Source organism: Lemur catta, chromosome 8 (assembly GCF_020740605.2).
Source record: "Lemur catta isolate mLemCat1 chromosome 8, mLemCat1.pri, whole genome shotgun sequence".
NCBI classification, from domain to species: domain Eukaryota; kingdom Metazoa; phylum Chordata; class Mammalia; order Primates; family Lemuridae; genus Lemur; species Lemur catta.
Window position 1 is genome coordinate 15,730,334 of NC_059135.1, and position 72,089 is coordinate 15,802,422.

The window sequence follows — 72,089 nt, forward strand, 5'->3', positions numbered from 1 at the left end:
ACCTGGGGTAGTGATAGCAAAGAAGAGAAGGGGATATGGGGACCTCCCTTTTTCTCGTCTCTCACCGCCAACCTGCTCTGCCATCCCAGACACTTCCTTAGGTCTTGGTGGACCAGCAGGGGAAGAAGTGAGGAATGGAGGACAAGAGTAGACTTGTAGGAAGCTCTCCAGGTGCAACACTAGAGATTAAAAAAAGAACAGCCTAAGCAGTAGCAATAGAGAAGAAAGGGGATTTGTGCAACTATGTAATTAAGGAGGCTTTCTGCGGGGGCTAGTCCAACTCCAGGAATGCAGAAGGCACCTGTGTAGAAAGTCACATCAGACAGGGTTGGAGCAAGAAAGTTGGGAGGGTTGTCTCCTCCTTCCTTGAGGTTCAGAGTATCCTTATACATATAAAGTATGATGCCTTTGAAATCTTTAACTTCTTCCCTGACTCTATCCCATTGTGCTTGAAAAAAAGTATTACTGCCTTCCACAAACACAGTTGCTCAGCTAAACAAAGTCTTTCACTCCTGATCAGACTGAAATCTGTGGAAAATTCTTGCCAAGAGAAGCAGTGTCCAAACAGCCTTTGTCTACCAAGCAAAATGTGTTCGTTTTAGAAAAAACCTCAAGCTGAAGCCCCCAGTTACAAAGCACAGTCCCGACAGAACTCTAGAATTCACACCCCCAACCCGCGATCAACACTTCTGTTTCATTTCCTATGGACTCTCTCCCCACTAACTTTAATTAAGGGAAAACAATTTTTCAACTTTTATTAAAAGATGTAGACATTTTATCCAAGAAACTTGATGTGTTTCCCAGAGCTGTGGTTGTGTCAATTAAATTCTCATTTATCGCAGGCTAGTTATTTGTGTGGCCAATGAATCACACAGTCTGAGTATCCTTTTCTCTGCCAACCTGTTTCCAACACGGCACACACAGATATGTAACACAGGCACATATTTTGAAGACCCAGGGATCTTCGGGCTTCATGCAGGGGGCACTTTGGACTCAATGGCCCTGCCCCTCCCCACACACATGTGCCACACACACACCTTATAAATTGGTAGGTTGGCTTGTTTTCCCTGGCTGTTTCTCTCTGAACATAATCAAGCATGATCTATATATCCTCAGACCACACCAGTCTGTATAAAAGCCAAGTTACTATTTATCTATCTCTGCCTTGACCTATTAACACAGGCCCTCCTACCCCTTCAAACCTCTAAACTTTCATATTAGATGTGATCCAAACACAGCCCATTCTACCAGAATCTGTAATCTACCTTATATCCCCCTCCACCAGTTCCATCTTCCTGCACTGATGTCCACCAACAAAGTATCCCTGTTCCTATAGTACAATGAAGGTGCCCTTCTCTTCCAGGAGCCTTGAGAAGGACCATAGTGCCAAAGCCATGGCTTAGTATCATGTTGCTTGACACCGTTGTACAACAACATTGAACTTAGCCTGTAGGCCAGCAATGTTCCTGAGAGGGTGCCTTGTTGTTGACTTCACTTCTTGCATCAGCACTGTGGTCCTGAGTCCCTCTGGCGCCGAAGTCACCAGTACCATAGTACTCAAGAGTCTGAAAGTGCCCTCTGCCCTCTTTCCCTCCTTGGTGTCTCCCATGGTTGAACCAGGAAGCTCTAAGCAGCACTGTCCTGGATCCCAGATCTCAAATCCCTTCTGCTTTTCCCATACCTTTCTCTTTGCAGAGCTCATGCACAGATAAACTCTTGACAAGGAGCAACCTGAAAACAATTTGAACGAGAGACATGATGCTTTAGTCATCCATTTATTCACTTGACATTTATTAAGTGCCTACTATTTTTCTGATTCAGTCCCAGGGGCTGGATTTAGAGTGGCGAAAAGTAAAAACAATCCCCTGCCTCCAGATCTGGTAATCTAGTAGGAACTCAAGTAAACAACAAATGCAGCATGAAGAGTGTTAGGATCAGAGAGGAACAGAGAGGTGTTGGAACCCAGCACACTGGTTAAGAGAATGGCTCTGGGGTCAAACTCCCTGAGACTGACTTCTAGCCCCATCACTCACTAGCTGTATGGCCTAGTGAACCTTACTGTGCCTCATTGTCCTCATCTGAAAAATTATCTTGACAGCTGGGTTGTTGGAAGTACTGGATAGAGTAAATATGCACAAGAATTAATATTGTCTTACTTAACTTTGTTAAGTGATTTCAGCTAACCCATGTTACTTAGAAATGTGTACAGTTTTAGTAGCTATTATAAACATATTAAAAAGTAATTATCATTAGTATGTAATTTGCAAAATTTGTGTGATTATCTTTGGTCTCTGGAAATCATGAAAAGCAAAGTATTACAAAATGAGCATAAAAGCCCATGACCCCATTTAAGAGGTAATTAGAAATTCAGGAAAGTGATTATCTTAAAAACAAAAAACAAACAATAAAAAGATACATTTCTTCTAGAGAACCTCAATGCCAAGAGAACTCAACCTCAGCCCTCTACTGTTTCTATATGGCAACGAGGGACCTGATAGATTTGGGATGGTTGGTGGGGAATGATCCAATATGATTTTTTGTTTTGTGTATACCAACACAACTGTTCGATTGCTTTTTGGCTATCCAGTCAGCTATGGTGCTGTTGCGTAGACCTAAAAGGTCCATGATGACAAAGTAATTTCAACTCCTATGCCTATAGCAATACATGTCTTATAGCAACTCATTTACTCCACACCAATGATTTATTGCATTTGTATGTGTGCACATATAAGTCTGCCGTGACAAGATGATGCATGGTAATTAATTTGTCAACATAGTTTTATGTAATGTAATCCAGCCCTACTAAATGCACCACATTTAATAAAAGAAAGTGCTTAAACAGAACCTTGCTCTGAAAAGTCATTTGGTGTGATGGTGAAACATCAGGAAACCAAAGCAGAAATGTAAGGCAGGAAGCCGAAATCTAAAACAGTGCTACAAATCCCAGAGAGGCAGCCTGTTGGAGCTGTGAAGGCTTCCCACCCCAAACTGTGCTGTTGTCCTTGCATTACATAAAACTGAATGTTCTTCTGGGAACCCGAAGAGAAAGAAATGAACTCAATTTCTTATTCTTTCAGATGGCCTGAAAATTCTTACATGAAATATTAGAGGAGATCGCTTGGGCTGGAGACACTTGAAGTTCTGGGAGTGCTTCTGTTCTGAGCCTTGGTTCTCAGCAGTGACATCATTGCTGGTATAGCTTACCTTTCCACAGAGAGCTGGCAGTTAGCATCTCATCTCATGAGTGAAATTGTTTTTGTTTAGTTTGTTTGGAAAGAAAAATTGATTTGCTTTTTTGTCTTTCAATATAATATTAGTGATATGCTTACTTGAGTGGAACATCTTAGAACAGACTATTTTTCTCCCTTCAATTAATTGCTGCTGAATTTCTTATTATCTAGACAAGCTCTTTTTATTGTTTTATTTCAGAATATTATGGGGGTACAAACATTTTGGTTACATATAATGCCTTTGCCTCACCCAAGCCAGGGCTACAAGCATGCCCTCCTCCCATACAGTGCACTCTGCATCCATTTTTTGTGAGTTTGCCCACCCCAACCATCCCCCTCCCACTTGACTGGCACACAATGAATATTACTACCATGTGAGCACCTTAGTGTTGATCAGTTAGTACCAATTTGATGGCGAGTACGTGTGGTGCTTTTTTTTCCATTCTTATGATACCTCACTTCGAAGGATGGGCTCAATCTCTGTCCAGGATAATATAAGAGGTGCCAGTGCACCATTGTTTTTAGTAGTTGAGTAGTATACCATAGTATACATATATCACATTTTCTTAATCCACTCGTGTATTGATGGGCACTTGGGTTGTTTCCACATCTTTGCAATTGTGAATTGGGCTGCCTTAAACATTTGAGTGAAGATGTCTTTATTATAGAATGTCTTTTTTCCTCTGGGTAGATGCCTACTAGTAGGATTGCCTGGCCAGCCAGCGCAGTGTGATCTGACCCATAGGAGGATGCCTGGCTCCTACACTGACCTTCACACCCACTCAGATAGGGATGTACCTGAAGTCAGTGCAGTGTCTTTTTATTTTTTTAAAGACGTTTGAGATTGAAAATAATCAAAGCAAGTTATAAAAAGTTGTATAATCTAAAAAAGTTCTGCCTGAATATTCTGTTGTGCTTAAAGGACCTCGAAGTAGAAATAGACAAACTCCCACATCCTTCTCACACCGCCCTGCTTACACACCATGATCCTTACACAGCTCATCTTACCTCCTGCACAAATGACCTCTTTCTACAAGAAATAGCAGTTGATGTGGAAGATGACCTCCCATCTCTTCCACTATTTGGCTCCTGTTTCATGAGGGCTGTACACAGGATAATAACCTATGCAAATTAGTCAAGGAAAAGACCAAGACCTCCACCTCCCTATTAATGTCACTGCATATTTCCCAGAGAAGTTTTTCATGATTTATGTCTCCCCTTCTGCCCTTATTGACTTCGTTTATACTTTGTTGATTTGCATTCCTTCATATGTGTATCCAAAAATATTTATTTTCTGTATTCGTAATCTCTAGATCACTCTGCATACACTTCCAAGGCCACATGGCCAATATTTCGTCTGTAATGCTAACCAAGAGACATCTGTCCTTCATTTTGTCATGCCCCTGTCACAGGACTTTAAACCCTGAAAGGGTACATAGACTAATACACTGAATTTCTTGCAAAAAGTGCTTTTGTAATCAGAAAATAACAAATGATAGGCAGATATGTTTACTTCAGGAAATTTGAGACTTAACAGTATTAAGGGAGCATAACTGCTAAGACACTGGTGTATGTCATTTTTTTTCTACAAGAGATGGATAAATGTCAAGTTTCTACAGCAATCAAAAATATCCCCATGCAATCAATAGGAATTGTAGCCAATCCACAATTACATTTAAATAAAAGTTTTATACTTAAATAATCAATCTTTCCCCCTAGAAATATGTCTTCATTTTTAATTAAATCCCTCAGTGTTCTATAGTTTTGTTAATAAAATTTACAAGTAATTATACTCTCTTTTTAAAATAATTTTTAAGCATTTTTTATGTTTTTTGCTCTTGTGAATGGCATCAGAATTTTTCATGAGTATGGCCAGTGTATTGGAAAGCCATTACATTTTATATGTTAATTTCTTACTGAACTCTAGTTAATCCTAATAGCTCTTCATTAAAACTCACATTTTGGCAAAATAAGAAAAAGTATCTCTTACGGAGACCAAACCAAACCAAACAATAAAAACAGAAGACAAGAGGATCAATGATAAAGTAACGTCAAAGATGGTTGGAGAGCTTCCTTAGCTTCACGTGTGTTTGTGTACATGGAAAAAAGGAGAAGTTGTGTGATATTTTTGATGATTTGTTTTTACATGTGTTTGGATGACTTTATATATGAGTGTATGTCATATAAGAAGTTCTCAAATAATGTTTGTTAAAGAAATAAATATAAATTACAAAGCAGAATTTGAAGAAATGAGTAATAATATCCATAATTGTATGAATGAAAACACTAATTTTATATTTATTCAAGAGTGATGAGGGGAATGCACCCCACAAAAGGCAAAGAAATGCTCAAATGGTCAAACTGGGTGCATTAATCCATGAATTCTGTCTGGTACAGTTGACAGAATTGGGATTTTAGATGGTGGTATACGTCAGTTCAGGACTCAAAGGCAAAAGAAATGTACATTTTAAATCAATAATGAACTCAAACAAATCTGCCAAAAATTTGTATTCTGGGACTGGAGGTTACCAGGAAATAGGGCAAAGAACTTGGACAAGGCCATAGCAGCAGCAGGGCTGGTGACGAGGGATATTTAGACCAGAGCCCACCATTCCTCACTTATGTGTAAAGTTCATCATACTGGCCTTTCTAAAACTGACGATTCATTAATACAAAATCCTATTCCTCTACGTGAGGGTTACTACTTAAATGCTGATAGGATTATTTTCAGGTGTTTTGATATAACAAATAAAGGTAGGATGACAAACATAGTTGTTATAATTAATCAAGAACTAATTAAGCCACTCAGGTCTGCTCTTTCTACTGAAGTTTGTAACCCAAAGTAGTAAAGAGAGCTCCTAATAAACTCTAAGGCTGTTAACCTTCCAAATGCCAGGGATACTAAAGGACCATGTGAAAGTGAAAGCCTCTCAAAATTCAATCTCAGCATTTTGTTTCCTTGGAAAAAATTTTTAATTCCTAGGTTCAGTAAGATTGTTCAACTGTGGGTAGTGTGGGTAGTGTGTGTGTGTGTGTGTGTGTGTGTGTGTGTGTTTACAAGCTCAAGGAAAAGTCCCTATCAACCTGGTTTCAAATTTTGTGTATTAATCTGTGTAGGAAACTTTCTTTATTTGATAAAAGAAAGGGAAAAAAGAGACATCACATTGACTTAAAAGTTTTTACTGATTTCTAACTATGCCTGAGGAGTTTCCACTGTATCTTCCAATCAGCAAAGGATTTGGGACTCTTTTTGGTGTGCCTGAGATTACACAGACAAATTACTTAAGAGCCCAAGGAGATTATCTCTAATTGGCATAAAAAGGATATGGCATTAAAAACAAAACTCTCTGAAACTCTGACAGTGTTTGGTGCCCAAAGGGTAAGGCAGTTCCCTATGCGGAGACGCTGTAGAAATAAACACATCAGCCTGTGATAGAAGGTTGCCTATTGAGGTCTTATTTAGACTGGGAAGCTTTAGCATTATGGTTCACAAAGCTGTGTTGTTCTTGCTAATGAGGCCAAATGACAGACTCATCTTGGAGCCCCGTCTTCTTGCCTTTGTTATAGCCAATGAATTCTCATTGTTTATAAAATACAAATACTAGTGCTCACGAAAAGTCAACATGCGATCCTTGCAGTCTGGATTATGCAGAACCAGAAGTTGAGGACACTTTGGGGAGCAGTGGAAGGGGCAGGGAGATGGGGTTCATACTAGCAGACAGATAAGCATAGGTGGCAGGGAGTTTTGCTAGGTATTTGGTCAATGATTACAATTGCAAATCACTGACAGGTCATGGATGGTATTAAAGTTTTGGCTCTCGATGGTTTTAAAATCCCATGAGAAAAATAAGATAGATTTATCCTAAAATTGAATAATAATAACAACATGCAAAAGGCAATTAAAAAAAACCCTAGGGCAAAGATCAACAAAGTTGGGAAAGCCATTAGAGATCTTCAGTCAAACAACAGCCCATCATTTTGTAGTTGAGGGAAATGAGGTCAACAGAGATTAAGTGGTTTGCCTATGGCCACATGGATGGCCAGTTTGTGTGACTCAGACTCAGATCTTATGTCCCTACCACCAAGGAGAGAGAGAAATGACCGTGTAACCCAGTAGGCTCTAAACGTTTTACTGAATGTGTAAGTTAAAATAAAAAGAACAGAAAGAAAAGAAACAAGCAAACAACAACAGAAACCAGAACGTAAGGGAGGGTGCTATGGTCTAAATGTTTGTGTCCCCTCCCAAAATTCATATGCTGAAAACTTAATCACCAATGTGATGGAATTAGGTGGGGCCTTTGGAAGGTGACTAGATCACCCTCATGGGATTAGTGCCCTTATAAAAAGGCCCCAGAAAGCTGCCTTGTCCCTTCTACAACACATGAGGTTATAGGAGAAACCAGCCCCTCACTAGACACTAAGTCTGCCAGTGCTTTGATTTTGGACTTCCCAGTCTCCGGATTGTGAGCAACACATTTCCACCGGTTATAAGCTACCCAGTTCATGGCATTTTGAGGAGTGCAAATGGACTAAGACAGAGGGACGAAATTGCAAAGAGCAGACAGGAAGGGAGTGGGCCGAGGGAAGAACACTGGGCACAGGCACGGACAGGGAGGCAGGACCAGGCCTGGGAGGCAGTAGAGACTGGAGGCCCTGAGCTGAAGAGACCTCATCCAAGGGCGTTGGGAGTAGAAGGATGAAGCAAACATTTTCCCTCTGGCACCCTCCAGAACAAACTTTGGTTTTGAGATTCTCTTCTAGGGTTAAAGCCAACATTGTCCAATCAGACCATTCCCCTCATTATCCTCTAAACACCCATATTCCTTCAAAACCCTAGTCTTTGCTCAAGCTGATCTCTGACTTTCAAGGTCAGATGGAAAAGCTGCTACCTTTAGAATGTCCCTGATTCTCGGGCCCACCTAAAGCTCTGTTTCCTGAACTACGTTGTGGGCCAGCGGCAACACTCATGCAAACAGGTAGGTTTTAAGCTTTGGACAGACAGGCGTTATGCCTTACACTTATTGTGTGTCACACTGCATGCTCACAGCAATATGCAGCATGTCATGGGCTCTTAATAATCGCTTATTAGCCAAATAATGAAGGAAGCCTTTCTTCCAAAGGACTGTGCATCTGTCATTGATTCTTATCACCCATCCACAGGTTTTGACCTGAGCTACAAAATGATGATGATGATGATGATGATGATGATGAAGACAATGATGACATTAATAACAATAACAGTCACATTTCTGTTTGCTATTCCAGAAACTCTACAAACAAATATGTATTATTCCACTTAATCCTTGGTATAAACTTAGAAGATACAAATTGTTATAATCACCACTTTTAGTAGAAGAAAATTAGACACCAAATGCTGATCACAAGAAGCCAAAAAAATTGCTATGCAGAAAGTTTCTAACATTCGAGGCCCAGGACAGATTAGGGCCCTGCGACACTGGTCTTTTCATTCCGTAGCATTCATCTATCTTCTCAACTCTCTGCCTTCATCCCCACTGTAAGTATCCTGAAAAGGCTGTTCCACACTTTCCTTGTTCTTTAAAGCCCGGATCCCATGCCACCTCTTCCAGGAAGCCTTCCAGGGATATGCCAGCCAGAAGACTCTCTTTCTTCACCTCATTTCATAGGCCTGTCTGTGCCATTCACCTGTCCCTTATGCATTTGTGCTGTGAACAACCTTCTAGCATACAGACTGGTTTATATTTTAAATATTTTTAGATTTTCATGAGATAATTAGGGGTAAATATTCCCTTACCCATTGGTATACTTATTCCATACTTACCTTTTTCTTTCCATGTAAAAGCCGGCAAGATACTTAAGATTTTAACAACCTATAAGGCAGGGATTTCAGCCTTTAACTATAAATACTTGACTATCAATTCTACGTGGAGGGAGATTGTATGAGATTATCACTCTGCCTCTTCCCTTACCCACCCACACCTGCCACCAGGTAAGAAGAGTGAGGTATCTGATTGGAAGGTTTAGGAGAAGGATGTGAACAGATGTAGCTTGGTCCTTTCCTTTTCTTTTTCATAACCTGGTGTCTGCAAGCTGTGTACATTTTGCTCAGTTCCTTCAGGACCTATATTTAATAAAGTAAATCCTGCTGATTGGCTAGAGAAGAGCCTGCTTGAGACTGGGCAGACAAATATGTCAAACCCTAAAGTTCAGTATTAAGGGGCACACTGTTGCCACATACCTGCACCAAGATTTCAATAGTTCTACCGGAAATAAAACTGATATTTTGATTGCCATATGCCTGACTCTTTGTCTAGTTCTCAATGGTTCTGAGATTGGTCATGGGAGAGTGATACTATTTATCAAGCTCTCTAAAAACTGCACCATGGACCAAAAGTTGTGGGCTTTTTTTTTAACATAAGAAAGAAATTTGCAATAAGAATGCTTAAGTACAAAGCTTGCATTAAGTACTAAACATGTAATTTTGCTAACCAATATTTTATTTAATCTTTGCATCTCAGGAATAAAACTATCATTGAACCTGATGCTTTTATAAAAATTATATAGTTGGGAAAAGAGTTTGGACTCTTTAGTAATGCCTTCCATGCTGGTTTGCCAGTCCTTTCTGTTCCAGTATGATGCATATGCTATACTGTTAACTAGCTTACTATACATAGCAAACACTTCGTAACAACATGAAATGACAATAACTAGCACCAGAGAGAGAGAGAGAGAGAGAGAGACTACAAGTCCCCTAATAAGGAAGTAATGTCATTCTTAAATGTTTCCATATTAAGAAGTCACACAAGAATCTATTACAGTATTATATATTATAATATGCTATGTCGACCATACCTAAATCTCCAAATTTTAGGGGGAAACATTGTTTTAGGGTTTTTTTCTTATGAAAAGGATAATCCCTATTTCTTTCATTTAAGAGAGACATTAGCAAAATATAACGATGTTGTGTTTGGGATTCTTTTAACATTTTTAAGCCCCAGACTGGCAAGAACAAAGAATCACTTTGCTAACTAATGTATTAAATATGTTGTCTATTTATATAGTAATTGTTTGATGGAAAATTCTCTTCTTTTGTTCCTTCTTATCTTTTCTTCCTTCTTGTCCATGCAGTGTATTTATGAATTATGCATGTGAACATAATTAAAAGTAACAATTGGTGAATTGTACTCCATGGACATTGTTCCATGTTTCAAGTCTTATTTAGACTAAACCAAATTTATGCAAAGAGAAGAGCTTATAATTAAATTCATCACCATCCTTCCTGGGAAGATTTCCTTTATGTAAAACCCATTGCTTGCTAGAGGCTGTTTTTCTCACCAAAAGCTTTGCTTAGTATCATTTTGAAAAATCACTAGACAATTTAGCAGCAATCCCCACTCCTTCCTACAAATGAAGGTTTCCTATAACTGGTTATCCATCTTCCTTTATCCTCTACAGCATGGTTAGTCTGCGTGCCATGTAGAACTGTTAAGAACCAGCTTCTACCATGGTTCTGCTATTTGCAAACTAGGAACAGATACAATACACATTCCACAATGTGGAATGAGATCAATTGCTGAAATTCTCTCCTTTGATTACCCTCAGGAGCTTCCATAGTAATTTTTCATCTTTTGTTTGCTTGTTTATTTTTATGTTTTAAGTACAAGAATCCTGGAAAAGGAAAAAGACAGCTGAGATGCTCAGAAAGATATTGCTCTATCCACAGGAATACTTACTCCGTTGACAGAGAAAAAAAGATTCCTGTAAATACTAGCCCAGCTCCAAGCTTCTTTCTTCCCAATGCACATTTTTCAAAGTATTCTTTCTTTAAGAAAATACATTTTACTAAATGGTTCTATTTTTTTTTCCAAACTGTGATCCAAACCCTCTGCTTAGTGTCATGTGCACATTTACTGAAAATCATCTGCACTTTATCATATATGAAAGCCTGGAATATTCTGCTCAGAACTCATCTCCATATCTTACTAGCACATACCTGGACAGTCTTTCTCTTTCTTGACCTAGGTCATCCTTAGCAATTTCTATCTCTGTGCTTATTATTTCCCTGAAACAAAAAGCCCTTCTGTGAAGATACCATGTGATGAATTTGTAGCAAGAAATTGACTATTTCCTTTCCTGTCAACAAACTATCATTTTTGATTGTAAGACTATTTCTCTGCAATGTGACAATATCATGAGGATGGATAGACCTGAAGAAACTTCGGAGTTGCTCTTGGACTCGGGAAAGAACGTGATGTGCGATCACTGTACCCTGGCCTGCTTTTGTAAAATGCAGTTTGATATTCTCTCCTCTTCCTCCCTCTTCTCTCCCTTCACCCAACATTTGAAAAATGTCATGTTTAAAAGCTTTGGCTGGCCCATGGTGTCATCCACTTGATCCATCATCATCTTCTCAGCTCATCTTTCTCTCTATTAAAAATAAGATATTTATATTTCTAGGTGAAATAGGAGAAACCTAGGCCTGATAAATGACTTCCTGTTGTCATTATTGCTGGGTAGTATATTATTGGAGGGAGTTCAGTGATGATCTAGTGTTATTGCCTTCTGTTCTGCTGACTGGAAACGATCACTCACATCCACATACTGTAAAGTTTATTTTTAAGAATCAAACTGTTAATTAAAGAGAAGAATAATGAAGAGAGGCAGCACGTATAGAAAGGTGGCGACAGATGTCACAGGCTGCAAGTGTTAAAGCCTGTTGAGGAGATACATGGATTCTCTTAAATTATCCCCTAGCTCTGAAGAGTTGAGTGAAGTCAATTATTATAGATCTCAAGGGAAAGAAACAGTTCTTTGAAATAAGCACTTGGCCCTGTTTACTGCAGAAACTCCTTATCAACGGGGAAGGCAGCCTCTTCACAAACAGGCTAAAGACCTTCCCACCAGGACCTGGAGTGTAACCACATTGTGGCCCTTTGAAATGCCCCAAGAAGTTTAGGAGATGCCTTTAGGAGGTACCCAGACATAGCATTCAGTGCCCTCAATCACACGGCGAAGAAAGCACTATTTGTATTGCTAGCCCTCCATTCTATACCTAGTCAGTCTCAGGTGGTTCTGAGTATTTCTTTAACATCATCCATCATGGGTCAAATCTTCTGACTTAACAAAGAGATAGAAGACTCTAAACCTCCTGACAGTCTCTGGGTAGAATTTAGAACTATAAGTCTATATTTTATTTTCCTTTCCTATTATCTTCTGTTTAGTATAAGCAAAGAAAAAAAAAAACTAGTATTCTATTTATGGTAATCATATGAAGTTTCTTTTTAAAACAAACTAGCTTAAGTTAAAGAAAAAGCCAGTCAATTTAAATAAAATATTATGTGGGCAGTAGTAGACAGGATACTCAGATATAACAAAATAATTGAAGGAGGAAAGCTGTAGTATGAGTGTGTGGAAAAAAATTGTTAAGGTTTCGTGCAAATGACCAAAGTTTGGGAAATGCTGGTTAAGAATAAAATCTCAATACTGGTGAGGACTGTGTCAAAAACCACACAGAGGACTGAGGTAAGCCCCTAGTATGGGGATAAAGATATCAGAAGAAAGTAGAGATACTGAAATAAAATCACTATTAAGCCCACAAGAACAATAGCCTGATGTTTTAAAAGCTATGTTTAGGGTATCTCTGAACACTTGTTATTAATTAAAATATATCGGTTTCCTTTTATCCTAAAAAAAAGGTATTCAGTAAAATCAAGTGAAAAAAGGGGTTAACAGTATTTGATTCCTTGCCTTTCCTGCATTCCATTCAAAGTGGCCCAGACTGAAACATAGAAAAATAAGTGTATTTTGACTGAAAATGGAAAGTTAAAGGTCAGAGATTTATTTTAAACTCACTGGATACTTGGTGGAGTGATGTATAAGACTGTCTGATAGGGAAGACTGTAGCCTGATAGATTCCCCTTCTTTTGCTTTGAAAGCACTGATTTTGATAGTAGGATTTCCTCTTTGCTTATGAAGATATCTCCTTTGCTAGGTTACAGTAAGACCTCAGAGGTCACGTTCACTGCTTTCTCTCCAGGGACAAATCTACAGTCTTGTCCACAGCCAGCACTCATTAAGTATTGAATGAGTAATAAATGAATAAATGAGCAAATGAATTTAAGATCTTCATACAAGACCCAATTCCAAGAGACATAGTAAAAGCAAAGAAAAAAGTACCTATTCTCCCTAAAAATATAACCAAACCACTGAAGTCAACAGATTTTTTTCCCCCACTGTTAACCTTAAAAGTGAAGGTCATAATCAAAGTGATTCAGTCATCCTCTTTATATGCAGTGCATGAGTTTTGTTCATCTCTCTGTGAAGCTGAAAAGATTATAATGAAAATGCCTAAAGAAAGAAGGGAGGGACAATTGTAAATAGTTTTCTCTGACAACTGGTATCAGCATTTTCTCATAGCCTTGCATTTATTCAGACTAAAATGACAAATGTATTACAATGAATAGATGAGATCTTTCTGTCTAGATATGGCATAAAAATAAAACAATACTGTACTGATTTTTCTCTCTGAGTATTGTCCTCCTCATACAATTGCTGAACATTGGCAGAGCTGTTAACACCATTGATAGGCAACAAAGTAAAACTTGGGACAGATCCTACAGCCCCCGGGTTTCTGAATGTCTGGAATTTACAGCGCAGCTTGATGCCACTGTCAGACTCCTCTGGCTTCAATATCCTGCCAGCTACCATAGGGGCTTTTTTTCTCTTCATGAAAGTGCACCTTTTCCTCAAGGTCACACATTTACAGTTTCTTAAAGAGATTCCTACTGGTCATGGGACTCCTTTCCATTTGAGGAGCCTCCTGGGTGCTTTGAAGCCCAATTTCTTGAAAGCTGCCCTGCAGTCCTCCTGAAATGGAGCTAGTGTATACAGAGAAGAATTGAAAGGACCCCAGCATTCCACCATGGCCTCTCTGCTACCTTCCTCACAGAGCCCAACAGTCAGCCCACTTCACATCTGCACTGAAAAGTTTTTACCAGCTTTTGGGGAAAGCATCAACCCTAGTGAAAGTTTTATGCATGCTTAAATACTTCTTAAGCAGGCATAAGAGCAATTAAATCAAGTCTGTATCATTGAACACTCTGGATAAATAGCAAGCTCAAAATATCCTCTGGCCCTTGCCCTCCATTTGAGTTTTTAATATAAGCACAGTAACTTCTTCAATTCTGGAAATGATCGGCAAGGTTCCAAGTAGTCATCTCCCGACTGCTCCACAAACCACTGGCAGGAGGGAGCTTCATTTCCTGATGAATCATCCAAACCGACCCCGAAGGGCCTTCCCGGCCAAATGAGCCAAGGCCAAGTTCTCTCAACACTCTGAGGCTGTAATCAGTTGCACCATGTGAGAGGAAGAGTTGCTCTGGAGATGATTTAAAGACATGTTTCAGTTACCCTTTCCATATTTTTTTCTAGTCTCTTGTCTTATCTCCTTTGACCTGTAATGCAAAGAGACTATAACCTTCAGGATCCATGATGCCTTTTCAAAGAAGCCGAATAGGAGGACTTTGACAGGCATGGCTTGAAGGTGAGCTTATTTAAATACTCATGGAAGACAACCCATAATAAAGCAAGTATTCCAATTAAAGAGGCAGCCTGGTGTCATGAGACAAACATAGACATTGGCATCTAATAGACTTGAATTTTATTCCAAGCTTTTCCATCAAAGCTTAAACAACATAATTTGACTGAATCTCTGATTTCTCATTTGCAAGTGAGAGGAAAGGACAACATTTCAGGAAAAAGAGAGATGATGGACATAAAGTGTCTTGTACATAAAATGCCAACTATGTTCAAGGTGCTTTGTCGGTTTTTTATTTAATACCTGTGAGAAAGGGTATTTTCTTGAAGCGGTAAAGTTTGTCCTACTTGGTGTTGTCTTGTTTGTTTTCAAAATTTACTCTGCTCAATTATTCCTTTAGCATATTTAATTTAATTAATCCCACTAGAATTAAATTTTGTGAAAATAGTATCCTTATTTTCCCAACTGCTGTGTTACAGGCTACGAGAACATTACCTACCACAAACACTATTCTTTCTTCTAGGAGCAGCTCTCCAACTCTGCTTTCCCAGAATGCCTCTGGCTCCCGCTTGAGACCACTTATCTGTTTAAGGCTGTGTCCAGTCTCCCCAAGCAGCAAGGATGCCTCCCCGTGTTTCCTTAGATGTCTCCTAGCTCAGCACACAAAACATAGCAAGTCCATGTTAATATTGACCGTGGTGAATATTCCTTGTGAAAAACTGCCGTGGTTTTGGCAGAAACCTCTTCCAAGTCTTATTTCTGCCTAGGCACATGATTTTTCTCACCTGCCATTAATCACGATCTATATATTTTCATTTTAACCTCTCTGCTTATTTAATGTCATAATTTACGAAATTGCCAATTCAGTCAATAAACACTTCCCCAGAAAACTAAAAGCGACTTTTTAATTTGAATTCTTTTGAAAAAGCAAATAATATGCTACTTTTTATCATCTATTTAGTCTGCTAGAATAACTAGCAGAATTTTCATTTTTCGCAAGTTGTATCAATCACCTATAACACTCCTGAAGAAACAATGGTGCTTCTGAAAACTCAACTGCAATTCTTCTGACTTCATCAGGAGGCCTCTTACTAATCAGAATGGCTGTTTAAAGTTCACATTCTCTCATAATTTATCTTTCTCCTAATGTTGCAGAGTAAATCTGTGATGATCAATCACTTAGAGATGAATCCACATTTTCCCTACTTGACTGAAGATGAGGAAATAGCAATGAGCATGCATCAAATATTGACTATAGAGATAAGAACTGTGTTCTGTGGAAAAAAAAAATACTTTTTCAATGTTATGCTCATGGCATATTTAGGACATCTATTTTATCATCATTTGGCTGCACAAATCCCTTTCTAAAACATGCTCAGAATATCAAGGAGTCATTTTATGTATCTATCACATAAGTATATCTGGATAATCTATTCATGCTCATTTTCTCATGGCTTTTGAGACAGCTTCTCATGTGTAGTAGCCAGCATTTCTTATACCTCTCTTCTCATAGAGATGAATATAAATCCAGAAGAATCTTGTCAGAATCCCTCCCTCTTTTCCTTCCTGTTCTCACCCCTCTCAACTCTAATTCAAGGATAAATACTGACATTCTCAAGGACATGTGGAGAACACACAGTGAGGACATTGCCTTGAATAGAAAACTTTTGGATAGAGCAAAGGGGTAATTGTTCATATCTTACTTAAGAAGGGTTCTCTTTGTTCTCCCACGGCTGCAATAGAGAAAATTTCAGCTGAATTTCATTTCAATATAGGACATGTTCAACTTACAAGAGCCAAATGGGACTAGGACAAGGCAACAAGCAAGAAGGACTCACTAATTTAAGTCTTTGACGTCAGCAGCAGGCAACTGACAAATACTCTCTTGAGTTAAAATATCAAGGTTTATAATGATTATATTCACATAAAAGGCTGTAGAGAACTCCTGCTTCTGGACAAAATGAAATAACAGAGACCAAATTAGCATTCCAGTTTGAAGCAGCCAATATAAAATATATGAAACAATGGGTTTTAAGACATTGAGTATTAGGCAACAAAGGAAGGATAGTGATCCCTAGAAACAGGGAACAAATAAGATGAACTCTCTGATTTCCCCAGCTCACTGCCTTGAGAGAGCTTCCAGGTTGAGCTACAGAGAAGGAGAATGCAGGTGAAGTCCACAGACTCTCTGAGTTGCAGAAACAGAGCTGAGAGTTTTAGGAGACCAAGGTGACCAGAGATCACATGCAGACACTAGGGAGACACTAGAGTGACAGAAGATTCTTCTCCAGTATCCAGAATAGTGCTGATCTGTGCATGCATGTGAGAAAAACACCCAAGGCTGGGAAAAGAACCTCTTGAAAAGATTAAAGGCTACAGTGTCCAGTGCTCACAAAGGGATAGGAACAGAGTCTGATCTAAACAGCCAGACTGGAAATCTCATCATTCACAGAGCATTAAGTAGAGTACCCAGAAATGTCTTACCTTTGTAAATTAAATGTATTACAACAAAAGCATAAAGACCAAGAAGAGAAAAATGAAAGTATACTATTCCAAGATTCTTATACTAAATGTTAAATGGTATAATATCACTCGAAGGTAAACTATGATATGATATATGCTACAAACCCTGAAGAAACAACTAAAATAACAAAACAAGAATAATAATCAATAAACTAATAAGTGAGCAAAGAAGATACACAGAATCATAAAAGTCTCAATAATGCAAAAGAAGGCAGTGAAGGAGGAAAAGGGAACAAAGATGATACAAATGGAAAATGAAAACAAAGACGATAGACTTAACTCTTACTATATTAATAATCACATCAGGAAGACATAACAATTCCAAAAATTTATGCAGCTAATAATGAAGCTTCAAAATGCATGACACAAAAACTGAGAGATCTTAGATGAGAAAGAGACAAATCTACTGGTAGAATGCAATACCATTCTTTCAATAGCAAATACACAGAAATCAGTAAAGACAAGAAGAACTGGACAACACTCTCAGCCAATTTGACCTAACTGACATCTAGAGAACACTCCACCCAACAGCGGCAGACAGATTCTTTCCAAGAGCACGTGGAACCAAGATATGCCATATTCTGGGCCATAAAGCAAGGCTCAATAATGTAAAAGGATTCAAGTCATAAAAAGTATAATCTCTGAACTATGATGAAATTAAACTAGAAATCAATAATGTAAAGATCTCTGGAAAATCCCCAAATATTTAGAAACAAAATAACACACTTCTAATAACCTACAGGTCAAAGAAGAAATCAAAATGGAAGTTAGAAAGTATGTGAAATAAAATGGAATGAAAGCACAATATATCAAAGTTGGTAGGATTACACTAAAGCAATATTGGGGGAAGTAGGAATTCAAAGCACCAAACACCTGTATTAGGAAAAAAAAGGAAAGGTCTCAAATCAATTAAAACTTCAGCTTCCACCATTATACACTAGAAATAAAAAGAGCAAATTAAAACCAAAGCAAGAAGAAGAGTAAATGATAAACATCCAAAAAATAATCAATAAAATAGAAAATGGAAAAACAGTAAAGAAAACCAATGAAACCTAAAGCTGGTGCTTTGAGAAGATAAACAAAATTAGTAAACATCAAGCCAAAATAGTCACATAAATAAATAAATAAATAAATGCCAAGAATAAGACAGGTGACCATCATTAAAGATTCTATAGATATTAAGAGAATATTATAGACAAGGGAATATTATAGACAAATCTATGACAATACATTTGCCACAAAAAAATGGACTAATTTTTTGAAAGACACAAATTACCAAGGCTCACATAAGAAACAGAAAAAATTAGTAGCCCTCTATTTTTAAGATGACCATATAATTAAAAACCTTTCCATGTAGAAAATCTCAGGCCCAGAAGACTTTACTGGTGAATTCTATTAAACCCTTAATGAAGAAATAATACCAATTCTACATAAACTCTTCCTCTCATACAATTATAGAGAAAGCAATGCTTTTCTAACTCATTCTATGAGCAACATTATCCTGATACCAAAACTAGAAAAGATATTTAAAAAGAAAGAAAACTATAGACTTACACCTTTAATGATTATAGATACAAAAATTCTAAGCAAAATTAGGGCAAATTTATACCAATAACATAGTTAAGGATTATAAATGATGGCCAAATGAAATTTATCCCAAGAATGAAAGACTGGTTTAATAGTTTAAAATAAGTCAATGTAATTCACCATATTAACAGACTCTAAACAAAGAATTTTATCATCTCTATAAATGCAGAAAAGATTTTAAAATACAATATTTAGTCCTGATAAAAACTCTCCAAAATTTATAACTAAATTTTTCAATTTGATAAAGCCCATTCCACAAAAAACCTGCAGCTAACATTTGACTTAATGATGAATATTTTCTACCTAAGATTAGGAAATAGAAAAGTTGTCTGCTCTTATCTTTCTATTCAGTATTGTATTGGAGGCTCTAACCAAGACAATCAGTCAAGAAAAAGAGAGTCCTAGCAACTTGGGGGTGGAATTGGTTTACTGTAGTGTGAAAAAAAAATCAGGTACGAAGACCTTTAAAAGTGCTTTAAGATCAAGAGAATAAGAAGAGAAGCTGGAATAAAATATTTGCAAAAGATGTATCTGATAAAGAACTGTCATCCAAAATACACAAAGAACTCTCAAAACTCAACAATAAGAAAACAAACAACCTTATTTTTAAAATGAGCAAAAAAATTAACAGATTCACATGAAAGAAGAATACATCTGGCAAGTAAGCATATGAAAAGATGCTTTATATCATATGTGGTCAGGGAAATACAAATTAAAATGAGATACCATTGCATACCTATTATTAATAGAGTGGCTAAAATCCAAAGCACTGAAAACATCAAATGCTGGCTGACCAGGATGTAGAGCAACAGAAACTGTCATTCATTGCTGGTGGGAATGCAAAACGATACACCCACTTTGGAAGACAGTTTGTCAGTGTTTTAAAACTAAACATTCTTACCATAGATCCACCAATCATGCTCTGTGGTGATTACTCAAAGGAGTTGAAAACGTGTCCACACAAAAACCTGCATATGGATGTTCATAACAGCTTAATTCATAATAGCCAAAACTTGGAAGCAATCAAGATGTCCCTTAGCAGATGAATGGATAAATATACTGTGGTATAGCCAGACAGTGGAATATTATTCAATGCTAAAAATAAATGGTCTATCAAGCTATGAAAGAACATGCAGGAACCTTTAATGCATCTTATTAAGTAAAAGAAGCCAATCTGAAAAGGCTACATACTGTATGATTCCAACTACATGACATTCTTAAAAAGACAAAACAATGGAAACAATAAAAAATTCAGTGATTGCTAGGGTTCAGGGAAGAGGGAAAAAGAAATAGATATTTCCACATCTTTGCAGTTGTAAATTGTGCTGCTATAAACATTCGAGTGCTGATGTCTTTTTTATAGAATGTCTTTTGTTCTTTTGGGTGTAATGGGATTGCTGGATCAAATGGTAGTTCTACTTGTATCTCTTTGAGGTATCTCCATATTGCTTTCCGCAGAGGCTGTACTAGTTTGCAGTCCCACCAGCAGTGTATGAGTGTTCCTATCTCTCTGCATCCATGCCAACATTTATTGTTTGGGGACTTTTTGATAAAGGCCATTCTCACTGGGGATAAGTGGTATCTCATTGTGGTTTTGATTTGCATTTCACTGATGATTAGAGATGTTGAGCATTTTTTCATGTTTGTTGGCCATTATTCTGTCTTCTTTTGAAAAGTTTCTGTTCATGTCCTTTGCCCACTATTTGATAGGGTTGATTGATTTTTTCTTGCTGATTTTCCTGAGTTCTAAATAGATTCTAGGAAACACCCAAGTGCCCATCAATACATGAGTGGATTAATAAAATGTGGTATATGTATACCATGGAGTACTATTCAGCTACAAGTAACAATGGTGATATAGCACCTCTTGTATTATCCTGGATAGGGCTGGAACCCATTCTACTAAGTGAAGTATTCCAAGAATGGAAAAATAAGCACCACATATACTCACCATCAAATTGGTTTTAACTGATCAACACTTAAGTGCACATATAGCAATAACATTCATCGGGTGTCTGTCCCATTCATCACGAGCAGGGAGGAGGGGATGAGTATGCACATACATAATGAGTGCGATGTGCACCTTCTGGGGGATGGACACACTTGAAGCTCTGACTCAGTGGGGGGGCAAGGACAATGTATGCAACCTAAACATTTGTACCCCAATAATATGCTGAAATTAAAAAAAAGAAGAAGAAGGAAAAAAAAAGAAATAGATGGAGCATAGAGGATTTTTAGAACAATAAGACAATTCCATATGAAACTGTAATGGTAGGTAAATATCATTATATATTTGTCAAAACCCATGGAATGTACAACAGTAAGCGAACCCTAATGTAAACTATGGACGTTGGGTGACAATGTAGGTTCATCAGTTGTGACAAAAGTACCATCGTGGTGTGAGATTTTGATAGGGAGGGAGTCTGCATGGTGGGGCAGGGAGTACTTGGGAATTCTCTGTAACTTTTGCTCAATTTTTCTGTGAATCTAAAACTGCTCTAAAAATAAAATATATACATGTATTTTTAAAGTGCTTTGAAAGGAAATTATATTTTCATTGAGAGAATGGGAGATGGCAGGCAGCCAGAATGGGGAATCCTGTCCTCTACTAATCTCTCTCTCCTATGTGAAGGCCCTTAGAGATTTATTTGCTAGAAGACAAGATCAGGGAAATGTACACTCTACGATTATGGGGTTTTATTTGAGCTCTGAACTCAGTGATGAGAACCCGAGCTAGAAAATTCTTTTGCCCACGCTAGAAGCAGGCCCAGGACCAAAGAATAAACTGAGAGGCTTTTTCACTAATATCACCCTGAAACAACTCAGATAATTTCTCATTTCATTAAACCCACCCCACAGCAGCCCTCCTCACTTTGAATGTGCCCTGTTCTTATGTTTATAGACATACAGCAATCGTCAGCTCTAATGCTCTGATAATGATCAGTGTAAACTTATTGATATCACTGGATTTACCAGAAGGTCAAAATAAAACAAGTACATTACAAATACATAATTATACATTCTAGGAGTTATAAATGCAAATTTGAACAGAAGTATGTGCAGGAGAGAGCCCACTAAGTTTTATTTGGAACCTCACCCTTCTCCCTGCCTAGTTCCTGCTATTAACTAATGGTTTTTTTTTTTTCCCCCAAAGGTTTCCCAGCTCTCCCTCCCTCATTTTCTTGTCTTCAAAGTCCTAGATCTGCAGGATTAACAGAAGATGCACCAAGACTCCGTTGTGACCCGTGATTGTCTTGGCTTTGTCTGAACATTACTCACTCCATATTCTACACTGCAGAAACCACACAAAAAGCTATCCATGAGTTTAAAGACATTAAGTAAAGGCAATTATGGGGAGAAATGTAATGTAAGGAAATTTCTTGAACAATTACAACCACAGTGGTTTTATCTACTCCTTGTTACAAATTATTTCTTAACCACATCTCTGATTCTCAGACCAAATGGATTATGGCCAACCCAAGATTCTTAATGTGCAATCCTGGGCCTAAATCACCTGTCTCCCCATGCCTGGACTTGCTTTTGTCATGCTTATTAGCTAGTTCTGGTTAATTTTCCTTCCCTGGTCAGGTATTCAATGCTAACACTAAGGTCCAGACGTCTGGGTGCCCATCAAGCCAGATAATGGCCTCCCTCATGTGCAGCTTCATTCTCTACTTACCAATAGGAGACTAGTTACTCCTACTACTCCTACTAGTGACTAGCCTCTCTCCTGTTCTTAGCTTGGCAGAGCCAACTGCCTTTCTAAAACTTCTAATTCCTTTACTACTCAGCATGATTTTCTCACTTCTGTTGTCTGGTACCTATAACTGGCTTAATATGTACAAATAATGCTGGTTCACACCCAGCAGCTCACCAACCAAGAGATGTTCTGATGTGCCCAGGGACTTTCTGTGCCTTCTTTCAGGTGTTAAAGTGCAATAACCACTTTGGAAAACTATTTTGTTGTGTTGACAAAAGCTAAATATATGCACTTGGGAGGATCTAGCTTCTCAATTCTTAAGTATATACCCATCAAAAATGCTCACAGATGTCCAGCAAAGAAATAAGAGACAATGTTCATATAACACTTTCAACAGTATCCAAAAAAAAAACCTGAGAACAAACCAACTAATTAAATGGTTCTCTACAATGGAATTATTGGATAGGATTATTATATAGTAAAGAGAATGAACAAACTACAATTACACACAATGTGGATGAATCTCATGAACAATATTGAGTGAAAGAAGCCTCCTACAAAAAAGTCTATGTGGTTTCCTTTCATTTATATTAGAGGTAAAAACAGGTGGTCACAAGCTATGATGTTACAAGGTAAGATATTGATAACTCTTCATGAGGAGAATTGGTTAGTGATTGGAAAGGGCCTGGGAGAACTTCCAAAATTCTGGTAAGTTCCATTTCTTGATCTGGATGCTGATTACATGGATGTGTTTATTTTGGGAACATTAATTGAACTGTGTTCCTGTTATTTGTGCCTTTTTCACTATCACTAGTGTCTCATATTTCAACAGATTATTTGAATGAATTTAGTAAAAAACTAAAATAATGAAATGTACTTATAAATTTTTTATTTATGGTTCTATACCAGATATCAAAACACATATAATTCTTATCAAGGAAAGAGGGTTGAGGGTCCCAGGGCAAGGGACATCCTTTGCAAAAATCACTTGTTAATTTGGATTTACAGATGGGGGAACCCTAACATCAAGATCTTAGGGAAAATAAGTAAAAGCTTTTTTACGGTTAAAAATCTATTCAGTGGTAGTTGGATTAGAAACCAGACACCATGACTCAGCCTGGCATTCTTTGACCACACAAGATTCCTCTGGATAAGAAAACAGAGGCTTTTTAATTCAATATAGTATTCTTCCACCAGATACATAGAAATTCAAAATTTTTGCATAATACAAAAGCTCCAGACAGTGAGTGTTCCAGTGCCCCAGGCATCCAGGCGAGTGGTCAATATTGGCTGAAAAGCTCAAGCTTTCTATCCATACACTGCTCCTTGCACATAGAGTGTCTTTCTCGTTCCACATTTACGATACTCAGTACCTATATCCATCACCTGAACATATCCACACATTCAATATGGTCACTCAATACAATTAACATCTGTATACTAGATACCAAGTAACGTTTCCATTGTTTTATTCTAGAAATAGTATTGGATTTGCCCCAAACCATCCAGACTCTCTTATTAAGCTTCCTAATAACCACAAGGTTAATAATTTGCAAGACAGCTACTAGAATCACTGAAAGGATTGGCTTTGCTTTGTATCCCCAGAGTTCATCTATTCAGCGGGTAATTGTCAATCCATACACAGGCTCAGAACGAGACACATTCAAGTTGATGTGGAGCAGATAAAGATGAGAAATCCTCAAATCTGACATCAACACTTAATATACCGTGATGGCCCAACTGACCTCTCTCTAAAGCCCTATTTTCTATTTTTTAGCCATAAGATCTTGAACAAGTTGCTTACTTTCTCTAAGCCTTGATTTTTTCACCTGTAAAATAAGGATAATAACATCTACCCACCTTGTATTTTCGAAAGAATTAAATGAAAAACTGTACATAAGATAATTAACATCATGCCTAGACTATAGTAAGAATTCAGGTTAGTTATTATCACCATGATCATTATTATCCTTCCTCTTATAACCCCAGTGCCTTGGCTAGTGGTTCACTGACAGTCTTAGGGAAGTTCTCCCAGAATCAGACTCTGAGCTAAGGGTTCAAATTCAAGTGACTTAAAGGACTGCTTCTAGGAGAAACCAGCACAGGAGTTGGGAAGCAGGATAAGACAGGGAAAGAAATCAAGAAATAGTGTGACTTCAGGTGAAGTCCAGCCTTAGCCTGATCTCAGAGGGAATTTTGAATTGTAAGGTGTGTCTCAAAGTTTGTACTATCTCAAGGCAAAGAAGCAGGACCTTTTGTCCTCCTGCTCCTGGCTGCCCCTGGTCTGTCATTGGTGGGAGGGGGTGTGCAACTGCCCCTAGAAAGTGGAACTTCTGAGAAACGTTAGGCCCTCCATTGGGGTGAGGCAACTCCAGGAGCCTAAAGGCAATCCTCTGAAGGTTTGAGCAGAAAAGCATGGGCCAAGAAACCAGTAAAGAAGATCTGAGTGGACCTGAGCAGGCTGCCAACAGTGCCTGCTACAACTTCCTGTGACTGAATTCACGAAACCCGTTGCCAAATCTCCATGCTCAGTATCTGCCTATTTGAACCTCTCTACCTATTCCTAGCCCTGCTTGGATTGCTATCCAGATGTACGTTGTAGACCCAGACCTCTCATGCCAGTCCCCGTGAGCATGGCTCCCAGGTTCCCTTCCCAGCTGAACTCCTGGGTCCACCTGAACTTGAAGATCTGCATGACTTTCCCAGCCAAGTTTTATTCCTGCTTCTATCCTGACTGCCAGCAGGAAAACTGGCATCACATTTCTCTTAATTTTGAAGGACAGAACTCTAGAACCCCTTAATTTATTTAATTTTATTGAGTATATATCTTATTTATATGTAATATATACATATATTTTATTTATTAACTATATATATGACTTAGTTTGAGAACATGAGCAATCACAGGAATAAAGGAATTGATAACTAAATATCAGTATTTGTAGATCCAGGGAAATAATTTGTAAACTAAGTAATTACACTAGGATAAAATGTACAATATCAAACTTGGCACATACAAACAATGAAAAACAAATCAAACCTATGTAAAAAAAAAATCAATTCTCCTCCCCATAATTTATGTCAGTATTTTACATATAATAAAATCCTCCCTAAGCAAATAACTGATAAAGCAATAAAGCTGTCAGATTCAATAAACGGACTGTTCGCCTGGACTGTCTGGAAACACTCCCATTCAGAGGCAGATACCCTGTTATATTAAGCTCCATGAAGAAAACATTTATCTATTGCGTGCTAAACCTGACAAGTGCCTAAATCAGCTGCCTAAGAAGACTCTCTGGAAATGCACCTCTACAAAGGCTGATATTTAATTATATCACCCTAAGTGTGAGATATAATTGCACCTATTATGTGATAGGAGTGGAAAAGGGGAGTTGAAATTAACTTCCATTGAACAACAAAGTAATTATCCATTACTGAAGATAAGGTAGGACAGCCCTATTGTATTTTAAGACTGGGTTCATTCATTAAAGTTTCTGCTGCTCTCTCTACATCTGTATGACCTAAAAAGAAGGTCAACCCAGCAGTTAGAATGTTATCCACAAGTGAAACTTCCTGATATCAGAAATATTCACTAGCAAGAGTTTCAAAGATCTCAAACTCAAGATGTTTTCTTTCTTCTTATACCAGCGGTTCCTCCTCCCTCCACCACCCTCCAACCCCATGGTTGCCCAAGCTAGAGTATTTGGAATTAATCTTGGCTACCCTCTCATCCGTTACATCTATTTGCACATCAATTCTTACCAAGTCTATGCTCTAAACTCAGTGAGGAGCTCTCCTCCCCATTCTCTGTTTCCACTGTCTTATATCAGGTTTGGCCATTTCTTGCCAGGCCTGTCGCAATTGCCTCTTGCCCAGTCTGGCCACTGGAGCCTTTGCGTCCCCCAGGCTACTAGCAGAACACTGACCTCAAGATAAATTCCGAAAACATCTGTGTGGTCATGTCACTCTCTTGCTTTAAAGTAAATGGCCTAAGTCCAACAACATAGAGTTCAGAAAAAGAATCCAGTCAAGAAAGAGCATCTAAAGGATTCCACCTACAGAAAGTTGTAAAATAGGTAGTATTTTGGATGCACACTTGGGTATATTACCATCCTGTTGCTGCTGTAACAAATTACCATAAACTTAGTGACTTAAAACAACAGAAATTTATTATCTTACAGTTCTGGGGGTCAGAAGTCTGACATGGAGCTTATGGGGCTAAAATTAGGGGCCAAGAAAACTGTGTTTCTTCCGGAAGTTCTAGGGGAGAACTCTTCCTTGGCCTTTTCCAACTTCTTGAGGCTGCTTGTGTTCCTTCACTGGGGCCCCTTCCAGCAATCATATCACTCCAGCCTCGATTCTGTCTTCCTTCCTGCCTCTCTTTCATTTTTTTTGTTCTTATCTTTTTAATTTTTAAATTTTTTTATTAATACATAATAGATGTACATATTTTCAGGGTATATGTAATATTTTGATACATTTATATAATGTGTAAAGGTCAAACCAGGGTAATTGGGATATCCATCACCTTAAATATCTGTCTTTTCTTTATATTAGAAACACCTGAATTTTTCTCTTCTAGCTATTTTGAAATGTACGATAGATTATTGTTAACTATAGTTATCCTACTGATCTATCAAATAGTAGATCTTATTTCTTTTATCTAGCTGTATATTTGTGCCCATTAATCGGCCTCCCTTTATCTGTCTCTCTCTCTCTCTCTCTCCTCTACCCTTCCTGGCCTCTGGTAACCACCAATCTACTCTTTATCTTCATGAGATCCATTCCTTTAGCTTTCACATATGAGTGAGGATGTACAATATTTGTCTTTCTGTGCTTGGCTTGTTTTACTTAACATAATGGCCTCCAGTTCCATCCATGTTGCTGCAAATGACAGAATTTTATTTTTTTTATGTGGCTGAATAATATTCCATTTTGTATATATACCACATTTTCTTTATCCGTTCATCCATGGATGGGCAGACACTTAGGTTGATTCCACAGTTTGGCTACTGTGAATAGAGCTGCAATAAACATGGGAGTGCAGATACCCCTTCTACATACTGATCTCCTTTATTCTGTTTGTATACCCAGTGGTGGGGTTGCTGGATCATAGGGTAGTTCTATTTTCAGGTTTTCAAGGAACCTCCATACTGTCCTCCATAGTGGCTGTGCTAACTGACATTCCCACCAACATTGTACAAGAGTTACCCTTACTTCACATTCTTGCCAGCATTAATTATTCTCTGTCTTTTTGATAAAATCCATTTTAATTGTGGTGAGATGATATTTCATTGTAGTTTTAATTTGCATTCCCCTGATGATTAGTGATGCTAAGCATTTTTTTATATACCTGTTGTCCATTTGTGTGTCTTCTTTTGAGAAATGTCTATTCAGATCTTTTGCCTATTTTTTAACTGTTTTTTGTTTTTGCTTTGTTTTGTTTTTTTTTGCTATTGAGTTGTTTGAGCTCCTTGTGTATTTGGAATACATACTGAATGTGGAAAAATTAAAAACCTTTCCTACACAATCTGGAACAAAACAAAGATGCCCACTTTCACCACTTTTTATTCAACATAATACTAGAAGTCCTTGCCAGAGCACTTAGGCAAGAGAAAGAAATAAATGGCATCCAAATTGAAAAGGAAGAAGTCGAATTAGCCTTGTTCACAGGCAACATGCCCTCTTTCACTTTTAAGTACCCTTGTGATTACACTGGGCCCGCCTGGATAATCCAGAGTACTCTATCCACTTCAAGATCATTTCCTTAATCATATCTGCAAACTCTCTTATACCAGTGGTCCCGACCTATGGTGAGTTGTATAATTATTTCATTATGTATTACAATGTAATAATAATTGAAATAAAGTGCAAAATGAATGTAATGTGCTTGAATCATCCTGAAACCATCCCCCTGCTCCCCAGTCTGGAAAAATCGTCTTCCTGGTGCCAAAACAGTTGGAGACCACTGTCTTATACCATATAAGGTTCACAGGTTCTGGGAACCAGGACATGAACATTCAGATTTGGGGGGACAACAGGTGGTAAGACCATAAAGAAAAGCAAGACAGTGATGACCATGAAAGTCATTAAAGCCGGGCACGGTGGCTCACACCTGTAGTCCCAGTCACCCAGGAGGCTGAGGTGGAAGGACTGCTTGAGCCTGGGAGCTCGAGGCTGCAGTAATTTATGATTGCACCACTGCATTCCAGCTTGGGCAACAGAGCAAGACCCTGTGTCTAAAAATTTTTTTATTAAAAAAGTCTTTACAGAGTTTACCTTTATTGAGAAGGAAGGAAGTTAGGATTAGAAGGAAGCATGCAGAAGTAAGCTTTTGGGGGCTGGCTAGAAATTTTCTATAACTAGGTAGTAGTTATGTCAATATTCACTCTCAAAGAATGTTTAAACCATACATTTGCATTTTATGCATTTTAATATAGGTATTTATTTCACATTTTAAAAAAAGATTCTTAAAACTTGCCTAAAAGCCTCTATTATATTATTCTGGAAACCTGGTCCTCAGCTTCTCCTGCCAGCCTCATCTCTAAGCACTCCCTGCTGCTCTACCTGGTCCTCCTCCCCTTCCCCTGCCTCCCTCTCTGCCTTCCTTCCAGCCATACTGACCACAGGACGTTCTTTTACCCCTTTCTGTCTTTGCACATGAAATTCTCCCATTCTCCCCGCTTGGTCTGTTTTTACCTTCTTTGCTTGGTGAACATTATTACATCCATTAAAGCCCAGGCAAAATGCCACATTCCATGCCAAGCCCTCTCTGACTCCTGTGTCCCCTTCTCACCCAAAGACATTCAGCTGTCTCATCGTCTGTGTCACCACTGTGTTTTGTCCACAATCTATCACAGCACTGGCCATGTTCAATTGTGAATTGGTATTATGTCTCTATCCTCTCAGCAAATCTCCAAGCAGCTTTAGGGCACCTATTTCTTAGCAAAGTGCATGGCATGCATTCCATACTTAATAAACAAGCTTTTTTTATTTCATTAAAGTATGATTCATTCTACTATGTGAAAGAAAGGGCAGAGGATGGGTTTGGGGCAGATGGAGATTGAGAACGTGGAGAGAAATCGCACTCATACAATTATATTCTAGGTCCACTAAATTGCAATTTTGAAATAGGCTCAAATCCAAAGTGCACAGACACTTCATATACTGTTGATTCTCAGTATTCACAGTAGTTACTTTCTATAAAGTTGTTGCTAATACTGGACTATTATAGCTCCTAGGGGAAATATAGGGTTAAGTACCTTCAAGCCTCTGGTGACAACTTTTTCATCAATACATAATGTTGTTTTCGGTGTGTTTCTGTTTAGCAATACCTTATTTAATATATTGTTGATTCATTAACCTTGAACCCATAGCCAACAGCAGTAGACTTCATGCCTGAACGAAGCTTAGCTAACACACATATTTTCTTCATAAGGTACATCACAGTCTTCTTGTGCTTAGTAACACTTAGCAGCACTTCAGAACTATGCTTGGGGGCTATTTCAAATAGCAAAATCACCAACACAAAGCACAAAAATGAGAAAAACATGGCACTAAATATACCCCAGAAAGGGCACATGTTTACAGTATGAGATCTAAGAAAAGAAGGCAGAGCATGTGCATGTTGTCGTCACCTTTTTCTATCTCAGTAGGGAATATGGCATCTCAAGACTGAAGCCTTTTGCAACTCTGTGTATGCACATGTCCACAAATGACTACTAGAGCACTGCTGAGTACCACTTTGGGGGTTAGACAAAAATTTTAGCAAGTATGTACATTTGCAAATATGGAAATCTACGAATAATGAGGATCAGCTGTACATTATTCTAATTTCACTCACATCCCCACTTTTCCAAGAGTGGAAACAAGGCAAAGAAGATTATGACTTGCCTAAGGTCACACAGCTAATACTTGTGAGACACAGAATTTAAACCTCTGAAGCTCTGCCTGGAGCTAAAGCTTTTGTTCTGCTTCCTATAGGCTAGCCATAGACACATAGCAAAGTGGCTATTGGAGAGTGAGTTTTTAGGGCCTGAGTATAGGTTTGGGAACTGTGTTTTTTATGGTTTCATTTATTCAAGTTGTTCTCTGGCCTCAGAGCACACTGAGCTTTTATTGTCTCTTAAAAGAATTAGACAAGAACATCATACTTACTGTTACCTTTCTTCGCAGATTTTTAGTTTGCTTTCATGTCACTAACAGATTATTTAAAGGAATTACTCTTTCTTTCTCATGGTAAAATGTTCCCAAAAAGGTAAATGTAATTTAAAAATATTCATAAATCTGACACCTGAGAGTTTTTTAATCATTCTTGATTATTAACTAATAGAAATTCAGTAAAAATTTACCGTCTTCTTTCAGTGTAGTCTACTGACTTGACTGGCCTTGGATCTTTAAAAACTACAGCATATATGCTTTCTTTGAGTTCAACTTACACTTCTGGGATATAGAAACCTCTGGAAAGAGAGAAAGCTTATGCTCAGAAACTGTTCTGTGTGCACTGACAACCCATGGAACATACGAGGTTTCAGGTTCTTCTACATGTACATCTCCAGCTCTGCTCCTCTTTCCATTTAACCAAAGATCAATAAGAATTAGGCTATTTCATTATTGATTTATGATGGAAAAGATGTTTTTCATAACATATACTCCATTATAAATTTTCTTCATAAGCAAAATGTTCTTAGATACTTATTTTAGGAAATGTAACAGTCTTAAGCCAAGATGAGCATAGATCACAACTTCGGTCTAAGTAATTATTTGACCAGAGATGCCTGATTTGGATTCAATTTCTAATAAATATTGTGCTGTCAATCTCTCTTTACTAATGTTCTCTTTAATGTTATTATAATTATGATATTCATACAATCAAGTTCTAGAATTACACTAATGGCAACCAAAGAATTATGTAATGACTAATAGGAACAAGGTTGTTTCAAGATGCTGAAATAAAATTGAATGTTGGTCATCAATCCATCCTCAGATCCCTCTCATCTTAAATCTTAGTTCCTTCTTTCACTTCTTAAGGAATGGAAATGAAAAGGGAAGTAAATATTTAACAGCTAGTTAGAGAAGTGTTGTGCTTAAATCCTTCACATTTTTAAACCACATTTTTCCTCCTATTACTCTTAAATCATATCGATCATGAGCCAGTCTTCACCTTAGGTATCTCTCAAAAGTCACCCAACAAGACGACAGGTCAACATTTTATTTCATTCTTGTCAGAATGAAAACCAAATGTCTTCATTTTCTGTGTTTGACACTTACCAGGTGACATTCTCCCTGTCCTCTCTGATTAATTCAAGAATTCCAGTCTTAAATTGTCCTGGAAAGTCAGTACCTGGGTTTTTACAATTGGAGTTTTCTTATCCTAAAAATGATAAACATCCTTTTACTCTAGATGTGGATGCTATTGCAAGTTAAGAAAATATTTATGTAATCAACAATGAGCACAGAGAGTACGAGAAGTCATTAATGACAAGCTATTTTATGTGAGGGATTGCAGGAGGGTCAGAATCAGAGCTTAAGCAAAAGTATTTTCCTGTAACTTTTCCCTAAATGAGCACATTAAAGTCAGAGAAAGAACAATGCTTTCATCATAATTCATGGTTTTCTGAAAGCTAAACGACCTTTAAAAAAAAATTTGGCCTCAAGATGTGATAAAAATGGAAGGGATATGAATACCTACAATGCAGTAATGAATTGTAAATGGCTTCGTAACCCACCTCCAGTGCTCACAGATCCTGTCCAGAAGATCATCTTTTCAAACATCAGAACCATTCAACAATAACTCCTTCTACTGGTATCTGAATTCCATATCAAACTGAAAAATTATTCTGTTTATTTTTTTAAAAAAGCCTTTTCTAGAGTGATCTGAGTACATTTCTTTGTTATTTGCTGCAGCTAATTTCAAATGCATTCTAACATATCAAAAAGTATGTTATAGATCAAAACAAATACATTATATTGGTCAGGCTGCTCCATTAACTTTACATTTTAAGAAAAATTATTGAACGCTGCAGCCTCTTCCCTCTCTCCCAGCGGGAGTGTATGATGGGCCTCAGGCTGTGCTCTGAATGGGGAATCCAGACCCTTCCAGCTCGCAAGGCATGCTGTCTGTCACTCACACTTCTGAGCCCCATTCCAAAGCAGACACATCTGGATGCTCAGACCCATACTGGAGCTAGCAGCATTCTAGTGCTTGAACTTCAAGTCTCACTGCAAAAAAAGGGAGTGAGGGGTGGGAGAGCATAGGGCCTGTAGACAAGGGACTTGGGTGTTCATTCTGGGGCTTTTAAGGCTGTCGGTTCTTCATCCTTTCTCCTCTCCAGTAACTGTGATGATTAAATGAAATTACCTTGAGATGTTTTCCAGTGTAGCCCAATTAGATCCAGATCTCCAGGGGCAGGGCCCGGGTAACAGCATTATATAAAGGTTGCGAGGTAATCTAGGGTTGAGAACAAGTGAGTTAAAGTACCTCTCTGGAGGTTGTTCTCTCATGTAGAATTTTAATCTACAAATACAGAGCCACAGCACAGCATGTGGTTAGGCTGGAAGCTTTTCCTGACACAGTCACTCAGACAGAGTGAACACACTTCAGGAACAATGGCTAAGCCTTTGACAAGAAACCTGTGGAATTCGTGTAGAAGTGAGTAACACTGAGAGTGGGTTTAGGTGCCCTGTAAATATCCCCTTAGCCCAGACAAGGTTCAGGCCCAGTAGGGACAGCCTTGCAATTATAGACAAGATGGATTAGACTGCAGGGAGCCACCTGGTTCAACAATGACTCCAGGCAGCAAGAAATGGAAGAGAATGGGTCTCCCTTAGTGGACTGATCACATACTCTGGTTCTTTCTCAACTTGGCATTTGGGAGCAGGTCTGTCTCCCTTTGAACTGAACTGACTAAACCTCCATGATGATTTGTCCACTAAGCGGTAGGGACTGGGGATAGAAGATGAAGTGGGAGACCCAAGAGAGATACTAGACTGATATGTAGCATTTGTTTAATTTATAATGTAATATATGTTTATGTACTATATAATCTGAAAACTATAATGTATAGTTGTATGACATAGCACCAAAAAAAAGTTATTGAAAAATTTGGCTCTAGATGTTTTTATCCCTAAGGGATTCAAATAACATCTATTTGTGGTAGATCCTATTCCATTTAGCAAAACATATTAGTGGGTCCTTTAGTTATGAAAAGAAAGGCCCCAAAGTATTTGCTGGATGATAAATGAGTGAGACTGAAAGAAAGAGGTCACTCTATATTGTGTTCCCCCTGTGACTACTTTATGATTTAATTTTTTCCTTACTAATGGACATATTTATTGTTTTCAATGTTTTGCTATTATGAATGTATGTGTGTATAACACACATACACACACACGCTAGTATTTCTATAGGATAGATTCCAGCAAGTGGGATTTCCATGTTACAGGGTAGCACTTCTTAACTTTAATAGGTACATAAATCACCGGGGATCTTGTTAAAATGCAGATTCTGATCCAGCAAGTCTGGCCTAAAATTCTTCATTTCTACCAAGCTCCCACTATGCCAGCACTGCTGGTTCAAGGACCATGCTCTGAGTAGCAAGATTATAAGACATATCTTTTTTTTATTTTCATGGTTATTAAAATAAGAAAGAGTGGTGGAGATTAAAAGTGAAAAGTAGAAGAGTGAAGAACAGTATTATTTTTTCTCCATACACTTATGTATTGTTGGCATTTATTTTAATGAGCATATTACTTTAGTCATTCAAAAAATAGAAAAATTTGGCACAGGCAATAAGATAATTTTAATAAACAGGAAGTGGATTACATTGTTTCTACTTCCCAATAACAACCAGGTGGGTTTCTCCCATTCCCTCCAGTGTAAATGAGTTTTCCAATATTACTATAACATTTCTATAGGGATTATTATTTTTCTACTTTCCTGCCTCTACTTTAAATAGACATTTTAAAGTTTTCTTTCTTTCTTTTATTTTTTTATCAAGCACTCACAGGCTTTTAACTTTCTCTAGATTTTGTTCTCCTCTTTGCCTAGTGGCCCCGAAGTGTGTTCAGCCAGTGCCTTGTAAAAGCCCCTAAAGCTTCCTTCTCTTTGTAAAATGCAGAAATCCTCAGAAGTGGGGGTGGATAATGGAATTTCCTGCCTGAGACAATGGCAACTCCTTACAGGACATCTGAGAGTCAGGTGTGCCATGAAATAACCCCAGGACAATGACAGGTCAACTCCATTTCTCTGAAACCCTTCAGTGACCTTGCCTGCAAAAAGTGGGGCCAAGAAAATTACAGATGTTAAATTCATCTTAGGTAACTCATTACATTTTATTCCATTTTTATCTTTTTTTATAAATCTGTTTTCATGAGTTTTTCTTTTTTTTTTTTTTTAAATGAAACTACAAGTTTCTGGTATAAGAAACATAGGAAGAAGGTATTTGAAATCATTTTATATTGTAGCAAATCCAGGTTCACCTTCATGACTATTCCAACAGGAATAAATATTGTGGTTGATAACTGATTTGAAGATTTAATTAATCCACTGATTGATGTTAGACAACCTATAGAGTTTAATTCCACCTAGTTTCTTTGCTTAGGTTTCTCATATCATTTCTGCAAAGTTGGAAACCTGCCACTCAAAAGGGTCTCTGGCCACTTATCCATTGGTCAGTCCAACTGGGTGATACAATTGCTCCCTCAGTCTCTAGCAAGCAAAGATGGAAGCAGTGTTGCCAATGACAGAACCCTAGGCAGTGTAAAAATCAGGGATTCGCTATTGCATTTAAAGATTGGTTAGCATTTTATTGGTTAAAACTTGAAAGACCCAGGAGGAGTTAACAGATTATAGTTTACAAAATACAAACTACAAACTAGAACATAGGGGTTTATTGGAACCATAGATCTTACTTCTTGATTTTTTGTGAAGACAACACCCCAGCACTTCTTTGGGCTGAGAATCAGGATCATTTCCCTGGTTACAAAGATCCACTTACTAAGACAAAAAAAAAAGCAGGGTATATTTGTCATTATAAGCAAAGATGGCAAATACCAAGCTTGCGAGGTGTGTGTGTGCATGTGCCTGTGTGTATGTGTTATAAGCATTTGAAATATGTCTTGCAGGTGTCTTTAAACCTAAAGTAATCAGGGCAGAGTACACCTACTGTTTCTCCTCAGGCTTTCTAAGTAGTTCTGTGTAACGTGATGGCATCAGAACCCAGAGGGAGGTTTCTTAGGACTAGCCAGGAAGGTGCCATGCATGTCACAAATAGATTGTGATTGACTTCTGAGTCAGTGGCCTTGGTTAGACAGTCTTCGGTATTCATATGCCATTTGCTTCCCTATTTTACTCTTGTTTCTACCCTCTCATTACAGACGATGTTCACTCTGGCAATGTGATCACAGTTGAAAAATTATTCCATAAATTATACACGGCAACCTTTCCAGATTCACTACAAACTTTGAAATTGGAAATTGGGTTTCAACCAAAGATGCTGTATGCTGGAGTAGCTGCAATAAACTGAAACCATTAGGGCTATTTGCAAACTAAGTGGATGTGTCTTTGTTAAAATTTGATGTTTATTTTTAATATGGTTGCTTGCCCTTCTCTATTTGAACAGCTCATTACACCTTAAATATAAACCACATGCGCACTAGAGCATTTATGTAATTTTCTGGGGCAAAGAATTTGGGCTGGGTTCCAACAACACCAAAATATATTACTTTAATATTTATTTGCATCTGTTTGGTATTGTCATGATCCATACAAGACAGAATCATTTTATTTTCCTTTAAAAAAATAAAAAGGGAAGAAAACTCTGTTCATAAACTACTTCTAGTGAAGTGGTTTTGAAAAGCTCCATTTGAGATTCAGTTTCTCTTTGCAGATATTAGTATCGTAAGCATTGATGGAGAATAACGTAATGAATGATGAGTTTTGAACAATACTATGGCTGATTTGGTAAAGCTATGTTTTTGGCTTAAACAATAGGATGTTTGATCGAATCAACCACAGAGAAGAAAATAGTATTGCAAAAGATGAGTTTCTAATTGAGACAGACAATGAACTGTGCATCGGAAACAGCTGCAAGGAAATGGATCACATTACATTTTTACATGTTAATATGCTGAATTTCCACATTAGACAGTCACAAATTTTATTCCTAAGACATCCAGGTGCCTTTACATCTGTGTAGTATATTTAGAAAGGAAGAAAAATCAGATGGAAAATATTTTATACTCATAGTATGCCTGTTTTTAGTTTTTTTCTTATTAATTTTGTTATCCTTATAGGCTATGTAAATGAGGATGGCTTGTTCAGCAATGACACTTTAAGTTTAGATGTCATGATTCTCACTTTTCCATGCTCTATGGAAATATCTGCATTTACCTTTAATCTGTTAAGAGAAACCAGGAAACAAACATTGTTTCTCTGAAGAAGGTACTTGTGTTAGTCAAGGTAATGCTGGTGTAACAAATATCAGTGACTCCACACTGTGGAGGTTAATGTGTTGCTTACACGATGTATCCAACGCAGATCGGCAGGCGGCTTTGTTCCACATTCACCTAGGGCTGCAGGTTGAGGACAGTTCATAGTCCGGTAACATCACTGCGTCTGTCCATATATGACATTCAAGATTGTCTCACTAGGGAGCAGGGAAAACTCACACCTGCCCTTAGTCTTTTAAATCTACAGTAACAAGGATCACTTTCACTCCTGGGGCATTGGCCAGAACTGCTCAGATCACCTTACACCAACTACAAGAGAGGCTAGGAAATTCAGAGGAGCCATCTAACATTTGGTGAACATTGTTTTCCGTGCCATAGTGCTTTCTTTAATCTGTGCATTAGAGGGGTTACAAAGCCCAAATCGATTATCTCCTTCAACAGAATATATTGTGTTGGGAGTGAATGCCATCTCTTTATACATTACCAAATATTGTGCATCTAATGAATCCAGTTTTAATTTGCTATGAAACTATTATAATTTACAAGAAACTCTAATGTGAATTTACATATCACTCACAAAAATTAACTATTTTTCTAATCAGCAACTCTTTGGGATGTTGTGGGTAATTTTTTATTTCAAAATTGCTTTCTAATATATATCCAGTAAGCCTCTTTGTGCGGAGAGAGGCAAACCATAAAATACTTGAAAGTGTTAACAATTCCTCTGAACAGCCTCCACAGACACTGGACTTATTATAACCCATCTTCATAACATGAAATAATACATGCATTGCCATCCATTCTCACTTTGGAAATAACTAATTGAAACATACAGCTGACAGTAAGTTTTAATCCAGCATTTTATCAGTGGGCTTGGTGAAAATGCATCAACAAATCCCAAAGGCAAGTGACATACACATTGATCTCAGGAATGACCTGAGCTCTGGGAAACACTCAAGAAATTCTATGCTGAAATGGGATAAAGGAGGAAAGCATGTTACTGTTTGAATGTGCCTATGCAAGGGATGTGGAAATAGATCAGGATAGCTAAAGATAATAGCTTGGGCTCAAAAATGTTCCTCAAATAGCAAAAAAAAAAAAGAACCATGGAATTGATACAGGAGCTTATACTAACCAAAAGAATAAAGAGAGGGAAAGAGATGTCAATCTGTAAGACAGAGATACACATGTCACAACTTAAATCCAAATGTCTATATTCATATCTACACAGGGAAGATGGGTTTAGAATAAGGATCTTGTTTGCACATCACTCCTTTAGGCAAATGACTAGTTGTTTTAGGGAAAAGGATTTTCTTGCCTTCAAAAATGTTTTAGTGCCATGAAGAAAATGTAAACTGTGTTTGAATTTCCATAACCTCTAAATTTTATGGCAGAGACCCAGATCCTATTAACAGTTTTCTGTTTCAACACCTGTTATCAAATCATAACATTATAGTTAAACTGGCAAATGATTCTTTTTCACATGGAAAATGTAAATAAACTCTGATTTAGAATCATTTTGGTAATTTTTTCCATACTGTGGACATTAATAACTCCTTAGTCTTCTGACATGACGTAACACCCTTATCATATCTTTATGCTGTATATTGAAGTAAGTTATGCACATTTCTGTCTCTCCCACTAGAATATAAGCTTTTTGAAAACAAGGTCAATGCCTTATTCTTCTCTGAATTAGCTCATTACACCTTGAATAAAAGTTGTTCCCCAATAAATGCTTATCAAATGCATTACACACATAGTCCAAAGATGAGTAAGATTTGATAGGTATACCATGGCTGAGTTTTGGTTCAGAATCTCTTGGTGACAGAGGACTCTGAAACATTTTATCTTTGGAAGAAAAAAGAATGCCTCAAGCCAAAGATCATTATGCAAAGTTCTGAATTTTTTGCATGTAGCTTTTCCTTAGAGATTTCTCAGCAAAATGGGGATGGAATCTCCACGTACTCATATTAATATGATCATTAAATGTTATCTTTTAAATGTATAGCTCAGTTCCTAATTCTCTATGAGCTCTCCAGAAAGGAAGATAATGCCTAATAAAGTGTATGTTATCTTTACCAAAAAATGTGAAAAGTTACAAAGCCCTTAGGTAGAATGGTTACAAAAGGGTCTCCAAAGAGAAAAGATTACCAAAAAAAAAAAAAGTTGTTAAAATTCAAAACTCTAAATTTCAACAATCTAAAGGCAACCAAAATGAAGAAAAGACAAGAGCCAACCATGCCACATGCTTAGGAGATTTAGATGGAAACAGGGAGATCAGTAACGAGACCTTCCCGATGATCCAGATCACAGATGGTGTTAGCCTGGGCCACAGTGATCACAGTGCCATTGGTCAGCAGTGAACGGGCTTGAGATATATTTGGAGGTTTCTGTGGTTTTAACATTTGTCCCCTCCACCAAAACTCACGTTGAAATGTAATTGCCAATGCAATGGGATATTGGGAGGTGGGGCCTTTAAGAGGTGGGTAGGCCATAAGGGCTCTTCTTCATGGGTGAGTTTAATGTCTTTATGAAAGGGCTTTCGGGAGTGGGTTCTCTGTCTTGGCCCTCCCTCCTTCCGCCATGTAATGACAAGAAGGCCCGCAACAGATGCCAGCAACTTGATATGAGACTTCCCAGCCTCCAGAACTTTGAGCCAATAAATTTCTGTTCATTAGAAATTACCTAGGCTCAGGTATTCTGTTAAAGCAGCACAGAATGGACTAAGACAAAGGTAGACCCAAAAATATTTGCTAATATCTAGAATGTGGGAGATGAGAGAAAGTAGGGGGATGAGGCCTTTGACTTAATAAAGTTTTCTTCATTCAGATGGAAAGATGATAAGGGAAGGAGATTTACAGAATAAGTCAGGAATTCAACTGGAATATGTTAATTTAAGAGTTGAGATGCTTGTGAGACATCCAAGTAGAGATGTTCACCAGGCAAGCAGATGCACTTTACAAACTATCATTTTAATCATAGTAACCCTGAAAGAGAACTTAATGTTTCAGATGAACAAAGGCTCAGAGGAATAAAACAACCTGTCCAAAGACCATATAGCCAGAAAGTGGTAGATATTATATAAATATATATAATGTGCAAATATTTTTATAGGTACATTTAATCTGAGATTTATTTATAGTCCATAGTTTCGTGCATGTGTGTCTCACATACATAAATAGATAGCAAAGCCCTCAAGGGTAGAAACAAGGCCTTATCCAATTCCATATCCCCAAAGTTGGCTAACACAATACCTCATCAATTGTAGATATCCAGTTGTAGATATCCAATTACAATTGATTTAATTCTGAATAACTACATACTGCAGAAAGAAGAATTTGGCACCTTTGTGGAAAATCAATTCACCGTAAATGTGTGGGTTTATTTCCAGGATCTCTCTGCTGTGCCACTGTCTTAGAACCAAGCCCTGTCAGTGCTCTTCTCAAACTCAACAGGAAGCCAGAGGGCAAGAAAATCTATCTGATGATGGAAAGGGTAGAGAGGGCACTCGGAGGGCACATGGGAAATACCCACTTCTCCTAGAGTCTTTCTTACACAGAAGCAGAAAAGTATACATGTCTACACACACACGCTCTACTTTGCCATCCTCCCCACACCCCACCTGCAGAGGTAGGTGCAAGAGGCTAAAACATTAACTGGGAATCCGAAAACTAGGCCTCAATCATCTCACAAGCTGAGTTTAATCAAGTAACTCCCCCATCCCTATAGAAAACACTAGGTCTCTGTTTTCCCATCTGTGATTCTGTGAAAACAGTGTTTTGAGGTGTCATTCTACAGCTGTGATTCCAAAAACAGTTCTTGAACACTTGAAATGGGGCTAGTGCAACTGAGGATCCAAACTTTAAATCTTTTTTAAATTTTAATCAATTTAAATTAAATAGTTACCTAAGGCTGGTGGCTATCATAGTGGGCAGCACAAATATAGAAAATTTTCATCAATGAAGAAGTTTCCATTGTATAGTGCTACTCTAAAGGCCATACAGTCAGAATATGGGGAACAGCCCACACCCCCTGGCCAGCTGACCATGCATCCTACACAAATGCCATTCTCCACTCCCCTTCATTCTATTCCCTTAGCCCTTCAGTCAGAAATATTAAGAGGAAATCCCTTTTTAGTTTTTTTTACATTTATGTTCCTGTCAATCTGAATAGTTATATCAATAGTTCAATTATTAGTATAACTGAATCCCTATGGATATTCCTTTAATCCTCTTCCCCTCCCTCTTTTCCATGATGCAACCATCATCTTGACTTGGTGTTTATCATTTCCATTTATGCTTTCAACTTTTACTATATGTGTATCCATAAACAAAGACAGAATTCTTCCAGTGTGCCTAAGACTATTAACGTGCCCCTCAGATGACTGGATCTTAACTCATAGAGAGTTTATATCCTTATGAAAAATGGATATTTCCCCAAATCAGATGATATCTGAGAAATGTTTCCAAGTAGCCTACTAAGCCAAGGATCATAAAGTCTGTCTTAGGAGAAACCAGCAAACTTATGTATATTTAAACTCACATACGAAGATCATTCTGAGGTAAAACAGAAGAACAGAAGGACATAGATTCAAGAAAGGAACACCCCAAGCAAGACAAATCCATAGAACTGAGGAAATTTCCAATAACTTAGAGACATGTTGTCCAGGGACTCAGACCCTCTGATAGCACTTTCTCTTCCTGCCCCTCCTCATGTCATGGATTCAGTCTTAGCCACCTGGAGTACTCAGGACCCTTCAGCTCTTCCTCATCTCTGAAAAGCTCTAAAAAATCACCCATGTATTAGTTTGGGTTCCCTAGAAGCAGGCACTGTGATATAGATGTCAGTGACTTATTGAGGAAGTGGTCCCAGAAGAAAACACTAGAGGAGGAGGGGAAACAGGACAAGGGGGAGGGAGAAGCCTGATTCCATGCAGGAATTCTGCAGAGTAAGCTATTTCTCAGACTTGAATTGTCCTGATCCTGCTAGAAGCTGGGAGCTGGCCTTTCGAAGCCACACCCCTGGCAGTCACTGGCTAAGGGCCACTTGGGAGTAGGGTGGGGGTGGGACCTGAACTCCCAGGCAGTTCTGTTCTTTGCACACTTCCAAGGAGGCAAAACAGCTCCTGTAGGTTTCAGACTGGGCCACTGGAAGCAAAGACACGTCAAAGTCAGGGGAGAGAAGCACAGAAATGGCAAAAGTGATCCGAGGAGTCAGGGCAGAGCACCAGCAGTGTCTACCACACAAAATAACACCTGCTGGAATTGATGGATCTTCGCATTTTAATAGTGATGAGCTAATGGGATGACTTTAGAATTTCAGAAACCAGCACCTTGAGTTGAAAGAGCTTTTAATATTCATGCTTCTCAAAAGCCCCCCCAAAATCAGACTTCGAAAATAGACCGTAAGCAGCCATTAAATAAGTCCAGCCTCAACTCAAGAACACAGTGAGCTATATAATTTAGGTAAAAGTTGTTCTATCTCTTTTTAAAATATAGCCACATACAATCTTATTTCATTTATCAAGCCAGTATTGGTCCTGTTATATACCAAATTAATCTTGGTGCTATATTTCACTTTGCACTTCAGAGCCATCTCCAGTGACAGAACAGTAAATGACAGCCTTATCCCCTTGCCTCCATGGACACACACATGACAAGAGGGAAGCTCAGGCCAGGCTCACTTTGGCATTCCTTACCCATTGCCATAAATTCAGCTTTCTCTTGGCATAAGGAGCCCAATAGCCTAGTAAAATCTAAACTTGGTCTTTATGAAGAACAAACCCCCATATGCAATCCAGTATGCTGAGGAAGAGGCCTCAGGTAATAAAAATGAATTGTCAGAATGAGGTTCTCACCCATCTACCATCCATGGGGATGTGTGGGCTGGTAGCTTTGGGTAATTGCAAAATAGGGTGAGGCATGTGGGAGGACCACAAGTAAGTTCTAATCGAACCGTTCTGGGAATTGTCTGTGCAAACTCAGAAGCTGGATTACCACTGAATGGGCATTTTCAACACACTTAGCAAATTGGCATGCTGTAACTGGGTGCCATCTTATGGATGTTGGTATACATCCACCCTATAAGAGATATTTTGTCACAGGTCCAATAAATACTTCATGGTATTTGAGAAAGAAAATGCCTCCAGGGGCGTGAAACAGAGGCACCTCTTAGTCATAACTCTGTCTGTAGTCAGTCCCAAACACTCCTGGCATGGTTAAAACATCATGTCCTGAACTGAACTAGGGAGAGGCCAGAAGCGACTGCACGTAAGAGGTGTAAATAATACCGCAGCTGGGTGGAGGGTGAGGGAGAGAGGAGGAATAGAAGGTTGAAAAACAAGCTTATCTTCAGCTCTTCTGCCCTATCCTCTATTCTATGGAATTATTTTTAGTCTTTATTGTTTTTTAATTTTTAATTATGCATCCTGTAAAAACATTTAAAATGTACAGAAAATTACATAAAATATGTCTAGGCACCGATGATCGCTATTAAACCAATGTCTTTGCTCCTTGTTTATGGTGTTATGTATTGGTTTGAATATAATTTCTTTATGCTTTGGGCTTTTTGAATCTCACTTAAGAAATTCTTCCCTATCGTAATATTATAAAACTTTCTCCTCTAAATGCTTCTAAGTGCTTAATAGTTTTTCTTCTCACATTTTGATGTTTAATCCAATTGGAATTTTTTTCCGTATGTTAAAAAGAGACCTAACTTTATTTTTTCTATATGGGTTGTATAATATTTTTTTTAGTAGCCTATCCCTCCCCCACTTATTTGCAATGCCTCCTGTGGCATATACATTCTCTCATGTAGAGGTAAGTTTGTTATGGGTCTTCTTTTTCTGTTCCTGGTCTGTTTGTCTATTTCTGTGTCACCAACATACTCCTTATGTTTCTAGACCTTAATGTAAGGTTTGTATCAGGTAAGTCAAATCCTTCCCTAGTCTTCTTAAGATTCTTATGGTTATTTGGGGGCTTTACTTTAAAAAATAAAACATTTTATAAGGAGTTTGTGTAGTTGTATTTTGAATTTGGTTGGGGTTTCATCACAATTTTAGATTAATATGGGAGGGAATGTTGTCCTTACAACATTTATCCTCTCTTCAAGGAGATGAGGTATTTTTTCCATTTACTCAGGTTTTCTTTTATGTTTTCCAAATATGAAATCCTGGGCTCATAATTTTCCTCATCATTTGTTAGATTTACTCACAAGCACATTATTTTTATTGTTGTTGTTAATGGTACATTCTTTTTAACTTATATTCTGCTTAGTTGTTGTTTATCCATGGAATGCAAATAATCTTTATATGTTGATCTTATATCCAATAACCTTATTGAACTCTTTTATCGGCTCCTATAGTTTATAGAATCTCTTTGATCTCCTACAGAGACAATATTGTAAGTGAAGAATAATGATTCTGTTTCTCTTTTTCCAAGACTTATCTGTTTTATTTTTCTTTTATTACCACATCACCTTGGACAATGTAGATTAGAAATAGTGATACTGAGCATACGTTTCTTTTCTTGATTTTAATAAGACACTACTAACAATTCACCATTAACAATGACATTTGCTGTAGATTTTTGATAGTTGCCCTTAATCAAGTTAAGAAGTTTCACTCCTACTCTTAATTTACCAAGAGTATTTCCTAATAAACAAAGGTTAAATTTTATCAAATACATTTTTAATTCATTCATTGAAATGATCATGAAGTTTTTCCTTTAAAGTGTTATTGTTTTTTGTTATAATAATTGATTTCATTGAAGTTGAAGCCTTCTTATATTAATTGGATAAAACTTTTTTGTCATGATGATTAATTTTTGACATATACTGCTGAACTTTATTTGTCAGATTTTATTTATTATTTTGTATCTATATTTGCAAGTTAAGATTGGTTTATGTTTTTTCTTGTATTGCTCTTGACTGATTTTAAATAAGGTATTGTTAACTTCTTAAATTAGTTGGAGATTCTTTTACTCTTTTTCTATTTTCTGAAAGAGTTTATGTATTACTTGCCTTGACATATTGGTGAAAATCACCTAAAAACTATCTGGGCTTAATGGGTTTGGGATCTAGAAGTTTTACTACCAATTTGGTATATTTAATAATTACAGATTTAGTTAAGCTTTTCATTTTTCCTTTAGTCAGTTATGGTAAATTTTATTTTCCTAAGAATTGTCTGTTTGGTCTACATTTTCAAATTTATTGACATAAAGTCATTCTATTCCATATGTATTACCTTATGATTCCTTTAGTCTCTAATTGTAATAATGTTCCCATTTTCATTACCAATATTATTTATGAATGTGATATATTTGTGCTATCTTTCATATTTATTTTATTGTTATTCTTGTCTATCATTATTCTTTCAAAGAACGAGGTTTTGATTTTATTAATATTCCTTTTTATTTGTTCTAATTTATTATTTCCTATCCTTTTCTTACAGTTACTTTCATTTTGCTTTCTTTGGGCTTACTCTGTTTTAGTTCTTCCTCAACTCTTTTACTTGGAATTAAATCGTTAATTTTTAGCCTCTTCTTCTCTAACATGGTCATTTAATGCTGTACATTTACCCCTAAGTGCTACGTTAGCTGCATCTCACTAGATTTTATGTGTAGTGTTTCCACTGTCATTTACTTCTCAACATTTTCACCATTTATGATTTCTAATGTTATTTTTTTCTCACTCAAAAATTATTCAGTGTGCTGTGTTAGTTTTGTTTCCAAATGTATGAAAAAGTGGATGATTTTTTTCTTTCTTTAGTTCTACTTTGGTTTCATGTGATCAGAGTAAATGGTCTATGAATTTTTTTAATATTTGTTGCCTAGTGTGTGATAAATTTTCATAAAAGTTGTTTGTGTTTTTCTGAAGAATATACAATCTTGAGTGCAGAATGCTGGGCTCTCTATATATGACCCATTACCACATGGCCCATCAAGCCTGTTCATTCTATTGTTTGAAAATTCTGTATTTTTTCCTAAATGATTCTTGCTGGACATATCAACTCTAAATTTTTTTGAAAGTATTAAAAGTTTCATATGTTGAGGTATTTGTCACATTTTACTAGTAATTCTGTGAACTTTTGGTCTATGTATCAACCCTAAGCATCCAAATTGGTTCATATACTGAACTTGCTAGTACTGGCAATTATATGAATATTGCCTTTTTTCCCCATGAGCTCAACTATATTTTTGTAATATTTTTAACATTTTATCTAAATTTTATAAGTGGTTATGCCAAAAGGGTTTTCAAGTGTTTTTTTTTTTTCAATTTGTCATATTTCCAGAAGCAAAAATGTATTAGAATGGAAGGAAAGGGGAAAAGGAGGGAGGGAGAGAGAGAGAGAAGGGAAAGAAAGGAGACATTCTGAAAGATGGGTAGGTCTTTGAATATTCCTCTGGACTGTCCTTTGCTTAGATATTTTATTTAGCATATTATGGGGATACAAATGTTTAGGTTACATATATTGCCTTTGCCCCACCCGAGTCAGAACTTCAAGCATGTCCATCCCCCAGATAGTGTGCACTGCACCCATTAGGTGTGTATATACCCAAACCCTCCTTCCCTTCCCATCTGCCCAACACAGAATGAATGTTACTACTATATATGCACATGAGTATTGATCAGTTAATACCAATTTGATGGTGAGTACATGTGGTGCTTGTTTTTCCATTCTTGGGATACTTCATTTAGTAGAATGGGCTCCAGCTCTATCCAGAATAATACAAGAGGTGCTAGATCACCATTGTTTTTTGTGGCTGAGTAACTCCATGGTATACAAATACCACATTTTCTTAATCCACTCATGGATTGATGGGCACTTGGGTTATTTCCAAATCTTTGCAATTGTGAATTGTGCTGCTATAAACATTCTAGTGAAGATGTCTTTTTTATAGAATGTCTTTTGTTCTTTTGGGTAGATGCCCAGTAATGAGATTGCTAGATAAAATGGCAGTTCTACTTGTAGCTCTTTGAGGTATCTCCATATTACTTTCCGTAGAGACTGTACTAGTTTGCAGTCCCACCAGCAGTGTATGAGTGTTCCTATGTCTAGATATTTTAAAAGTTCTATAGCATCAGCCTATAGTGAGGAGAATGTAACAAAGAATTAGGAGGCTCCCTCAACTTCATATATATCATTTCTCCTTTTCTACACTGGAACAGAGAGTCATAGTCATCCCCACATAAGACTGGTGGGGGAGCAATTTCTAATACACAATAAGAGCAACTAGACTACAGGCAAAGTGTTTTGATACAGCATATGTTGGGGGCCATCTCCTGTACCTTCTAACCTAATTAGTTCATATTTGAGGCTTTCAATAAAAGGACATACTTAGGAGACTTCTGCTGGGTTTTTCTTTTCATGTGTGCTAATTATTATACCTACAATCACATAATCAACCTCTTGGGTTGCGAGGAAAAACAAGGGTGTGAGTGGTTAATTGCAAATGCAAGTGGCCCATTGCCTGTGCAATCAGCAGACCTCCAGCATATCAAATTTGCTACCTAGTTGGAGCATAAGTAATACAAGTGGCAGAGCCTGTCCTTTTGAAATCTGACTTCACAAATTCACTTCCACTTTTCTCAAACTCTTCAAGCCTTTGCCACTCTCTTATAAAAGGCACAAACAAAAACTGAAACAAAAAGATCACTGTCATTGGCACACTTTGTGATTTCATTCTTTCCACTTTCTAAGCTGTGTCTGTTGGGTCCTCCAAATCAGAAGCTTTAAAATGAACATCAACTGGTAATAAATAAAGTTTGCACCCAGTTGTAATATTTTAATGCTATAGTGCAATTCTATTAAATCTTTCAAGCATAAGAGCTGTTTTCAGTGTTATTTGCTAAGTTTATCACACCAGATCTAAAATGAAAAACAGTAGTTAGCCATAAACACTGAGCTAATGGTGTTCTTTCCACTCCAGTCCTAATGAGGCTCGAACCCTCACGATGGGAAATAATTTAACCACAATATTTACTCAGATGATTAGCCTGGTTCCCTGACCCATATGGTGATGTACAGCAATATTCTAAAGTGAATATCTTCCAGATGGACATTAAAGCCCCCCACCTCACTCATTCCAACAGTGGAGCTGACAGATGGAGGGGAAAAAGCCAGCTTATTTCTTAAATTTACCCCAATAGTACTTGGATTTACTAAATCAGTTATAATCTTCTCTTAAAGAACTTTTATAGGATACCTATAAGAAATAACTTTTAAAAATGTAGCTTATCATGGCAATGTTTAATTGGGTTACAAAAATTAGTGTGAATAGCCAGAATTGGTGATCAGAACATTTGCATATAAGCTCGGGCTCTTGTGTATGAGAAAGAGAAAGGCTAAGTTTCATGAAGCCTCGGTTTCTCCATCTGCAAAATGGGAATTGCAGAATTACAATTCTTACAAAGCAATTTCAGTTGAATTCCCCTGAAAGAATGAGTTTTTTGTACATTCCAAAGTTCCAGAAAGGATAATTTGTTGGTTTTGTTATTTATGGGAATTATTTAACACTGAAACAAATCATGGATTGTTATGAAACCATGCCTTAGTTAGCTCTGAAGTTGCATGTTTACAGTGAACTTTCAGCCTATGACTTGCCTTATCTCTTTGGTTTACGATTCCAACAGCCACATGTGAAAGGTCCTCTTTTGAATAGGTATGTGGGTGTGTTTCCCTCATATTTTCTGCAGATGTTTTAACGGAGAGTCAAAGTCAGGCCTCATGGAGCCAGCAGAGTGGGAATAAGCTATCGTTTTACCTGACCCAAGATCACCTAATCCAACTCTCCTCTATCCAACTTCAATTTCTAGGTAAAGTTCAGAGTTTCATTTAGTATGAAGTGGCATTCACAAGAGCCAAAAGGTATGGAACAGCCCAGGAAGTGCCCCACTCTTCAATCTTGCTTTATTGTGGGACCAATCTTTTCTTTGAGCTGAAAGGTATCTTTGATTTCATATTGTCTCCAGAAGTTCCATCAGATCAAATCTGTCAAGCAAATTAGGACTGACAGTCTAAATGTTGCTTTTAAAGAATCAGTGTTGAAAATAGCTTCACATTAAAATAATATTGTAAATTTTTTTATTCAATATTCTGTTTTTTGCAGGGATTTATTTCACTTTTATTGCCACACATGTAAAACCTTTAGGCCCTAGTATTAGAAACAAAAATCTCTTAATAAACTAAGTAAGGGGCTAAGGTGTTAATGCCTTTTAAGGGGCACTTTTAAACTGGTCATGTAAAGAAGTCGATGCTTGACTCCAAAGGGGTGTGGGACATTAGTACACCAAGCTCAGGTATCAGAGGACATAGGATCTTCCTATTGCCCCTGGAATCACACTAGGTAGCACGAGGAGCTTCTATTCACTGTGCCACCAAGAACTGGGCCCAAGACAAATCCACCAGCACACCAAATTTTTATTCTCTTGCAAACAGTTTTAGTGAAAATGTATATCATATGTCAAGATAGCCTTTGGGAAATCATGACATGTGGTACAAAAACAATATGATGAATTCATTTTCATAGTCTCACCTTCTACTTTTAGCCCATAAATATCAGCTCATAAACATTCCAGCATGATAAAAGTCTGTTTTTGTACTTTTACAAAGTAATCTATTAAATCAGCTATCCTGTCCAGCTCCCTGTAAAAATGCATGCTCTGATAAACTCAAAAGAGTTTATGGCTGTTAATCCCGTGGCTTTGCTTGCCCTTTGATATTTCTGAAGCAATTTTCCTTCTACTCATGGGGAAATCACCCATTTTATTGTGTTCACTGCCATATGATCAATTTAAAGAATCAATTTCTAACCAGATACTTTACATTTTAGTTCTAATATTTCCTCCAAAGCTCACTTACTTTCAACATAATAGGATGGTACATAAGGAGAGAATAACTTTTTCTTTTTTTTCCTTCCCACGTCACAAAGCAAAAATAGAGTAGAAGCAAAGAGATATTTACATCATGCCCTCAGGTGATGGCTGGCTGATGTTAATTTTGTGATATGTTTCAAGGAAGGTAGAGATCAGATGTCATGTACCATGCCCCCAACCACCCAGCATGCTCCATGTGCACTGATCTGGGATAAGAGATCAATCACATGGAGTATGGAAAAAGCATGGTGGGAAAGGTGGTTCCTCTTCTCAGGAAGGGGCCAGTTCAGAGGTCATGCAGTTGAGCTGGAGTTCAACACAGACCTGCATCAGTGAGCAAAGGGTCCTCTTTGAAGGTATCTGGGAGACATATTCTCAGCAGTTGTGGTTGAAGGCATTTAGCAGGGTCAGGTGCAAACCTGGTCATTAACCAACGAAGTACATGCAGAATGCTGCAAGGGATTTCCAGAAATCAAATCCAGAGCAGACAAGAAACAAATGAGGGAAATTTGCCAATCTATGATGTGGCATTTTTAGAGGAAATAGCAGAGAAATATCCAATCACCAGCACCAAGTATCTATGTTTTACAGAGGGACTGGGAAGAGCTGGTTAATCTAGGAGTCAGTTAAACTGGAGTTTGGTTTAAGGATGGCTTCATTGGACAGATGGAAAAGAGAGTTGCCTTGAAGCTTCCTAAAAACTCTGAATAATCTCATACTTTCTCCCAAGTCTCTTCTCCTTTCAACAGCTGTCCCAACTATGTCTCTCCCAAACCGTCTCCAGCCACCCCTCTGCTGCCTCTCTCCCTTTCTCAAACCCCTTTTTCTGCTCTTCTTCTCTTCCCCACAATTAATGCTGCTCAGATTTCTCAGTGCAGCTCTTGCATTCCTTATCTAGACAACCGAATTTAACTCAATTAAATCTCTTATTTCACCCCCGTTTTCATTCTCATATATCACACCACTAATAAAACAAATGCTTATAGAACCTTGAATCTTTTCTGGCAAAATAAAATAGCAACCAGTTAGCCAAAACCTTGTCTCTCAATCATACCTTTGGGAACCTCAATTTATTTGGCCATCATGCATCATTTTAGGAATCTTTCTTTCATTTATTCATTCAGTCTCTCACTCACTCAACTTGTTCTCTCAAAATATTCATTGAATAAATACTAATTAAGTTTTTATTTGCAGAGGAACTCTGTTACATGCCAAAAAAAAAAAAATGACCAAGACATGGCCCCATCTTCAAAAGGTCACAGTCCTTTGAGAAAGACAGACATCTAAATAAATTCCAGCTGAGTGTAATGTAAATGCATGTAGAATCACATGGAAGCATAGAAGAAAAAGCAACGATTTGCGTGAACAGACAAGGGAGGTTTCAAAGCAAAAGGTATACTTGAGATAGTTACTGGGGGATGAGTACAACTTTGTCAAGCAGACAGATGAAGAAATAAAAATAATGCCAAGTAACAATTATCAAGCTTATATGTGCCAGAAACTGTGCTAAGTCCTTTCCACGGATCAAAGTTAATCCTCACAATAGCCCCAGTGAGAAAGATGTTTTCATTATCTTCATCTAACAGATGACGAAGCAGGCTTAGAAAGGTGAGTAACTTGCCCAGGGGGAATGCCAGGCAGGGAAAACATGCAGCAAGGCACTATGTGTGGAAGACCAAGGAGAATTAGGGACATGACAGCAGTTTAATGTGCTTAGAATGACATGCAGGAGAAATCCTAGGGGAAAAAGGCTAGAAAATGAGATGGGGACTGTGTCTAGAAAAGCTATATCTAGAGTTTGAAATAAATCCAATAGCCAGAATGAAATAATTGAAGAATTTTTCTCTTTTTCATCATTATATTTATGACATAAAGACGAGATGAGGCCAGGCGCAGCGGCTCATGCCTGTAATCCTAGCACTCTGGGAGGCCAAGTCAGGAGGATCGCTTGAATTCAGGAGTTCAAGACCAGCCTAAGCAAGAGCGAGACCCCAGCTCTACTAAAAATAGACAAAATTACCTGGGTGTGGTGGCGTGTGTCTGTAGTCCCAGCTACTCTGGAGGCTGAGGCAGGAGGATTGCTCGAGCCCAGGAGTTTGAGGTTGCAGTGAGCTACAATGATGCCACTGCACTCTATCTGGGGTGACAAAGTGAGACTCTGTCTCAAAAAAAAAAAAAAAAAAGAAGAAGAACAAGAGGATAGATGCTCCCAGCGCCACAGACCAATCCTGCTTCCTCTTTGCTGTGCTAATTAACTACCATGGTAGGACGTGAGGACAGAAACATAGATGCCCTCACTCTTTGGGGTATTTGACTTAAGCTACAATAGTTGTAACTTGGGTAACTCAAGGTTTTCTGTGACTGACACAGCACAAAACTCTGATAAGGAAAAGGGATTATAGTCACAGGGATTCCTTCAGCAGTAGGAAAAATTCCCACCCTCTACATCCTGTTCAGAAAGACGTTCTGCTGAATGGGAATTAAAATTTGGAATTCCCTTGCCTAAGGTCAGTTGGGACATTTTCAAAAGAGGACAAGCCATCCCATATCCAGAGCCTAGCTCAGCCCTCCCCTTTTATATCATGGTAGATTCTCCAGTGTGGTCAGCTAAATGCTAAGTAGAAGGAGTGCATCATCTTCCTGGTGTGTCTTGCCTTTAACATACAAAAAGCTTTTAGTTGGCTCTTGCCCCATGTAAAATATTCAGATGCTCAAATCCTTCAACATAAAGAGAAATTCAGGTATGTCAAGAAAATACCAGGGACTCTTAATTGTCTATAATAATCAATTTTTTTAAAATAAATACAACCAATTTTCAGTTAATAAATTCAGCATTCTAAAGGCTCTCCTAATAACAATGGAATTGATACGAGTCCGTATTATAATCTAGGCAGTATGAGGGAGACAGGGAAGAGAATAAAACAAGGAGAACAAAACACAAACAGAAACGAAACCGCTGCACCGCTGGGTAGAAGGTACAGTGTGATAAGGGAGTCGCAATGTATTCTGAGAACTCAGACAAAGGAGAGCGCACTTCTCTTTGCTGAACAAATTTTTTCCCCCAGAACTCGGTAATAAATAGAAAACTGAGTGCTATTTGGTTATTGCTCCTGCTTTCTCTCCACAAATAGAAGGTGTAAAAGGTGAAGCAAAGTAAATGAATAATCCACAAATTGAAAGCGTGGCACTGACTACCTACCTGCCTGCTTCCCAGTGCGTTTGGACATATAAATGTATCACCACACTTACATCACAATAGCTCTGCATCTATGAACAATTTGTATTTTCCTGGTTCTTGTCCCTTCGGCTAAAGTAAAGCCCAGCCCGGAGCAAAGAATTCTGACAATAAGTGTTTCCAAAAATCCCCATGGGTTGGCAAACATATGTTTGTAAAAAAAACCCTGTCAGTCATCCTATGCTGGCCCTTTTCTCTTCTGCTCTGCTTCCCTCCCTTGAGTCCTTGCTCCAAATCACATAGTTAATAAGTAGTAGAGCCAAGTCAAGACTCAAATCCAATTTTGTCTGACTCTGAACCTAATACTCTTAACCAGACTGGATTCTCATTACCTGCTCCCAAGGAAGAATGGATCTTGATTAAATTAGCATATTGCTAACAGTAAGAATCCAGAAGACATTGACCGTGTCCTTAGCATATTTTAGAACTTAACTTGAATATTCTACTGTTCAACTAGGAAAAGGATTCAAAGGTCAGTATATAACCAAAACACCATTACATGCACTTGTGTGTATTTTATTTATTTATTCATTTATTTATTCATTTGCTTTGTTAAATTAATTCATTCTAATTATTCACTCATTCAACATATAGGTATTGTATATCGATGAACCAGGTACACCTTGAACTGAATATATATTGTGAACAGGACAGCATAGCCCCCTGTATTTCCTACAATGGAACCAAAATCAATGTGTTCTAGAAAACATCATTTCCTTAGCCCATCCTGCACATCACCAAACTCACGTTACCAAAATCTCCAGTGATCTGACACAGACAGCATAATCCTTGTCTTTATCTTTCAACAGCCCTGGTGTGATCCTAATCTAACAAGCCATGTATAATGCTATTACTGAAATAATTAGGCCTCTTTATAACATGGCGCGGTAGAGAGCCCACTGGATAGGGAGAAAAGCAAAAAGTAGATTGAAATCTCATCTCTGTCTCACTGCTAACTCTGGCAACTTACACAGATGAGTTAACTTCTTTAAGCCCCAGTTACCTCGTGTTCTAAATTGGGAGAGGGATTAGATTTAGATTCAACACGTTGACAAATTATTATTTGAACACCTAAAGATATATCTGAATTCCACCACACATTTCCATGTTACAATATATTTTATTTAAACCTCATTCTAATAATGAACAAACTGAAGGCAAATGATATTAGCTTGAATAAAGTTACATAGCTACTAATTGGCATCGATCTGGTGCAAACACATGTCCTGATTCTACTTCAAGACCCGATGAGACGACCACAAAGGACTCTTCCAGCTCAAAAATCCTATTCCTGTACGTTTACAGTTTTATCTTGTCTTACAGTTTCCCAAGCATGCTTTCTTTCGCTTAGGTGGACTCCCTTTCCTGTCCTTCCTTTAAAATCTTCTGTCATTGAGCAAGTTAAAGTCCAAAGAGACTGGAGTTCAAAGGAATTGATGTTCAAATTTAATTATTTTACCTTGTTGAGTCCAGTAAAATTAAATCCCAGAATCCATCCTCCTCCATTTATTCTTCTCTGGCTCCACCAGTGGGTCCCACTCTTGTTCCCCTTAACAGCTACAGCTGAGGCTGTCTCCTTTGGTATTGAATTTGGTTCATTCAAAGCCTTCAAAGTTCTATTAACTCAATGCTAAGCTCTCATGAGCCTCATGTTTTAAAGCATATGAGGAGTTAATAAGACATACAAGAAAATCCACCCACCCAACTTGAAGAAAGCCAATCCTCAGCCCCTAAAAGAGCTGCCCCAGACAAAATCATGACCTGAGAACACAGTGTTGCCAAAACTGTACCACTGACTCAGAGGCATATGAGTGAAGAAGAGCAAAGTATAAGGATCTTGGTTGTAGCCAATATGTGGTTATGTCAGTGGCCTGACATCTGTGACCTACAAAGCTCAATCAGTTGCAGACACCTACTAGTGAGGGGAATAGTTTGCACTGGGTCCCTGTCTCCTACACGTCTTAATTTCCCCTTGCACTCTGGCATCCCGGTGCTGCCCTGGGTCTGGGCTCTATCTAACCGCAACATCCACCCTCTAGTGACCAGGAAGGCTCAGTCTGTCACAGGGGCCACTTCCATGCCTCTCTTGCTTATCCCCAAGAAGCACGCCTGCCAGAGAAGATTTTGGCTTCATTCCCACATTTGTTCCAGCTGAAAAGTCCCCCGAGTGGAATCCTGAACTGAAGCTTTTTTACGACTCTCAGGGGCCTAGTGAAGTCCAGACCCTTTGCCCTGTGTGTTCAAGACAAGGCCTTCCTCTGACTTGAATTCCATACTTGCTCCAGCGTGATTTTTAGGATGTATGCCCATCTATAAAAACTGAATCTCCTTGAGACTCACCCAGGAGTTCTCTGAAGTTTTTTCAACTCTTGAACCTACGGGGTGTTTACATGAATTCAGATTTAGTCTCTCCACAGCTTCCTCCTTGCTCCTGAATGCAGAACGGGATTCTGAACAGCCAACCAAGCACTGCCTGGGTTAACGCCCAGGCCTGGCATTTATCATTTGAAGCTGGGAGCTCACCAGTGCTTCATGAAGCTCAGTTGCCCTGTCCTTTAATCGCAGCTAGCATTGTTCTATTGACCAATGTCTAAAAGGCCAATGGAGAGGCTCCTTTCTCTGTGATCAGATATTTGTCTCAGCTTTGAGTCTGTCGGCCACACTTTACCTAGGTCACAAGGTGTGAGCTCTCTGACACCCCTGTGGACCACTTGAAGGTCCCCACAGGAGCAGCTCTTCTCATAAAAATAGCCTCTTGCCTATGAACAAAACCTCCATAAATATCTGTCACTCACCAAAGTCAAAATATTATGTGGCTGTCTTCAAGACTCTCACCCATGTCACGGTAGTTTAATGCCAATTACATGACTATAAAACTCACCTGTGGTTAAACCTCCACAAATCATCAAAGTCAGAAGACCCTGCCCTCATACATCATGGCCCACCTTGCCAAATTTTACTCTTTTGTTTTAATTTCTCAGTGCCTCTGGTCAATACAAAAAAAATGGAGGATTTTAAAATTATTACCTGAAAACTACAGCCCCACTCCTGCCAGTTCTTCTGCCAACAACTTAGCAGAAGAAGGCCCACACAAGGCAAAAGCAACCCAGAGCAAATGCTCCATTCAGGGAGAAGGATGAAGGACAGTATCAAGCCAGTTGTTCTTTCCAGGTTTCCTAATCGATAAATCCCCCAACTTCAGCAATGGGAAGTGAGCTACAGGTTAGAGAGAAGCCAGGAAATGTACTCAGACAAGGGAGAAAACATCAGGAGTGAGGAATTTCCCCTTCACAGTGTCCTAGCTGTAGCCAGCAGCGCTTAGCAAAGAACTTCTCATTTAATGGATGCTCACTATATATGCAGTTGTTGGCATGAAAGTGGACTGGAAAGAAACCTGGATATTTTTCCTTTTCTGTTTTACTGTCACTTCAGCTGAAAACCTTTACAAATAAGCAAGAAGCACAGCCACCTGAAATGCACATTAATTCCTAGATCCCCCCAGCACATAGGGTCAAAGGATGAATTTTTTTTTTTAACTAAATCTAAGAGGTTTCATTAGACAGTCCTTTAAAATTGAGTTCACAATCAGTCATTTCTCACTTTGGCTCGGGACAAGTTTCTGAACAGCTGTTTTAACCTGCTTTCCCCACATGGGCTAGTAGAAAATACCAAAAGAGCCTTTTGCCTTGGAAACTTCACTGTACTTACTGATTTTCCAGGTGGCTGTCCCAAGGCTTAGCCAAGACCAGGCTTCCTTCATATCTGCATAATTGCAGAATGTTAAACCTGGAAAGGATAACACAACCCATCTAGGATAATTCTCTCATTACTCAGTTGAAAAAAAAATGAAGTCTAGAGAGAACAAGTGATGTTTCCAGGCTCCCTTAACATCTGCAATGGCAAAGCCCAGGAAGGAACGCAGGCCATGTGACCTTACAAATGAGGATCTCACTACACTGATGTCTTCTTCGTAGTCTTTGGACCAAGAATCACTGTTTTAGTTGCCCTATTCTAGTGGCTACAATGTCATATGCTAGGAAAAATTGGAACATGAGCTAAAACAATTATGATTCCACCAAAATCGCCTTGCATGTTTCTCTTAGGGCCAGGGATGGGGAGGTGCAGACATTCTTCGTCTAAAGCTGCTTGACCTCTATTTGATTGAAAGCAACATCTGGTCTCCAGGCTTGCAGTGGTATTTCTCCTATTGAGAGGTAGCCAACTGCAGACAGATGTGACATTTCCTCAACACATTGTGTTGACATCACTGACATATACCTTATTTGAACAATGGGCAGCCGAGCTTCTCAGCACCTTTAAATCTGAAGCACTTCTAGCCCAATAGCACCCAAAAGCCATTTTCAGCACAGACTTTCCTGTTGAGGGATGCAGAACAAGTCCAGATCCCACACTGACCCCCCTCAATCTTTTTTTTTTCTCTTCCATATCCTGTCACTTAAGCCCCCAACGATTCCTGTTCGTGCAATAAATGAGAATCGCAGAACACAGAGCTAAAGTCATGAACAGGTTTTTGGCCTATGAAAAAAATCAGTACACCTTACATTTCAGCCACCCAAAAATCTCCCAGATAGAACACTTTCCCTTACAGCTGTCAAGTAGTGACTTAATTCTTACACTGGGTCCCTGGCCACTCCCTAATCCATTCTCTTCTGCCCATCTCCCTGTACGCTTACTACATCGTGAGTTAGATAGGCAGATACTATTACCTCCAACTGCCGAAGGGGAACCTTCAATTTAGAAAGGCGATGTGGCTGGCCAGAGGTCACTTAAGTCATTTGTGGCAAAGGGAGGATTAGAACTCGGGACCTGATTCTAATTCCCTTGTTTATTACAACGGATCAAAGAGAAAAGTCATACAAACATTCAAGAGTTATTAATGTACTATGGAAATGCTGCTTTTATTTTATATCATTAGTAGTGTTATTAATTGCAACGGCTAGGATTATCTTTTCTCTTGCCTTCTCTCAGAAAACTGGCTGAAGTGGGTCTTTGTTTCGTGAATCACATAGTATCAAGAACATTGTTTAGGTTTCCTTCTAGATCAATTCTGTGTCTTAATGTTCTTCATTTCCCACTCTTTTTGCTCCAAATACTTATAAATTGTATTTATGGAGTGCTTACTATTTGCCAGGCACTACTTACAGTGTATTAACATATAGTGTATGAGTTAATTCATTTGATACTCATATGAGAAAGTCAAGCACAACTAGTTAGAAATAGAGACAGGATTTGAATCCAGACAGCTGCCAGAGCCCATGTCCTGGATCACTGTGCTACACTCTCTCAAAGCACATGCTAGGAGCCTCTGATCCATATGGTCAAGTTGAGTAGTTGTTTAATTAATTTGAAAAAGTTAAAAGTTAGGTAATGCAGAAAGTCATTAAAAAGCTAAATACACATCTACATTTATTTTATACATTTAAGTTAAAACAGCATTTTTCCAGCAACTCCTTTTTAAGTCTTTCAAAGCCATTTAACTTCATTTTTCTAAAATCATGTCATTTTTTTAATGGGGGCTTATCTTTCAGTGGTCTGTATAATTATAATAGCAAATTTTAATGGGCATAAACAGGTTTGAGAAGAAAGATAACTGGATCTTGGAAACCGTACAAATCAACCAAGAGCTTTCAGCAGGCCACAAGTATTATTGAATATGTTTGCAAGAAGGAAAAAAATATATGTTAGACTGATAAGCTGAGTAAATGGGGTTAGTTAATGTAGCTGCTGTATCTAATGCCTATACGCTGTGTGTTATTAGATATGCTACTCTATGGCATATCTAAGTGGCTCATAACATCTAAATTCTGCTATTTCTAATGAAAATTAATAAAACAATGACTCATATAAGTACTCTACTGATTTAGAGAAAAAGTGTTACATTAATTCGGAAAAGAAGTAGATCAAAGCAAGAGCAGTAGAGGTTTAGGAACTGACTAGTTGTGGAAGGAAGTGAAGAGTGCAGACAAACGCAATTCCGAATTTTTGTGTCTGGGCGTCTGGGAGAATGAACGACAGAATGAAGGTGGGAGCATTTGATGGAGATGGGAAGGTGTTGTCATACTGCACAATGATCATTACTAATTTGAAGTGAGTGGGACATCTAAGAGTAAATGCTCCTCAGGGCACTGGGATTGCATACTAACTCTTGAGACCAAGATCAAGGTTGAAGAGAAGGTTTTAACAACTTCTGTCGACAGAAACTAGAAGGAGAAGAGAAAAGAAAAGGGAGAATAGAGTTTTTTAAACAACAAGAGCAGAATCTTTCCAAGCATCAACACGTACAAGTTAGGGGTCCAGAATGCAGCAGGGGGTGGTCCCCAACTTCCCTGTCATGGCAGCTGGCACCCATTCAAGAGCTTAAGGAATAAAATGAAACCACTTTCTTTTAACAGTTCTAATGCCAAGGAACTCCAGAAATACCCTCGCCCCTCCTTCTCCAGGGTCTTGCTTCCATGATAACCATAGGATTTTGAGGAATGACTATTCAATCCAAGGGATCAGTTGTAGGTATCAGTGCTTTGAGAAGGAAAAGTAAAAAAAAAGAAAAGAAAAGAAAAACAAATAAACAAAAGCACTGCTCAGCCATCCCAGAAGCTCAATTATCTTTGAACTTCAAAGGGATGGAATTAAAGGGTTCGTGTGTAAAGGTTAATCCAGCTTGCCTGATAGTGAGGAAAGAAGGAAGGCAAAGTAGTGCAGACAGGATTCAAAAGAGACAATTGCCAGACAGGGGAGACAGGTGCCTTAGAATGTTGCCATTGAACATGGCAGACTGGCCTCCACAGGCTGGTGAATTGTGGGTGGGTTTACGCATTGTCAGTGAACGCTGCCAACCCAGCAAGCTGGTCCAATCCCTCTCTAGAAAAGAGATATGCTTATTGTCCAGGGATTACTGCCACTATCCTCCAGTAGTTTTCTCTTCACCCAGGGGCAGAAAAGGAATCTCCCTTCCCTGCAGGGTTACGCTCCACTGTCTGGGTCCAGTGTTTCTGTGTTACTATGTTCTAATCACATGCTCATGCATACACACCCACACTCTTGGCTGAGTCTTCTGGCTATGCTATGTGTCTAAAATACCTCTCCCAACCTCCTCATCCCAGCAAAGCAGAGAGCAGAGCAAGTCTGCTGCATCTCAGTCCCCAGATCTGCTTCCAGTCCTGCCTCAGAATAAGTAATTTTCATTCAGGCGAAAAACCTACTCTCGTTTTGCTATTTCCAGCTGTCTGTGCTTCTGGCTAGAGAAAAGTAGATCTAATACTTTACTGGGGATATGCTGAACGTGTTATTCTTCACAGTAAAACATTATTGTGGTTTAGTAGCATGCATCAGAGTTTTGGACAGATGACAAAAAGCAACCAAACAAATTAATATTTAATAGTAGCATTGTACACTCCATTTTTTACAGAGATTTTCCCAGCAGACCTCAAAGCCCTCTAGTTAGACAGCCATCTACTGTTTACTTCAGGCTTTTTTATTTATTATACTCTTGCTTTGCACTTTTCAATTTTTGCATTTCTACGAAGTGGGAAGTCTAACAGAATTTCAGCACTGAAGAAATGGCCCATGTTCCCCAGAGGTTAGAATTTTGGCAGGAGTCATTGACCATCCATATAAATTCAGTGACGGTCAGTTCTCTAAGATCTCTGCTCGGGTTTACAGGTATGGGTACCATGTCTTGTTCCCAGATATTAAATTGTGGTGCCATTTTTCCTGAGGTGTGTTATTTTTCTGGCTAGAGAGTAACAGGAAGAAAGGAAAAATCACAACTCCTAAAGTAATATTGTTCATTCTACTCACTGTGAAAAATTAGAAAGTAATTAAAAATAAATTAAAATCATCTAGAATCTCAGTCCTCCTTGAAGCAGTTACCATTAACATTTGGTTATATTTACTTACTGATCTTTATTTTCTATCTTATTTATTTAGCTATTTTTGCATAAAATTCTGAAATTAGTTATATATCTGACTTCTTTGATGTATATTTTATTAGAAACATTTTCCCAAATCATTAAAAATTTATCAAAGGACTTCATGATCTCAGTCACACGTGAGATCTATAAGAGTTGATCTTACAGAAGTAGAGAATAGAATGGTGGTTACCAGAGGTTTGCATGGTAAGAGGGGAGGAGGGGTAGGGAGATATTGGTCAAAGGATATATAATGACAGCTAGCTAGGAGGAATAATGTAAAATGTCTAGAATAGGCAAATACATAGCGACAGAAAGTAGATCAGTGCTTGCCTAGGTCCAGGGGGGAGACGGGGAGAGGATAGTTGGGGGGTGGGGAAAGATATGGGGAATGACTACTGATGCTCATTCAGTTTCTTTTTTGGGTGAATCAAAACGTTCTAAAATTGGTTATAATGATGGTTAAACAACTCTGTAATCAAACTAAAAACAACTGGACTATACACTTTAAATGGGTGAATTGCATGATATGAGAATTATAGCCCAATAAGGCTTTTTTTTTTTTTAACAGTAAAAGAAAAAAATTATCCAAAGCATTTTGGTGGCTGTGTGATATTCCAATGTAAATGTTTGTCATTTATTTAACCCTTCCCTGTTGTAAAGACAACCAAGTTATTTCATTTTCTTATTCTCATCAATATCACTGTAAGTCCCGATGTTGAAGATTAACGTTCACTCACATTCATTGGCTGCTTGATCGCATGCAAGTTACGTGAGCTGTGTGTAAGATGTCTATTCCTTCATCTATAAAATGGGAACAATAGGAACCCTGTACTCCTAGAGTGGCTTAGAGGATTAAGTTATATACTTGCAAAGTTCTTAGAATAGTGCCTGGTACCTAGTAAGTAACAAAAATTTTGATGAATAAATAAGTAAATCTTTAGCTATTATTTACACAGGGCAAACATTAACTCAATGAAAACTTTGTTCTCAACCCTGGGCTGAGGATAAACTATAAGAAATTCCTGTCTTCCATCTCATCTTTAGTAAAGCATTTGGTGATCCTAGACGGAGCACACAGCAAGTAATAATTCCACACCCAAACACAAAATATATACATAAACTGATCTACTTCGAAAGAAATGTTTTTCTTTCTACAAATCGATAGCTAAATAAAGGGATGATTAGTGTCTACAATGAGAAGGTGAAATTTTATCCACTTGATTATTATAGAAAATTCATGTCTGTTCTCAAAATATATTCTTTCTTATGAGGATTTTATATACTTATTTTTTTCAGAACATTATGGGGGTACAAACGCTTTGGTCACATAAATTGCCTTTGCACTGCCTGAGTCAAAGCTACAGGTGTGCCCATCTCCCAGACAGCATGCACCGCACCCATTAGGTGTAAATTTACCCAGTTCCCCCTTCCCCCTCCCACCTGACCTTATAATTTTATTACATCTCTGTTTAAAATTTATGTTAGATATATTTGTTGACAAAAAAATATATTTTTAAAATAGGCCAAAAGAAAAACCACCTAAAAGCTAATTATTTAAGTGTAAACACAGCTACCATTTATTGACTTTCTTTTCAATGTATACCCTTCAGACTGCTTTTCCACTCTAAAAAACATAGTTTCTATTCAATGCTATACATATTATTTTGTAACCAGCATTATTATGAAACATAAGTATCTTTCCATAACAATAAATTACAACTACAGTATTTTGTGGAAATCCATTTTATGAGTGCATAACTGACTTAAGTGGATCAGTATTATTGCCCAGCTATAAACTTCTTGCTGTTATAAACTAGACTGTAGAAAAGATCTTGAGATACGTATCTTTGTATACATGTTCGTTTCTTTCCCTTAGGATAAGTTCCCCCAAACACAATGGCTGATGCAATCATATACATATTTCAAGACTTTTGCCAAATTGCTGCCCAGAATATCAACTCTCACCAGCATAGGATGAGAGTGTCTGTTTTCCCACATCTTTGTCAACCAACACCGAAAAGTTTTATTCTTGTAATTTTCATGAACGTGATAAATGTAACATCTCATCCACATATTTACATTTCTTTGATGACTAATGAAGTCTAAACTTCTACAGATAACTTATTTTTAAGAGACACATCAAATAAAGAGCCTAGGAATAGGGGCAAAAGACTATAGATTCTCATAATGTAGTGGTTCTGATAGTTATTTGGGTTGTGGACCACTGAAGATCTGAAAACAACTGCTGGGTGGGGGACACATGCTCACAGAATTTTGCATACGATTTCGTAAGTCTTCTATAGTCTGTCACTGGGCTTAATGATGCTCAAAGGTATCTCCCTTAAATTGGTGTTAATGAGAAACCACAAATCCATCCTGCTTCCACTCTACTTCACTGGAACATGTCCAGTCAATTTCTGTTTTCCAGTAGCAGTGCACAGAATTAGAACTAATCTCACCAGCAACGTCCCAAGCCATGCTATATTTAAACAGAGTCTCAACATAACAAAGGTAAGCAAACCGGAAAGCTCCAGCCTTGGTAAGTGATGACTTGGGCAGAGTAGCTATTTTTCTTCAAGACATTTGAGACTATGAGGTCTAAGAGGGAGCCCAGGACACCAGCAAAGAAGCACTGAGGTTGAGTCATTAATTCTTAGATAAGCCACATACAGTTCCAACAGCTATTAGCCCTTACAGATTTTATAAAGCTTATGGGGGGGAAATGAGTACAGGCATTTGAGAAAATCTCCTTTGAGAAAATCTGCTGTAAAATAGCCAATCTCAAAGAAATACATTAGGGGATAGTTATTAACTTTTCTTACAAATTTTTCATTTGACAATAGGTTTTATTATAGGTCTTTCTCTAAACAGTACCTAAGAGCATTTTTAAAATAATTCAGTTTTCAAAAATGTGATTTACCACCCACTTATTGTATAAAATGTCTTGTTCTCCTGAGAGTAAAGACGTTCATCCCAATAAACTATTTTAATGCATCATCTGTGGCTCCTTGGGAGACCACAACGCTTGCTAGAAAGCAGGAGTAATCCGCTGTGTTATTACAGGGGCTGCACTCAGAAGGATAATCAATAGACCGATGTCATCCTAAGGCACATTGGGGGAGTGTCACGAGTGGATTTCTTCTTGACTTCGACTTAAGAATATTGGTATTCCATGTTTCTGCCAGTGATCTGCATGGTGGAGCCTTAGCACAGCATTGAGCTTTGCAGGTGACACAAATCTAAAGTGGCTAGCATTTTGCATGGGAAGATTAAATGCCCTTGTGTATTTGAAGACTATCCAGAAATAAAGACAATTGAACAGGTAAAGGGTATGTGAAGGAGAGCTTCACCGGAGAGAAACAACATGAGCAACCAACTGAAGAAACACAAAGGAGAGGGGACCTATCTGTCTTGAAAAATGTGGCGACTGAAAGGTGTAAAAAGTCAGAATTAATGATGACATTAAGCCAGTAATTGGGCTTTATTTTTAAGAGAAATCGTTCATTTATCAATTTAATAATACTTATCAAGCGTCTATTCTGGGCCAGACCATGTGATGCTGATACATACACATAGGCACCGTTACCCTATCTTCCCAACAGATCATTTTTGATAATGGAACAAGGGACTAAAATCCAGGAAATTTCTTCTCAGCTTTGGAGGAAGCACAAAGACTTTGGAAGCCTGAGGAGGGAAAGGCACAGAGCAGACAGGGTTGAAATGTAAGATCTCAATTGCAAAGATAAAGTACCTGGAGCTTTTCAGCCTCAAGAGTGATCTAATAGGCACCTAATGGAGGTAACCAGATAGGTTTCATTTACTTACAGTGGAACTTCTTTTAAATGGGCCTACACCACTTCACAAGGGGATGTATAAAGACAACTCTGGGGATAGGCAAAGTTAAAATAAGACTTAAGTGGATAATATGGGAATCTCCTTTGTAAACCTCTGAAAATGCAATAATGCCTTTTGGCTAAGGTTCAGTAGAGCTCCTTTCAATGAAGGATACGGTTCATGGGCTCCCACAGCCCTTCTCATTGACACTATCCATAGAACTCTAATTCGTGAATGCTTTTCAGATTTTTGAATTGAAAAATAGCCCATCACCAGTACAAGAACAAACATTTTCCAGACCTGTTCTACTCTTAGGCATTCATCTCCATATTGCATGACAGTTTAACTCAGCCACTGTCTATATAGCCCTAAAATTCTAATTGATACATGAAGGGGTGCTCAATTGAACTGTTACAACTATTACATTTTAGAGTTCATAAAGATTTCTCATTATATAGGCCCAATTCTATTCTATAGCTGCTCTTCTTCACTTTGACCATTCATTTATTTCTAGTGACTATTTTCTAATTTAAAAAGTAGTATGTATTTACTATGGGATTAGAAATTGCACTTAGAAAATTTAGTAAACTCAGATAAGCAAAAGAAGAAAATAAAAATTGCCCCAAACGCTATGGCTCAAAGAAAACCACTATTCACATTTTTATTTCATCCGGCCCATGATTTCAGCATTTACGCTTTCCCTCTGTGACACACATTTACGCACATAGGACATTCCCATGGGCTTATCCAGATTTGGACAATTGGGCTGCAGCATAGAAAACATAGCCTTTGGTTTATTCACAATTCCCACAGTAACTGTATCCATTTCTCACACTTGAGGCAGAGCAGCAATATAAAACAGTGGGTGGAAATGTAGCATAGTGGCTATGAATCCAGCATTAGATTTGCGGAGTTTAAAACTACTCCTTCTCATCAGTGTGAACTTGAGCAAGATAGGTAATCTCTGTTCATCAGAATAGCTAATAAGATTGCCTGCCTCATGAGCTTATTGTAAGAATTAAAGGAATGTTCATAAAACATGCCCAGTACAATGTCTGCCCCATAGAAGGGGCTCAGCAAGTGTTGGCACCTGTTTTTTATGTTATAAGTATTATTATTATCATTACAATATTCTAAATGAGAACCACTGCCCTGTGTGTGTACATGTATGCAGTCTCCTTGTTTGGAAGTTAAATTATAGTGATCATCTTTTCACATTAATAAATGTTATTCTAAAATATAACTTTTAAATGTCTGCACAAGAGTCCTGCATCACTGCACTTATTCCAAATTCTTTGACAAATTCTCTGTGTTTTAGGTTGTTACAGCTTTTTAATTATTATAAATAGTGGTGCAGAATTAGTGGATCACAGAGCTTGCAAAAGTTCAAAGCTCTTAACACATGTTGCCCTCCAGAAAGGCCGGGCCGTCTTCCAGTCCCAGTGGCAGTGCATGGAAATCACTGGCTGGGTTAAGGCCACACCTTTCATTCCCAAAAGCACCTTCACTGAAACCTCAGGATGATAATGAAAAATTCAGTTATTCCTCTGCATCTTCTTACCCACTTGACTGCTATTTCAAATCCAAGCTTTACAAAACTGAGCTTAACTCCTTCTGACTTCCTGTCTCTGTTAGTGTCAGCATACACTTAAAATTCACTTCTCTTTTTTCTCTTCTACCTTCTGTATCAAACAAACTGCAAAATCCTGTGACTTTTACACCCGGAATAGCTTTTGGTCCTGCCAATTTCAGTGATAACCTGACGAATCTTTCTGTATCTCATCTCTCCCTTTTCAGCTACCCTCCACCTGCCATGTGAATCTGCCCCTGTTGATTTCCTCTGAAAACCCTTCAGAGGGTCTATACTCACTGTAAAATAAAGCCAGCCCAGACCTCTTCATCTGGCACTCAGCTTCATTTAGAGCCTGTCCCTGTCCCACCTTTGTAGGCTCTGGTCCCTCTGCCCCTTCAGAAACACCATGACCATGCCCAGCTCTGCAATATCCACCTGCATATGTTTGCTTAGAGGGCTCCCTTTGCTTATCTGGCTTCTTTATAATCCTCCCTCTTTCCTCTATCCATTTTGCAAGATTCAGCTCAATGTCATTAACTTTATAAACTCAGCTTCCTAGACAAAAGCACCTTTCCATTGTCTAAATTTTCATTTTGCCTCATTTGGGAAGGTGTGGTAGGTAGAATAACATTCGCCCTACAAAGATACCTCTGTTTGAGTCCCCAGAACTTGTGAATACGTTATGTTACATGCCAAGGGGAATTTAAGGTTGCAGATGAAATTAAAGTTATTAATCAGCTGACCTGACCTGAACATAAGAAGATTAACCTGGATTATCATCCAAGTGGGCCCAGTGTAATCACAAGTCATTTAAATGTGAAAGAGAGGGACAGAAGAGTCAGTATCAGAGTGATGGAACATGAGAAGAACTTGATCAGCCATTGCTGGCTTGGACACTGGACCAGAGCCACGTGCCAAGAAATGCAGGCAGCCTCTGGATGCTGGAAAATGCAAGAAAACAAATTCTCCCCTCCAGCCTCCAGAAAGAAACACAGCTATGTTGACACCTTGACTTTAGCCTGGTGAGACCCATTTTGGACTCGTGACCTCCACAGTAAGCCAGAGAAAAGGAAGACAGGCAGGCAGGGAAGAAGGGAGAGAGGAAAGGAAATTTGAATTAATTGATCTATTTTTGAGTAATGTCTTCTGTTGTATCATTTTAAAAGATTCTGCCAGTCTGAACGTAAAAAGTGGAAAAAAGTATCATAAAACTTCCCAGAAGAGAAATAAAAGTAAATATGTTTTGTCACGTTGTATAATTAAATTTTAACTTTTTATGAATATTCTCCATCAATCAATGATATAATTTTAAAGTGTAAATAGCTTATGATGATCAAAACAAATAGCAAAAATAGGCCACAAATTGATACAAATAATTTTCTCTCTAAGGTGTTGATTGAACAAAATGGAACCTCATTGAGATCCAATTAAGAAAAACTCACCAGGAAGCCATAAATGACCCAATGCATCTTGTGGGTTTACAAAAATAGCTCATGAAGTGGAAGAAGCTGTCTGCTGCTATTTTCTCTTTTGTGTTTGCTCGAAACATTGTTTTAAAAAATCTTCTTAGAAATCAATTACATATTGATGTAAAGGTTTCACATCATAGGGCCAAAGACAAAAAGGAAGAAAAGGTGAAAATAAGGAAAGAAACTGATACTTCATTTGCTCTATTGTATCCCTAGACTAAGTGCTTTCCCATGAAATTCATTTAATTAAGGAAATTTGAAGTTTCAATATGTGGACTCCAAAGTAATCCACCAGGTTGTGGGCAAAGGATCAGGAAAGCGTGCTGACAAAAAGCTGGTCTCACGATGTTGGAATAGAGACTTAACTTGAGCCTGGAGTTAAGGGAATTCATCTCTTGCTAAATTAATGAAATATTTTTAGCCCAGCAGGATTTGTTTCTTAATTTTTATTCTGGAATGAATCAAACCCCATTTCCTGAGGTGTAACTTTCCAGTTTAATTTTCAAGAAAACAAGTTAAAAAAACAGTAGCTCCCTCTTATGAAAAGGAAGTAGACCAGCCCTGATCAACAATGACACATAATGTATTTTGAAAGTGACAAGTGGGGTTCCTCTCTCATCACACTTGATTTCTCACATGCAAATATTCACCACCATCACCACACACCCATTAGACCTCTCACAGAATGGCGATACGGAGTTATGCAAAGAGAATTCCACAGACACAGTTCTCTGTACTGTGCACCTTGTTAAAGCATGCAAAATTAGCTCCCTTTGGCTACAGATTTTCCAAAGATTCTGCTGGTGCCTAGTACAAGCAGCTTGTTACTCTGAAAAAAATGTGTCCAATTACAAATTATAAGAACAGAGAGGCTGTGAAAACTTGTAATTCTGAACTTTATTATTGTTGTTGTTGTTGTTGTTAAACATTGTGCCTAACCAAAACTATTTTCTGGAACATGAGTTTAATAAACTAAATTACCAAGACCATATTTTACCTCTCATTTCATTTTACCTATATCTCAGTACAAAAATAAGCAAATTTAATGGAAAGGCTAGAAATGACTTCTTGAGAAGAAAGTTCACCAATTATCTCTCCACAACTCATAAAAGTGCTAAAGTACAGTTTCCAATATTATTTATTCAGTCCCCAGTGCTCACTACTAGCCACTATACCATATGGCATCTGAGTATTGCACTTGGAATAACACATTTAGCATTCACAGTAATCCTATTGAGCAATCGCTCTTATTCCTTTTATAGATGAAAACGCTGAGGCTTCAGGAAGCTAAGAAACATGACCAGAGTTGCACACCTCATGAATAGTCAAGTCATGACTGGGACTCACATCTTCTGATGTTCTCTTTTGCTCTCCCACCATCACTTAATACTTTCTTATACCCCCAAACATTCACATAATAAATTGAAAGCTGCAACCATTCTCTTCATCCCCACTTCAAATTTTCTCTGCTGTGTTTTACTCTGGTTTTATCTAAAGTGAAAATATGTTGATTGGATTATTGAAACTCTACCTGACTGACTTTAAGCTAATTTTAACAGAATAAGTCTAACCTTATTTCCAAAACATTCATGGAGCAGATTGAAAATTTCAAAGCCTATAGAACCAATAATATAAAAGTTATTAATTTGTCATATCCCTAAATGGAGACATATGCTAATGATTCCTTTTTCTTGTTCAAGTCATTCAAAAAAGGAAGTAAGCCTCAAGTAGAATCAAGAAGAAACCAAATAATGGAAAAGTGCTATATGTTCATTTCCTTAGTGTCCTGCATTGGATAGAGAAATTACCGATTGTCCATGTACCAAGAAGGAGTATGTTACACTAGTTAAGAATATCATAGTCTTTGGAAATTCTGGCTCCAGCATTTATTATCCATGAGATTTAAGCAAGTCATGTAGCCTCACAGGATCCTCAGTTTCCTCATCTTTAAAACGTTAATAATAGTGACAATAGTTAATAGTAGTTTATAATAGTGAAACTCATATAGTCATTTGAGGCATGAATGAAAGATTATACATTAGTCGCTTAGCACAATGAAGGAGAAATGGTAAGCATGAATAGTCACTTAAAAATATAATTTCATGACATTTTGTCTCCAGAATGTGAATAGAAGATATTAAACTTGGGCTCATATCCACTGAATTGCTTAATGAATTGCAGCACTGTTCCTTGGTTCCTCCAAATCATTTTTAAAGCTCTGCAACAAGTTATTTGCAGGCAAAGAAACAATGTCAATGAAAATTATGATTAACATTAAATATTTGCTGTATTTCTAAAAAATATTATGGGAGAAAAGGACAGACCACAACTGTTACATATTTTCGTAGGGGTCAAATTCAACCATTTTTAGGGAAGATGGGAAATGGAAAAGCTTTTCTCTCCCCATGGAAAAAGAGAAAAAAAGAAGTTCCACAGGAATTATTCCTCTGGTATTTCTATTATAATCTGAGAAAATTACATCTGAGGGTTTTACATTCCAAAATAGAAAATTTCTTGATAAATGGAAATTTAACAATGAGGATTTCTTGGTTCTTATTATTGAGTCCCAGTTGCACAGAACTAGCCTCTGTGACATATGGTATTTCATTTAGTTCTCTATATAGAGTTCTCATTGCTTCAGCACCACAAGAAATAAAAGAGAAATTCAAAAACTGCAGCATCCACCTTCACCATATATGCTTTAGTACTTGAGAGCAGGCAATGAAAAATACTGAAGCTAGATTCGGGGTTTAGGAGATTATGACTTCTGGGTTCTAATGTAATATTTTCCCACCCTAAAAATAACATTCTTATATTGCTATGGCATGAGAAAATCCGGTTCAGACAACTGACTCACATAGGCAGAGAGTGTGTAAACCATGTATGCTGGACTCAGATGGCTTCGCCACAGCCCTAAAAAAGAAACACACCTACAGTCAAAAGATCTCAGTCCAAAGATCATATTCCACCTTTCCTTTGGGAATCCAGAGGAAGTTTCTTTACAAAACCTATATTATTAATATTTTCTCCAAATCCAGGGAAATTTGGCATGTGATATGACAGAAATTGAAGGTAAGCTATCTAGCACCACATCTGTTAAATGTTTTAATTCCCTGGCAGTATGAGTTTCACGTTAATGACTCTGCAGGAGCTTTACTTCATGGAGTTTTTCTGCTTCTTCCAAAGTGGTTAATAACCAGGCCACCAAAGCGCACACACTTTGATGATGTTACAGATCAATGTAACTGCCATGTTTTGTGAGACCCTCCACTGGGAAGTACATTTGGAGTAAGAATGCCTCCAAACAGAGGAGGAAACGAAAACAGTGAACTTATCCTTATTTATAACACATTACATCAACACAAAAGTTATTTCATTAACCCTAATTCCCTGTGCTATTCCTTTTAGGTCTGCTTAGAGTCAGATAGTCTATTTTTTCATTCTTGGGCCTTTACTTAAGAACCTTGTATTCAAGATGTTCTAGGTGGTATAGAACACATTTTTATCTGACCAGTTTGGAAGCAAATAATATCAGGTGAGTTTTTAATGATTCATACTAGATAAAACTTTCCATTTGGTCCAGAAAAACTATCCTTCTTGAAAATTAATAAATGACAGTACAATTCAGTCATAAAATTTCCACAATATTTTCATATATCAATTGCCAAAAAATTACTATTTCTACATAATAATCCCAATATAAATAAAGAGAGAAGGAGGGATGAAGGGAAAGAGGAAGGAAGAGAGGAAGGGAGAGAAGAGGGGAAGGAGTGGGGAAGGAAAGATAGAAGGGAGGAAGGGAATTTAAGTAGTATGCAAAAATGTGTATTCAGATCTTGACTCAAACAACCATGCATACTGTGGTCACTTGACATATAGTGAGTGAATGAGCAAACAGATGAAAATCTTCAGATTATTATAAGCAATATTAGTAGGAGTAATAATAATAACAATCAACACTTTTTTAGTGTACTCCTTAGCTAGGCACTATTCTCATTTCCCTTTTACAGATAAGGAAACCCAGACAGAGATATTATGTAACTTGCCAAAGACCAAATGTCTAGTAAGTAGCAGAGCATTTGGACCCAGGCAGTCCAGTTCCAGAGTCCATGTTCTAACCACTATGTTTTCTGAAAACCTTACATTGATTGGGTTAAACAACTTCAAA